The sequence below is a fragment of the Macaca mulatta genome, chromosome 17, assembly GCF_049350105.2.
Source record: "Macaca mulatta isolate MMU2019108-1 chromosome 17, T2T-MMU8v2.0, whole genome shotgun sequence".
Taxonomy (NCBI): domain Eukaryota; kingdom Metazoa; phylum Chordata; class Mammalia; order Primates; family Cercopithecidae; genus Macaca; species Macaca mulatta.
In genome coordinates this window covers 18,487,386-18,559,474 of record NC_133422.1, presented here as the reverse complement: position 1 = coordinate 18,559,474, position 72,089 = coordinate 18,487,386, and the positions used below count along the sequence as shown (strand labels likewise).

At 38.3% G+C, this 72,089-nt stretch overlaps 3 protein-coding genes across 10 annotated transcripts in view; 2 read left to right on the top strand and 1 right to left on the bottom strand.

Moving 5' to 3' along the window:
* Positions 1 to 14,247: 14,247 nt before the first annotated feature.
* NHLRC3 (NHL repeat containing 3) lies at positions 14,248 to 25,990 on the bottom strand. Its single transcript, XM_001087923.5, has 7 exons — positions 25,598 to 25,990; positions 25,025 to 25,177; positions 24,602 to 24,749; positions 21,681 to 21,881; positions 19,515 to 19,606; positions 16,846 to 16,958; positions 14,248 to 16,322 (listed from the first exon to the last, which is right to left on the bottom strand). The coding sequence occupies exons 1-7, from the start codon at positions 25,679 to 25,681 to the stop codon at positions 16,070 to 16,072; spliced, it is 1,044 nt and encodes a 347-aa protein (XP_001087923.2). The 5' UTR covers positions 25,682 to 25,990; the 3' UTR covers positions 14,248 to 16,069.
* A 442-nt stretch (positions 25,991 to 26,432) lies between these two features.
* On the top strand, positions 26,433 to 55,074 carry PROSER1 (proline and serine rich 1). Of its 8 annotated transcripts, none has more exons than XM_077974391.1 (15): positions 26,433 to 27,124; positions 30,114 to 30,179; positions 32,581 to 32,649; positions 33,716 to 33,785; positions 34,853 to 34,947; positions 35,934 to 36,027; positions 37,852 to 37,962; positions 39,684 to 39,767; positions 41,108 to 41,186; positions 41,817 to 41,867; positions 47,363 to 47,407; positions 48,444 to 48,500; positions 50,762 to 52,532; positions 52,989 to 53,139; positions 53,726 to 55,074. In XM_077974391.1, the coding sequence occupies exons 5-15, from the start codon at positions 34,856 to 34,858 to the stop codon at positions 53,846 to 53,848; spliced, it is 2,658 nt and encodes an 885-aa protein (XP_077830517.1). In that variant the 5' UTR covers positions 26,433 to 27,124; positions 30,114 to 30,179; positions 32,581 to 32,649; positions 33,716 to 33,785; positions 34,853 to 34,855; the 3' UTR covers positions 53,849 to 55,074. The 8 variants fall into 8 exon arrangements, with proteins under 8 accessions (XP_077830517.1, XP_077830516.1, XP_077830514.1 ...); XM_077974390.1 differs by having other exon boundaries at positions 41,817 to 41,912; XM_077974388.1 differs by lacking the exon at positions 33,716 to 33,785.
* A 12,904-nt stretch (positions 55,075 to 67,978) lies between these two features.
* Positions 67,979 to 72,089, top strand: part of STOML3 (stomatin like 3) — a 23,444-nt gene continuing 19,333 nt past the window's right edge. The window contains 1 exon segment of the mRNA NM_001193787.2: positions 67,979 to 68,377. Within this exon segment, the coding sequence (NP_001180716.2) occupies positions 68,326 to 68,377 (52 nt within the window). The 5' untranslated portion in view covers positions 67,979 to 68,325.

Genomic DNA, 72,089 nt, shown 5'->3' with positions numbered 1-72,089 from the left:
TTTGCACATGTTATGCTTGAAATAACCATTACATGTGCAAGTGGAAATGTCAAGGAGGTAATTGTCTATCCAAGTCCATAACCCTGAGGAGCACTTTGAACCACAAGTGTTAGTTTGGGAGTCATTTACATTTGGATGGTAATCTATTTCATCAGACTGATGTGGTGGGATGAGTACAGATAGAGGGCAGGAACAAGCACTGAGTCCTGAGGCACTCCACCATTTAAAAGTCAGGATGAAAGAAGCAACCAAAATGTAAATGACGAGTTGATGGGTGCTGAGGAGTTGATGGGTGCAGCACACCAACATGGCACAAGTATACATATGTAACAAACCTGCACGTTATGCACATGTACCCTAGAACTAAATAATAAAAAATAAATAAATTTAAAAAAAAAAAAAAAAAAAAAAACAAAGACACTAGGAAAGATTCTGTGAGGTAAGAAGTCCAAAGAATGTGAAACCCTGGAAGCCATGTGAAAAGTGTGTTTCAGGGACATGTAATTTGGAAAACCAGTGTCCTAACTTTATAGTCAATTTTGCAATTTTTACCAGTGAAACTCTCATATTCAAAATAATTCTATTCTGAATTATTATGGAGTGCTAAGATGTAGTGGCTTTCAGAGAGGCATGGGAAAGGAAAAAGGAGAAGTTGACGGAAGTAGCCAGTAATTGTCCATTCTTACACTGCTATAAAGACATACACAAGACTGGGCAATCTATAAAGGAAAGAGGTTTAATTGACTCACAGTTCCACACGGCTGGGAAGGCCTCAGGAACCTTAATATCATGGCATAAGGTGAAAGAGAAGCAAAGACACATCTTACATGGTGGCAGGTGACAGACAGCGAGCGAGTGAAGGGGGAAGAGCCCCTTATAAAACCATCAGGTCTCATGAGAACTCACTCACAATCACGAGAACAGCATGGGAAAAACCACCCCTAAGATCCGATCACCCCCACCATGTCTCTCTCTTGACACATGGGAATTACAATTCAAGATGAGATTTGGATGGGAACACACAGTCAAACCATATCATAACCCAAACAAATGTGCCTGGAAGGGTTCCATTCTAGAAGGGTAATTTCCCCCTTTTGCTTTATTGAGTGTGATTGCAAATGAGGTCAAAATCCTTTTGGGGTACATAGGATGATACCTCTCTCCTGTGATTCTGCCATACAAACAGTACCATTATTATCATTTTGATCTCTCCTGGAATTTGTTGGTGCAATGAATAGAACTTTAGTTCTACATGTACACTCTGAAACTAGATTGCCTGATTTCAAATCCTTGCTCTTCATTTACTGTTGTTAGACTTTGACCTTAGTCTATCTGTAGCCCAATTCCTTCAGATGTAAAATGAGAATAACGATGACAACTACTCACAGGATAATTTCTCTATGATAATTAAGTAATACACAATGCTTAGAACAGCACCTAGTTCAGAGGAAGTACTATGTACATTGTTATTTAGTTATAACCATATTAACATAATGGACATCTTATAGTCTTACATTGATTACTATAAGTCTTTCGCATTTCATGTTGTCATAATCATTTTCCGAGTGGTTTAAAACTCTTCATAATCATTTTTAAAGCCCACACACATAAGGGTCAATGTAGAATAAACAGACCATACATTATTCATTGCTGTCTTGTAACACCATGACTTCTAAATTTTTGCTACTTAATTAACAAATATCACAGTTTGAGATATTCCTTAATATAGTCACGTTTGTGCACATATCCCTCTGAGAGAAGCAGACTAGCATAATGGTTGAAGCACAGGCGTTACAAACAGACCACAGGTGGTATGACTCCCAACTCCCCTGTTTACCAGCTGGGGCAAGTTGTTTTCCTTGCTGTGATGCAGTTTTCTTGTCTAATAATGCTTACTTACCTCGAGGCCATGGTGAGGATTTAGCTAATACATGTTAAATGCTTACAGCAGTGCCTGCCAAGTAGAAAGTACCTATTCAATAAATGCCAACTATTATTTCACTTGAAATATTTCTCAAAGCAGATCACTTTGTTGAAGTACAATTATTAGCTCAGAAGTTATTAAATGTTTATAGCTTTTAATACATTACTAAACTAAATCATTAAAAGATTGTATTAATTTATACTAGCAATATTATATGCGTACCATTTCAACACATCTTAATCAGCATTCACCACCCAAATTACATTAAAAATAATAATTTAACAATAATTCCTTGTGGATTTTTTTGCATGCACTTTATTATGCAAAGAATTTAATTGCATTTAACTGCCAGTGCCTTATTTTTCTAATCCTTTTATTTGAATTTCCAAAATAGTTACTTGATGCTAGTATGTCATTTCATCCTTTGCTTGTCTTAATTCAAGACCCATTTTACTCAACTTTCATTTTTCTACATCTTGAGGTAGCCTTCTTTCATATACATATATGATCATTTTATTCAGATTTAGGTATGTTTCAAAATACACAAAGTGCTTGGGTACAGCGCAACTCTCTAAAAGATAATGAAAATCTACTTAAGTTCTACACCTACTCTGTGTAAAAAAGGATTGCCCAGAACAGGAAGAAATGTGATATATATGATTAATCATTCATGGATCGCAATCAGTACAATCTGGTTTTTTTTTTTGAGACAGAGTCTCACTCTATTGCCCAGGCTGGACTGCAGTGGTGTAATCTCAGCTCACTGTGACCTCCGGCTCCCAGATTCAAATGATTCTCCTACCTCAGCCTACCAAGTAGCTGGGATTATCGGCGTGCACCACCCACCTGGCTAATTTTTTGTATTTTTAGTAGAAAAGGGGTTTCAGCATGTTGACCAGGCTGACCTCAGGGGATCCGCCCGCCTTGGCCTCCCAAAGTGCTGAGACTATAGGTGTAAACCACTATGCCTGGCCTACATAATCTTTTAATCAGGAAAAGTATCACTGAACAAGGTAGTAGGGATGATAGACCACCTGAAGTGACAGAACACTGCTGAAGGGATAGATCTGGGATCCACCCTCAGCTTACTCACTAACTCCTGCCTCTCACATTGCTTGTCTGAAAAATAAAGGGGGTTGGACAAAATAAGAGGTATCTTAAAGACTTCTGCTTGGCTTCATGCTCTTCTTCAAAAGTCCAAATTCCACTTATCATTCCATATTGAACTCAGATGTCCCCTTATGCGTGAAGCCTTTCAATATTCTCCACATTCTCATATTTCCTTTTCTTTGTTCTAATATTCTCAGCCCATACCTCTACCTAAGCACTGCTCAACACTGAAACAGAATTTGTCCTCCCTTAAATCACCAAAGGTCCTGAGGGAAGGTACCATATCAGTGCCTGCTATTAAATATGGTACTGGAAGTCCTAGTCAGAGCAATTAGGCAAGAAAAAAATAATAAAAGGTATCCATATTAAAAGGAAGAACTAAAATTATCTCTGTTCACAGATGACATAATCTTACATGTAGAAAACCCTAAAGATTACACACACACACACACACACACACACACACACACACACAGAATAAACAAATTCAGCAAAGTTGCAGGATACAAAATCAACACAAAAAATTCAGTTGTGCTTCTGTATACTAACAACAAACAATCTGAGATGGAAACTAAGAAAACAATCTCATTCACAATAGCATCAAAAAGAATAAAATACTTCGGAATAAACTCAATAAAGAAGGCAAAAAACTTGCACAAACTATACAACATTGCTACATGGAAACACATTCCATGTTCATTGATTGGAAGACCTAATACTGTTAAAATGTGTGTACTACCCAAAGCAATCTACGGATTCAATGCAATTCCTATCAAAAGCCCAATGGCACTTTTTTTTTTTTTTTTTTTTTTTTTGCAGAAATAGAAACAAAATATTTTAACATTCTTATGGACTCTCAAAAAACCCTGTGTTGCCTATACAACCTTAAAAAAGGTTGAAGATTTTGTACTTCTTAATTTCAAAACATTACTAAGCTATAGTAATCAAAACAATGTGGTATGTCCAAGCACAGTGGCTCACAACTGTAATCCCAACACTTTGGGAGGCCAAGATGGGTGGATCACTTGAGGTCAGGAGTTTCAGACCAGCCTGGCCAACATGATGAAACTCCATTTCTACTAAAATACAAAAATTAGCCAGGTATGGTGGTGCTCACCGGTAGTCCCAGCTACTCAGGAGGCTAAGGCAGGAGAATTGCTTGCACCTGGGAGGCAGAGATTACAGTAAGCTGAGATCGCACCACTGCACTCCAGCCTGGGTGAGAGAGCTAGACTCCCATCTCAAAAAACATAAAAAACAAACAAACAAACAAAAAACAATGTGGTACTAGTATAAAGACAGACAAATAGACCAATGGAAAAGAACACTGAGTACAGAAATAAACTTTCACGTATACAGCCAAATAATCTTCAACAAGGGTGCCATGAATACACAGTGGGGAAAAGGACAGCTTCACTGACAAATGGTGCTGAGAAACTGTGTCTCCACATGCAAAAAAAAATAAAACTGGACCTTTACCTTACACCATATACAAAAATTAACTCAAAATGGATTAAAAATATAAACATGAAGACCTAAAACCAGGCCAGGCACAGTGGCTTACACCTGTAATCCCACCACTTTGGGAGCTAAGGCAGGCGGATCACTTGAGCTCACAAGTTTGAGACTAGCCTGGGCAACATGGCAAAACACGGTCTCTACAAAAAAATACAAAAGAAAAAAAAATTAGCAAGGCATAGTTGTATGTGCCTGTAGTCCCAGCTACTGGTAGGGGTGCTGAGGTGGGAGGATCACCTGTGTCTGGAAGGCAGAGGTTGTAGTGAACCTAGATCATATCACTACACTCCAGCCTGGGCAACAGAGCCAGACCCTGTCTCAAAACAAAACAAAAAACAAAAAAAGGCCTAAAACCATAAAACTCCAGAAGAAAACACAGGAGAAAAGCTTTATGACATTGGTTTCACAATGATTTTCTGGATATGACACCAAAAGCACAGGCAACGAAAGCAAAAGTAGACAGAAGGTATGGCATCAAATGTAAAAACTTCTGCACATCAAAGTCAACAATTAACAGAATAAAAATAGGCAACCTATGGAATTAGAGAAACTAATGGCAAATCATGTATCTGATGATAAGCAGTGAATATCCAGAATATACAAAGAACTTTCACAACTAACAAAAAAACAAGTAACCTGATTACAAAGTAGACAAAGGACCTTTATAGATATTTCTCCCAAGAAGACATACGAATGGCCAACAAGCACATGAAAAATACTCAACATTACAAATTATTAGAAAAATGTGAAGCAAAACCACAGTGAGATATCAGGTCATACCCATTAGGATGGCCAGTGTCAAAACCCAGAAAATAATAAATGTTGATGAGAAAGCAGAGAACCCTTGTGCACTACTGGTGAGATTTTAAATCAATGGAGCAGCTGCTGTGGAAAACAGGATGGTGGTTCTTCAGAAACTTAAACATAGAATCACCATGTGATCCAGCAATCCCGCTTCTGGGGTATAAATCCTAAAGAAGTGAAAGCAGAATCTTGAAGAAATATTTGCACACCCATGTTCACTGCAGCATTATTCACAATAGCCAAGAGGCAAAAGCAGCCCAAATGTCCGTCGACAGATGAATGGATAAAAAAAATTGGCATGCCTGTACAGTAGAATATTATTCATCCTTTTTAAAATAAGAAAATCCTGTTATATTCTACAACATGGATGAAACTTGTATGCTAAGTGAAATAAGCCAGTCACAAAAGGACAAATACTGTATGATTACACTTATATGTAATATCTAGAGTAGTCAAAATCATGGAAAGAGTAGAATTGTGGCTAACAGGGAATGCAGGGAGGGGGAATAGGGAGTTGTTCTACAAATATGGAGTTTCAGTTTTTAAAGATGAAAGAGTTCTAGCTATCTGCTATACAACAGTGTGAATACTGTTAACATTACTGACCTGTATATTTAAAAATGGTTAAGATGGTAAACTATATATTATTTGGTTTTTGCTAAAATTAAAAATGAAAAATAAAGCCAAAAAATCTCACTGCCTGGCATGGGGCACCTGTTAACAAAAAACATAAAAGGAATAAACTCTCTCCTCCTCAAGGCTGATAACATGGCTTTACAATCAGATATAAGAAGCGACTACAGAAACAAATAAATGTTTTGTAATTACTCAGGAATAAGGAGTCCAATACTAATCATGCCAAAACAAAAACTACCGAAAAAGAGGGAGGAGATTTTTTTCTAAAGTTCAAATTAAAAAAAAAAAAAACTGAATAACTCATTCATAGGCCGATTTGTTCAGTTACCTACATTTTTGTGGCTAACTTAGTCTGGGTGTTACTCAAAATTAGGTCACCTTGTAAAAGCAAAGTGTGTAGAAGACACCACCTTCTCCTAATTTTTTTCTTGGTTAAAATTACCTCCATAAGGACTGAGTAGGTAAAGATTTGTGCTGTTTATAGTCTGGCATGTTAGTTCAGAAACTCAGTTTGGTCTGGATCCAAAATGACTTTTTAGAAATTACTGATCTTCTCCATCTGCTGCCATCCCCTTGGGCTCATATCCACACACACACAAATGTAAAATCCAAACACCCCCCACAACTCCAAATTTCTAAGCATGAAGGTCACATTGGATAATACATTATATTAAGGGGTTGGCAGAAGGCAAATTACACAAATGAACAGGGGAATTCAGTGAAAACAAATGATTTATCATCATTACAAAAATCTAGTCACCTACTAAGCATCCAATATAGTAGCCAATAGCCACACGAGACAATTTAATTAGAAATATGGTAGAAAATTCAGTTCCTCAGACACACAGCTACATTTCAAGTGTCCAAAAACCACATGAGCTAGAGGCTACCCTATTGAACAGCAGAGATATAGCATATGACATATATGTATAAGATGAAATATATATTATCATCATCACTTCTATTGGATAGTGTTGAAAACTAGGCATCCAGTCCGTGGTGTGCATGCCAAATATGAATGCTTACTGAGTTACTGATTTAAAGACCTCGTCCCCTTTTCATGTCATTCTTGACTTTTCATCACATAAAAAAATGAACATTTCTTTCTATTATATTTTTGTTTAAGATGTGTTGTTTTGTTTCACTGACAAGGATCCATGCAATGAAAATAGAAAATATTTTGTGGAGGGAGGAGGACACGATGTCTGACTTGATGCAACTGGGAAGTGCCTCTCCCACCAAGAGAAACCAAAATATCAGGTAAACCATCACGATCTCTTGAGCGGAAAAACTGAGTGCTGATAGAAGGGTGATATAGACATTGAGGTGGAAGAGGAAGTTGGGAACCCTGCGTGGAGTTGCCAAGCACTGGGACCAGCTCCAGGCCTTAAATAGGTCGTGAGGAAGGGGTGAGCGAAGGAACTGCAAGGCAACACTCTCCTGCTGTGGACCTCCAAGATCCTAGCTACAAGAGCTCCCACCATCCTCACAGATATTCGGATTGGCAAGGGGAGCTGCCCAGAGAGTAGACAGAGGCAGAGTTTGAACCGGCATGGAGCCCAGAAGGTTTTGCATGGAGGCAGCTGCAGCAAAACACGACTATCAACAACCATTTCCCTGTGGCTCTAACCTCTGCTGACCCCCAAGGCCAGGAGAGAGCAGGGCTATCTTTCCCATGAGACCAGGGTGACTCTAATCTGCCACGCCTCTTTCTCTGCCAGTCCCTCCCAAGTCTTCTGGCTGGCTGCTCCCATAAAAGCATACACATAGCACAGCTTCCACTGCCCCTCCTGAGTGCTTTGCTGGTGGCCTAGGAGCACTTCAGCCCCCCTGCACAGCCTGTGCTCAACCCCAAGAGGTCAGAGGACAAAGCCATAGGTCTGGTCCGAATCCCCCAGAGTTCGGACACACAGCTGGGGAATATCCAACCGAGATCTGTGGCCAGAGCTAGATTGGGGTAAGAGCCCCTACTCTCCAAACACTGAGAAATATAAGGTGCGGGTTCGTAGGCCGGAGCAGGAGCAGAACATGCTTCCGTCTGCAAGACCAGCCAGGGAAAGGTGTAGCCTGTTGGTCGGCCATAGCCTCTGCCAGAAGGAGCCCCACAACCCAGAGGAACCAACAGCTCAGCAATCTGGGTGCAGATGGAATGGGACAAAACTAGCTGGTCAGGCCAGCTACTAGGATAGACACCGTAAGGAGATCCTATTGTGGAAGCACTAGTGGAATGGTCCCCACAGCCATCTGCTAGGGGAAAAAAACCCAGGCTGCAGTCACCACACCAGCGGCATACCCACAGCAACACTGCCCTGCCCAGGGATCCTCACCCTTGACCTACTGCATCAAGGGGCCACCTGTTGACATATTCCGCAACCTGCTCTGACTCTGCCAAGCACAGAGGACCAGTGGGTCCCCAGGGACCTGTGGGTCTCCTGGTAACCTAAACTTTGGCTTGGGTGACACTAAGGGAAGGGAGAACACAACCTACCAGCACCCCACTTTGGGACTAAGAAAACATGAGCATGGCACCAGTGATTGGAGGGGGCTCTCCAAGACCCAGGAATGGATTTGGTGAGGAGGTTATCTCTTGCCCACCCCGTCTAACTCACCCCAGAGTACTGCTGTGAATGCACCAAAATATAAGAGGCATGTGACTGAGAGCCTATCTACCAGCCCTTACTCTTTTTAAAAAATTATTTTTTTTATTTATCAGCCTACATCATGCTTTTTCTTTTTTAACGATTTTTTTAAATTAAAAATTCTTTCTCTTTGCCCTTACTCTTAAGAGCCACGTACTAGGGCTGGGCGCGGTGGCTCAAGCCTGTAATCCCAGCACTTTGGGAGATCGAGGCGGGTGGATCACGAGGTCAGGAGATCAAGACTATCCTGGCTAACATGGTGAAACCCCGTCTCTACTAAAAATACAAAAAAACTAGCCGGGCGTGGTGGCGGGCGCCTGTAGTCTCAGCTACTTGGGAGGCTGAGGCGGGAGAATGGCGTGAACCTGGGAGGCGGAGCTTGCAGTGAGCCGAGATCACGCCACTGCACTCCAGCCTGGGAGACACAGCGAGACTCCGTCTCAAAAAAAAAAAAGAGCCACGTACTAGATCACAGCCTTAATTAAACCACCAAACATAAATTCTTTCACCATACATCACCAGTGAAACCCAATGCAGGAATCTAACCACAAAGAAAGATCCCGCACAGAGCCTTGACCCTCTGAAAGCACTCAGGAATGAAGTCAATCGACTATAGGCAGCATACTCCAGTCAAACCCTCAAGGGAAATAAAGAATATAAAAACAAAAAGCCCCATCCAAACAACAGCCATTTCAAAATGATAAGGCAACACCAGCCCTCTCATATGAGAAAGCATCAGCACAAAAACTCCGATGATTAAAAAAGTCAGTGTCTCCTTACCTCTAAATAATTGCACTAGCTCCCCAGCAATGTCTGGTTCCTAACCAGATTGAAATGGCTAAGAGAGATGACAGACATAGAATTGAGAATCTGTATGGCAAAAAAGCTCAATGAGATACAGGAGAAAGTTTAAACTGAATCCAAGGAAGCCAGCAAAATGGTCCTGGAGAGATGACATAGTAATTTTTAAAGAAAGAAACAAACTGAACTTCTGGAATTTAAAAATTCACTACAAAATTTCATAGTACAGTTGGAAGCCTAAAGAACAGAATAGACCATGCTGAGAAAAGAATCTCTGAGCTCGAAGACCGGTCCTTCAAATCAACTCAGACAAAAATTTAAAAAAAAATTTTTTTTTTTAATGAACAAAACCTGAGAGAAACATGAGATTATGTATCAGGGGAACCACCCCCACAATATTTTAACATAAGTTCTTTTCTATTTCCCTAAGTGTCAGCCGGTCTAAGAAATAAAGGGAAAGAGTACAAAAGAGAGAAATTTTAAAGCTGGGTGTCTGGGGGAGACATCATATGTTGGCAGGTTCCGTGATGGCTCCTGAGCCGTAAAACCAGCAAGTTTTCAATAGCAATTTCCAAAGGGGAGGGAGTGTACGAATAGGGTGTGGGTCACAGAAATCACATGCTTCAAGGGCAACAAAAGATCACAAGGCAGAAGGTCAGGGTGAGATCACAAGGTCAGGGCAAAACTAGAATTGCTAAGGAAGGTCCATGTCCCACTGGGCACACATTGTCACTGACAAACATCTTAACAGGGTTCAAGAGCAGAGAACTGGTCTGACTACAATTTGCCAGGCTGGAATTTCCTAATCCTATCAAGCCTGGAGGTGCTGCAGGCCAGGGTGTGTTTCATCCCTTATCTGCAACTGCATAAGGCAGACACCCCAGAGCAGCCATTTCAGAGGACCCCCCGGGAATGCATTCTTTTCCCAGGGCTATTAATTATTAATACTCCTTACTGGGGAAAGAATTCAGTGATATTTCTCTTAGCTGCTTTTTGGTAATAAGAGAAATATGGCTCTGTCCTGTCCAGCCCACAGGCAGCCAGACTTTAAGGTTATCTCCCTTGTTTCCTGAAAATCGCTGTTATCCTATTCTTAAGGTGCCCAGATTTCATATTGTTCAAACACACATGCTTTACGAACAATTTGTGCAGTTAACGCAGTCATCACAGGGTCCTGAGGCGAGATACATCCTCAGCTTCTGAAGATGACGGGATTAAGAGATTAAAGACAAGCATAGGAAATTATAAGAGTATTGATTGGGGAAGTGATAAATGTCCATGAAATCTTCACAATTTATGTTCTTCTGTCACGGCTTCAGCAGGTCCCTCCGTTTGGGGTCCCTGACTTCCCGCAACATCTATATAAAGAGACCAAACCTACAACTCATTGGCATTCCTGAGAGAGGAAAAGAGAGAGTAAGCAACTTGGAAAACATATTTGAGGATATAGTCCACAGAAATTTCCCCAATCTCACTAGAGAGGTAGACATGCAAATTCCAGAAATCTAGAGAACATCTGCAAGATATTATACAAGACAACCATCCCAAAGACACATAGTCATCAGATTCTCCAAAGTCAACAGGAAAAAAAAAATCATAAAGGTGGTTAGGGAAAAAGGCCAAGTCACTTACAAAGGGAACCCCATTAGGCTAACAGCAGAGTTCTCAGCAGAAACTTTACAAGCCAGGAGAGACTGGGGATGTATATTCAGCATCCTTAAAGAAAAGAAATTACAACCAAGAATTTTATATCTTGCCAAATTATGCTTCACATGGAAAGGAAAATGAAATCCTTTCCAAACACGCAAACACTAACGGAATTCATTACCAGTAGACCTGCCTTACAAGAAGTACTTAAGGAGAGAGTTCTAAATGTGGAAAGGAAAGAACAATATCTGATACCACAAAAACACACTTAAGTACATAAGCTACAGATCCTACAAAGCAATTACATAATTGAGTCTACAAAACAACCAGTTAATAACAAAATGACAGGATCAAATCCTTACATATCAATATTAACCTTGAACATAAATAGTCTAAATGCCCCATTTAAATGGAACAGACTGGCAAGACCCAACCATCTATCCTCAAGAGACCCATCTCACATGTAACACCCATAGTCTCAAAATAAAGAAATGGAGAAAAATCTATCATGCAAACAGAAAGCAAAAGACAGCAAGGTAACTATTCTTACATAAGACAAAATAAGCTTTAAACAACACAGTCAAAAAGAATAAAGAAGGGCATTACATAATGATAAAAGGTTCAATTCAGTACTACTTAACTATCCTAAATAAATACGCACACAACACTGGAGAATTCAGATTGATAAAACAAGTACTTTTAGAAAGATATCAAATTAATAATCAAACATTGCCCCCAGAGGAACTAGAAAAACAAGAACCTCAATGCTAGCAGAAGAAAACTAAAATCAGAGCAGAACTGAATGAAGTTGAGATGCAAAAATACATACGAAAGATCAATGAAACCAAAAGTTGGTTTTTTGAAAGCATAAACAAGATACCCTGCTATCTAGATTAATAAAAAGAGTAACAATACAAATAAGTAGAATCAGAAAAGACAGACATTACAGCTGATCCCACAGAAATACAAAAGATCCTCAGAGACTAACTACTAAAACATTTCCATGCACTCAAACTAGAAAACCTAGAAGACAGCCTGTGCAACACAGTGAGAACCCATCTTGACAAAATATTAGAAAGTTAGCCTGGCATGGTGGCATGCACCTATAATCCCAGCTACTCAGGAGGCCGATGCAGGAGAATCACTTGAACCTAGGAGGCGGAGGTTGCAATGACCCAAGATTGTGCTACTGCACTCCAGTCTGAGTGACAGAGCGAGGTTCTGTTTCAAAATAAATAAATAAATAAATGAAAGAAAAGGAAGGAGGGTAGGGAGGAAGGGAGGGAAAGAAGGAGAGAGAAAGAAAGAGAGAAAGGGAGAGAGAAAGAAAGAGAGAAAGGAAAGGAAGAAAGGAAAAGAAAAAAATCTGGAAGCAATGGATAAATTTTTCATTGTTCAAGTTCTATTCAATTCTTATACACAAAAGGAGCATCTACATGTCATTTAGTGTTTAGAGGATTAATTTATAAACTCATGGATTCCACAGAGTAGTTGATAAAGAAATGACTTAAGAGCCTTTATAAAAAACTTATTTTTCTTATTTGTAAAATAGCAACCACAAGGTGAAATTGTTTTTTTAAACAATAACAATGACGACAACAAAAAACACCTACTAGGGAGAAAAAAGAATAATTCCCCACTCATACAAATTCATTCTCAATTGTACTAAACTTACACATTCAGATTATAGTTTCACCTTCATTTAAAATAAGTTAATTCACTTCTGGCTGTTAGTTTGAATTACTGAAAAGGTTTAAACTTTTCTTTTTAATTGTGGACAAGTCCAATTAACCAGTAAAAAATTTCCAACAATGCTTGGAAAATGTTTCACCCATAAACCAATTTCCTCAAGATGTAAGCAAGTTGTGGAAAAAAGAAAAACAATGAAAATATGGTGAACATGGTAGCTTCAAAAAAAAAAAAAAAAGCAAACTATGAAGCTTAGCCCATGTTTGAGTTCAAGAAATGCTTATAAGCAGAACACTACTGACCTCTTGTGTATCAAGAATGTAACATAACGCATAACGCAAGTGCCAAAAATGGTACCTCCTAAAACTACTGAAAGACAAGGTTTAAGTAGCTTGTTTTCCCATCCAGGTAGGGAACTATTAGAGCAGAGGATACCTGCCTGAGTGCCTTTATATGTTTGTTGTCTCAAAACTTTTTACTGAATCAATAAAGCTGATTAATTTGATTTTTTTATTGTTGCTGAAAATATATAGCAGATAATGCAACAAATTAAAGTAATACATTTAGGACTTTTAAAAACTCTCATTTATTTTGGTGAGCCTAAAAAGCAAAACTTGGAGAGTTTCCATTTTAGTGCTGACCATCCAATCTGTCCTGTCTTCAAATGCAGAAGTGCTTAAAACCAGCAAAGGCAAAACAAGTTAGGACTTGACTGCCTTAGCCTTACACTACATTGCTTGAAGCAGTCTTTTAATCTGTTAAGTGACCTAAGAACATAATCCCAGCAGTTTGGGAGGCCGAAGCAGACGGATCATGAGGTCAGGAGATCGAGACCATCCTGGCTAACACGGTGAAACACCGTCTCTACTAAAAACAAAAAATAAAAAAAATTAGGCGGGCGTGGTGGCGGGCACCTATAGTCCCAGCCACTCGGGAGGCTGAGGCAGGAGAATGGCGTGAACCCGGGAGGCGAAGCTTGCAGTGAGATCACGCCACTGCACTCCAGCCTGGGCGACAGAGCGAGACTCTGTCTCAAAATAATAATAACAGTTTATGGTAAATCTTTGTTCGCCATCAGATTTCATCCAAGTTTTCTCTGCTTGATAAATATTCCACTTGTAAGACCGAATCTGATGGTACAGGTAAGGAAAGACATAGCTAAGTCTACAGTCTTTGGTTTTCTGGTTTAGAACACTTTCTCCCCTCCCCTACTCCAAGAATAGACCTAAAAAGTAGAAGTATAAAGATGTTCCACTTTTAATGCAGAAATGTAGACAATTAGCTAGTTAGTACTGTCAGTTGCACCCGCCCACCACCTCAAAACAAGCTACATTCTTTAAATGTTGTAAGCAACTTCTAGTCATATTTATGCACATCAGCTTACACCCTAATGTGTGAAAAGCAGGATATTCTTTCAGCATCAACTTGTGATTTCATAATTGTTGAAATTCTTTAAATGAATAAAGAGTTATAGACTGCTTTTGTGAAAATAAAATCAAACTTTAATTGTGGAGCCAGATAATATTGCCTTTTCTTGCCAAAATTTTAATTTATACTTTTTAGTAGAAAACATAACACATTTCTCATTCATTTAACTAATTCATTCATTTAACTAATTAATCCAAATGAAAAAAGTGAAGTACTATAATCACAGGTATACTAATAAACACTTTTACAAAGATATTCAGAAACATTTGCAGCAGGTTTTATAAGACTCTGATATAAAACAAAGTAAAATAAAACATTTTGAATTGGCAAAATCAGTTTACCTAGCCTAAACTGCTTCAAAGAGGCATTTGCACTTCTTGTCCTGGCTTCATAAAACAAAGTAAAATAAAACATTTCGAAATTTCAAAATCAGTTTACCTAGCCTAAATTACTTCAAAGAGGCACTTGCACTTCTTGTCCTGGCTTAAAAACAAACCCTGAAATTACTTTCTTTTATCCAAATCAATTGACCATATTAGCTAATCTGCATAAAGTCTATGAGGATATGTTTTGATAAATGCTATAAACACAAAATTATGTCATATGCTACACAATTTACAGTAAAACACTGGGAAAAGAGGAAGCTGATGCGAGGAAGAGGGAAGAATGATTTGAAAGATTATAAAATGGCAAAGTTCCTCCAAAACCTATAATAAGCTAAAACAAACTGAAAAAAAAAAGGTCTTAGTTGGGAAGCCAATATTCAGACCAAAGGAGGGGGTGGGAGGAGAAGATGTAGAAGGAGGAAAGCAGGAAATTATCCATCTTAACAGCTCAAAGGATTTGGCACATATCTATGTTATCTGAATAATCTTGAAATTTCTTTGAGGTAGACAAATGTTAGGAATAAGTTGAGTTCATGTAAAACAAAAAAAGAAAGAAAGAAAAAGAAAAAAAAAAAAGAGAAGGAAGCTCTACAATCCTTGGTTATTTGTAAAAACCTCTTTTAGTAAAGTGCTTAGATGCCAGCCATTTTATTCCAACATTTAAAGGCTGATTGACGTTAAGTATCTTATAGGTAATGGACAAAAGCCAAGTTGGGCTTTAAAACAAGCTTAAAGCCTACCAAACTTTACAGTACGTTTCTAACTTTTTATACCTTCTTTACATGGAAATTATTGTTTTCTCCTCCTTGTCCCTTGGTAAGCTCTTCCTGTTTTCAAGTCTGAGCTCAAATTCACTTCTCCTGCGAAGTATCCACGATTCCCTCAGTCAAATGCAGCGCTCCTACTCCAAAAGTCCCACTGCGCTCCAAGGTCGCTTTTGCTGTGTTGTGACTGTTGGCCCACTTGTCTCCCCACTGGACTGGAAGCTACTCAAAAGGCAACCCTGCTTCTTCATTTTTACGTGGTCAAGACACAGCACTCTGTGGGTACTCAAATTAATCAATAGTTCATCCTATTTACAATCTTTCAAGCAACTCATTTTATGTTAGTTGCACGATCTGGAGGTCTGGAGTTCTTCATATGAAATTTAATAAATTATCCTGCAAACTCATTTTTATTCCCATTTTTTTTACCCAGGGACAATCAGTCTACCCGGGCAAATAATGAGGTTGCGACCTTAGTCCCTCTTCCCAACCTCATTTTTTAGTTACATTCCTTTCATTAACATGTCCTTATACACTTACAAATAAAACTAAGTCCCAAGAGGGCAACAAAATATATGATTCTTAATGATATAAAAACAAATCTTTCTGATACTAGATCTTTTATACTAGAAAAGTAAATTCTTGTGCTTGAACATCATTTTTAAGCACTTAGTGAATTTGAGAATCTTAACTGCCACTTGAAATATTTGCAGGAAAGAAACATTATGAACCAAATGCAGGAACATAGCTATTCAAAGGGACATATTTTTGTACTTGTTTTGCTCCAATTTCTGCTACATAGACCGCTCCAGTCTTTCTGTCGACTTCCAGGAGATGTGGCAAAACTTGATCTGCTAGTTGGATTGTGCTGATCACAGAACACTCCCCAATGCTGCCCACCGGGGGTGCCACTACAACTGAGAGCCTGCTAAGATTCAGCTGGGCCACAATCAAGTACTTCCCATCAGGAGTAAATCTAAGGAGAAAGACATTTAACATAATAAATGTCTGTGAAATAAACATAAGGGGTTATTTTTTTTCAACATTTTAATCCCCTACTGTGCCAAACAACAGTAGGCATCTACTTGCTGAATGAATCTTTTAAGGAGAATTTTAATTTAATCTAATTCTGTTTATGAGGGAATAAGATGTCCATGATGGTAAGCAAAGCCAAAGATTAGCTTAAAGTTTTCAAAAGTATCAATATCATAGTCCACAAAATGAAACTAATGAAGAACTGACGTTAGGCTGGTTTTGATTTTTGTCCTGTGTTTAAAAATTTACCAAGTAAAGGCTAGAGGAGAGGTCTAGCATGTTATTTCTTGTGTTCACTTTATCTGGGATCTGAAAATCTCGGATATCAACTTTCTCTGTATATTTCTATTTTCCCCTGATTCAAAATTAACAATAAACATTTTAAACTTTCAGCTAGCTATTCAGAGAAGTGAGATATGTACACTAACTAAAACAAGCATTTGGCAATAAAATGAAACAATTACCTGACTGAAGAAGGTCCCTCTTCTGTGAAACAATTATTCCATGCTCCTAACCACTCCCCAGTGTCTTTATCAAATACTTGGATTCTTTTATTTCCTCGGTCAGCAACCCACACCTGAGAAACACACAAAAAAAGTCAATTGAAAAATATCCATAATATGAGAAAAAGAAAGGGAAAAGAACATTTATTTTCATTAGTTTCACATACAATATCTCACTTAAGAGGATTCCAAAGAAGGTAGTATAAGTCCCATTTTCAGATGAGGAAAAACTAAAGTTCAGAAAGGTTACCTTCTCTGAAGTGAGCTTACAAGTGGGAGAGGCACAACTCAAAGCTGTCTTAACCCAAAGCTTATAATACTCTGTCTACTGTTCTAAATGTGTGAATAACTAAAAAGCTGGAGTACTCTACCATAATGCAGGGGATCAGTAGATAATGAAAAGTGACAACATTCATTCATTCCTTTAACAAGCATTCATTTTTCAATGAGTGCTACTGGCTTGTCAGCTCCTGGGCCAGGCAATGTGACAAAGAAAAGCAGCCTTACTTCTCGAGAGCTCAAGATAGCAGGATGTGAGGTATTCATTCATATTGCAGTATCATTAAACCCATATCTGCTATTACCAAGGTATGTACAGAGTGCTGAACCAACTAAAGAAGCTTGAGATATTTTAGCAACACATAAAGAACAGTAATAGGTTTAATTTAGGTTTGTTATACACTGTAATGGGTTATTAAGGAACTTGTTATAAGACAAGAAGTGAGACGCATTCTAAATGATATTTCATGGCTACAGGCACGCAACTTAAAGCATAAAGGGAAATGGTTTTTGATGACTTATGGCCAGGGTTGTAGAGAGGTATGAAATAATGCACTGGGAGTGGGTCAGTCCCATTTACTTCTACCTCCCTGCTTTTGGTCCTTTGGATTTCTTGGGTTTGTGAATTGAGAGATTATTTCTTCACCAGTAACCCTGACTACAACTTCATCAGTGTGTGCGAATTTTGGTAGCCATTGAATTCATCTCCAATCAGAAACAAATCAAAACTCACTACACCATTTAAGAAACTTTATTAATGCCAAAATAAAGCAATTTCTCAAGGTCTTTTCCTGATCTATGATCCTTTACTAAGGATGGGTTTTCTTAAAAGATTTTGAGATTAGTATCCCAGACAAATGACCAAGGAAGAAGTACAGTTTACACCCTAGGATGGAATGATACTTTAGATTGTAGTATTATCTTTCCTGCTCAACATTCAGTGAATTTTGATTATGGGAACTCCTGTTTAACACATAACAAGAAGTCTGGAACTGACTAACCTTTCATATACGGTCGTGGTGATGATTAAATGAGTTAATTATGTAAAATATTCAGAACAGAATTGCTATTGTTATAAAACAATTGTGTATAATTGACACTCTTTATCATTCAGGAATGCCAGAGTACCCCCATCAGATGATTTCCAAGGCCTTTTAGAAGGGTGTTCCTCACCATGATGAATTTACCTGGGTCAAGGTTTCCCAGGCTCTGAAATTTGATTTTTTTTTTTCTTAGCACACAATGAGTCACCCAAGCTCAGAAGGATAATGTGCAAAAGTTTAATTTAAACTTTCCAGTTCCCAATTTACATACAAAGTTCACATGGTTGATTAACGTCTTATGGCAGATCAGAAGATTTAATGATCAAAACATTCTCATTTTTGTCAATCAATTATGATTAGGAAGCCAAGTCATAATTAGAAGTTTGTTTGCTGATCACTGAATCTGCTAATCCAGTAGAAATGGATTAAATGCCTAATGGTATGAAGGCAAGCAGCCTAATGTATCCATTGTGTGTCAAGACATTTAGTCATTTAATAAATAAATAGGACTACGATATACTAGGCACTAAGAAATAAAGCAAAAGAGATTCAGTAAGCACTCTCAACAGCCTAACATCTATTAGGGGAGACAGACAAATGATTATAATATAGCATGGTAGTTACTATGATAGGAAGTACAGGCTGCTATGGGAAAAGGAGGAGAAACTAATATACAAATTTTTTGGTGGGGGTTTTGTTGTGAAAAGGTAACCTCAAAGAAGTCAGATCTATGCTTAGAAGTTGAGTCAAGGCAAAAGAGATAGTAGCGAGTAGGGCAGAAAAGAGAGAAATTGATTGAAATTTGTTGGCTAAAGCTTTCTGTTCCCTAAACAAAGTGGAGCTAGTGAGAACAAGAGTTTGCCTAGGTGACTCTTTTTCAAACTTCCAAGATTAACCTCTCCCACTCCACTTTAGATCAGCACTTTTTTTCTTGAGAAGTGAAAAGATATGCAAACACTTTTAGCGGAGTTTTCCCAGTAAGCAGGCAACTTTTTCTTTCAGGCAACTTTATGTTCAGATCCATTATTTGTTCCTTCTATCCTTTTAAATGGTACAGGAAATCCATTGTGCTCATTTCTAAATATTTGGGGAACCCCCTCACTATACGACTCAGACATTTGTAAGGAAGTATGTGTGCACACCCAGCCCCAGAGTAATTACCCAGACATACCCACTAACACACGTCTCCACATGCCCAGACACACATGTATACCACAATCTATATATACATGCCCAGACACAGACACAGACACATGCACAAACATATTCAGATGCATAGTCCCAGATACAATGACACTGTATTTTTACCCGACCAGCTGAATCAAGTGTAACACTGTGAGGTATGTTGAACTTAGCAGGCCCTGTCCCATTTTCTCCATGCAGCCAAAGGATCATGAAATCTATAAATGATAAAAATATATAGTCAGAACAACATATAGAATGTCTCATGCATTTGCATATTTTATGAAACAGGTTACAAAGAACTATTTAATTACACCGCTGGTTCACTTGACTATGCTTTCTCAGCTTTCCTGTCTATACGCCCACTTGCCCATCTCTTACAATTAATTTTTTTAAAGTTCCTTCTCTGCTTTAGGCAATTAATCTACTTCTTTAATTATTATCTCCACTTGAATTTTTCATGACTGCTTCAAAATCAGTTTAGGGTTTATGCCATCCTCTCCCTAAAACTGGTTCCCCTTCCCAACTTATCTGTTACTTGATATTAGTATTCCACAGACCTTAGAAATTCACATTATGGGCCGGGCGTGGTGGCTCACGCCTGTAATCCCAGCACTTTGGGAGGCCGAAGTGGGTGGATCACGAGGTCAGGAGATCGAGACCATCCTGGCTAACATGGTGAAAACCCAACTCTACTAAAAAACTTCAAAAAATTAGCTGGGCGTGGTGGGGTCGCCTGTAGTCCCAGCTACTCGAGAGGCTGAAGCAGGAGAATGGCCTGAACCCGGGAGGCGGAGCTTGCAGTTAGCCGAGATCACGCCACTGCACCCCAGCCTGGGCAGCAGAGAGAGACTCCGTCTCAAAAAAAAAAAAAAAAAAAATTCACATTATGATTTTACCATCTATCTCCTTTATTATCCACTATGGTGGGTTCAACTGTAGTCCTTTAAAAACATGTCCAAGTCCTAACTCCTGATACCTGGGAATGTGATGCTATTTGGAAATAGTTTTTGCAGATAAAATTAAATTAGGGATCTCACGAGATTACCCTAGATTTAGGGTGGTCCCTAAATCCTTATTCAGAGAAAGAAGGGAAAGACTGGAGGCACAAAACCACACAGAGAAGAAGGGGCTGCCATGTGAATATGGAGACAGACATCAGAGTTATGCTGCCACAAGCCAAGGAATGCTTGGGCCACCAGAAACTAGAAGCGGCAAGGCAGGGCCTTTAGAATGAGCACGGCCTACCAGATTTCTGACTTCTGGATTCCAAAACTGTGAGAATAAATTTATGTTGTTTAAAGCCATGCAGTTTGTGGCAATTTGCTATGGCAACCACAGGAAACTAATATACCCATATTCAATCTGTCTCCTAGATTTTGTTGTTTCTTTCATTGAAATTTTTGGATTCTTGCTTTATCCTTACCCTATACGTCCCTTTTAACTGTTATCAACCAAATTCAGGTACTAAATGATAAATTGACTACACAGCCTCCAAATGACAGAGCTCACTTGAAATAGATCCTAAAAGAATGTCTTATAAAACCTGCTGCTGTAACATCACTTTCCTACTAAGAAAACCTCAAAAACTTTACAGGCAAAAACATGGCTTTAATAATCCTCAAATAAGACTTCAAAAACATCCCAAATTGTATTTTATGCTGCTGAAAAAGTGCATCTTCACCTTCTTTCCTGCTAATAACGGCCTGTAGACCATGCATGATAAACCCTCCATGAATGTTCCATCCATCCTCCCTTCTCCTCCCACCAAAACCAGTTTAGTTCAATAACTACTTCCTTCATGACATCTGGTTCTATTTCTCCAGGCAATTTAGTTTCTCCTCCTAAGTCGATTTTGCTTTAAGAATCAATACCATAAACCACATTGCATTGTTTCATACATAACAGATCTGCACCTCCTTATACTAGAGAGGACAGAGAAAGGGCACTCAATAAAATGCTTGCAGATTAATCAGCCTGTAGGATATCTGACTCTGGACTTCTAGGTTTCTAATTTCTACACACTTATCTCCTGAGCCCACTAGAAATTCTCATACTGTTGCCAGGTACTTTTGGAGGAATCTCCTGGCCTTTGGTGAAGAAAGTCGGCCTGTTATCAGGATCATTTATTGTGGGCAATCATACATCTGTTTTTCAGTTTTCTGGCAGTAATACACTTAGCTCTTTACACACTGCTTCATACACAACACTTAAAACATTATACCAAGTATCAAACAAATTCAATCCAATTTATAATATTTTTATAATACCATAAACAATTAAGTCATGTACCTTGGGACAGTTTGATCAATCTGTTATTCAATCCTCCATCTCCATCCACAATGTAAATATCTCCTGTGTCCTCTACATATAATTCTGCTGGGTTATCAAACTGCAAAGGATTCAAACCAGTGCCTTTTTTGCCTGGAGTACCCAAGACTTGAACAAGATCACCAAAAGAACTGTATTTTTTAACAGTATGACCAAAGAATCCTATAAAGATAGATATGTACATCTCACAAATAAAACCACTATACAAACATTCAGATTTTTCAAGTAAGCTAAGAGCAAAAATTTGATAGAATTAAACAGTAATAAATGGTTGATAGACTTAGGAAATTACATATAACTAATAAGCACTATAGCTTCTTTGTAAATTATAGCCACATTTGATCACGAATTAAAATCTCCATTAGTACAAAATAAGCGGATTCTAAACTCAAATAAATAACATCCCCATAATTGACTCATTATACAGGAAACTCAGAATGTTAACAAAGTATTGGGGCAGCATTTTCTTTTTTAATCTTTTGACCTTGAATAAGCATTGCTTATGAAAGGAAATCAAGAAGAAAATGTAAAGGGAACAACTTATATTTGAAACTGTTACTTCAATCATTCACATACAGATCTTAAATTTCAGTCAACAAAAACATTCTCTATGGTACAGAATTTTTTTTTTTTAACTGCATTTTCACCTTGTGGAGACATTCAAAATGCAACCCCTCAACTTTTCTTTGCTAAGAAGAAAATAATCTTTGTAAATCATGAGTATCTTATTTTCTCACGTTAAAATTTCTTTAAGTTAAAATTAACAAGCAAGAGCATAAAGCAGACTATCAATAAGGGAATATCATAAAGCAGTTAACAGAAATCAATTTGAAGGTACATATACCCAATTAATTGATAGGTATTCAAAAGACAAACCGGATACATTGAGCTTACCAGAAAGAAAGTGAATCAGCTTACATTACAATTCTATGTTAAATTATTTATTTATTATTATACTTTTGGACAGTTGAGCTCAAGTTTATAGCAATAAAAAACACATAAGCCTCCAAGTTTCTAAAAACTAGCAAAAAAGACTACCAATAAAAATTTTTTTTTAAAAAAAGGCTAATTTGTAGCCATATTTTTCATTAGAGGAAATTTATTCCTTTGGGAAGTAGGAACATAAAACCGTCTTCAGATCTCTGGGTAGAAAATTAGCTGTAATGGAAAAAATGAAGAGATCATCTGTGCTCTTTTTATTTCTGGGAATCAATGAAGTCTTATTTTTAAAAATCACATGAATAAAATGAACTAAAAGTAATGGTCTTTAACAGTGGATCTTCAGGAAAAAAGTGAAAATAGACCCTCATTACAGTATTACAATTCACTCAGTGATAATCTATAGATTTTTTTTGGTTGAACCAGAATCTTACTATGTAAAACACAGCATGAAATAAACAGGCCATCAGCTGAGGCCCAGAAATCTTATGGGTTCTGAAAACAGCTGCGATAATGGCACTACTTACAGAAACTGAGAACTCATTATCTCTAAAAAATGGTATCTGAATCAGCCAGGACTGTAGCACCAGGATGTCCCTGAATTCAAGAACACAACTGAGCCAAGGAATGCCAGAAATAATGTCTTTATAATCTCATTTCTTCCTGAATTCCTAGGGTAATGCCAGGACATCTCAGGTATTGCTTTAAGCTACAGCCACAGGTGAATTGTTTCTCTGAAAACTTTCTCCATAGCTGCCATTCAGCTGTGCTCACTTTATTTTTCAGTTTTTTTGTACTAAAAATATTTGATAGCCGGGCGCGGTGGCTCAAGCCTGTAATCCCAGCACTTTGGGAGGCCGAGACGGGCGGATCACAAGGTCAGGAGATCGAGACCATCCTGGCTAACCCGGTGAAACCCCATCTCTACTAAAAAATACAAAAAACTAGCCGGGCGAGGTGGCGGGCGCCTGTAGTCCCAGCTACTCGGGAGGCTGAGGCAGGAGAATGGCGTGAACCCGGGAGGCGGAGCTTGCAGTGAGCTGAGATCCGGCCACTGCACTCCAGCCTGGGTGACAGAGCAAGACCCCGTCTCAAAAAAAAAAAATAATAAAAATAAAAAAAAAAAAATAAAATAAATAAAATATTTGATGGCCGGAAGATTTCAGACATACTTCAGTCAGTAGAATTTCAAAAACATTAACACCAATTTCTGCAATCTTTGCACTTTGAGCAACCAAACAGTTACGATTTCACAATCTTTTATGAAAGAGAACTGGAAAAGGAAAATAAGAGTCAAGGATTCCAGTCATTGCTTTTAGAGACTGCCACTTTATTTGGCTTCAGTTTAGTTATTTAATCTGAGAAGAGCAACTGATGCTTTAAAGAGGAAAAGTCCCTAGACAAGTTCAAGGAAAGATTATATTAACAGGCTCCTTGTCAAATTTCTTAATTCCACAGAAGCATAATATAAAGTTTGTTAAAAACATGTGATTTCGGCCGGGCGCGGTGGCTCAAGCCTGTAATCCCAGCACTTTGGGAGGCCGAGACGGGCGAATCACGAGGTCAGGAGATCGAGACCATCCTGGCTAACACGGTGAAACCCCGTCTCTACTAAAAAATACAAAAACTAGCCAGGCGAGGTGGCGGGCGCCTGTAGTCTCAGCTACTCGGGAGGCTGAGGCAGGAGAATGGCGTAAACCCGGGAGGCGGAGCTTGCAGTGAGCTGAGATCCGGCCACTGCACTCCAGCCTGGACGACAGAGCCAGACTCCGTCTCAAAAAAAACAAAAAACAAAAAACAAAACAAAAAAAAAATGTGATTTCATGAATCGTTAAAGAAATTACAATTAGATTCAGCAACTCTGATTTTAAACAACACAAACAAGGACATGTGCAAAGATGCGATTTCCAGTAAGATAATTTAATAGATATTAGTATACATACCACTTCCTACATCCGTGATCCAGATGGATTGTTCATATAGAGTACTGGCTGCAAAAATACCATGAGGTGTGTCAACTGTATAATTCCAGGCTCGTAGAAAATATCCATCCTCTGTGAACACTAATATCTTTGGGATGTTATCCCCTCTCTGAAGGTATACAAAAAATAACTAGGATCAGTTTTAAGGAAAGGTAATCTGTATCTTGGCGAAGAAAAAAAAATAACTGAGAATTTTACTAATATTTCAAAAACCACTTTCAAAATCTAACATATCTTTCACATTCGAAACCAAAATACTTGAAACCAACTCAAAAATAAATTGCACAATTAGCATGATATAAACGCATATGGTCAGTTACTACAGCAAGAGAGGAAGGTTGTTGTTTCGTGTTCCTAATTTTTTTAACTCTCTATTTTACTTACTTGACCTATGTAAACCAATCCGTTGAGGGAGTCAACTGCAACACAAAATGTTGTTCCGGTAAAATATTCTGGGTGCTTAGGCCAATCCACATCCAGCCGGTAAAGACTTTTCTCAGTTCTCCAGGAAACTGCAAAAGTAAAGTTCCTCAAAACCTTAAATAAAATCAGACAATTCAGATTTAGTTTACCCTCTAGGGAAGAAAAAAGGGTGGGGGGGGGCGGATGGTAACAGGGCTTATTGTTAAGCATGCCTTGACAACTAGAAGTTTGCTGGACTGAAATAATTCCAAAGAAATGGGCTTATGTGCCTGAAGACCAACACGACCACAATAGAAGTCTGCAAATTATTTGAGGGTGTAGTAGGAGTTGGGAAAGAGGAAAATGGCGATGTAAGATACACAGATTTTTAAACTCAAATTTTATAACAGTCAAGGCAGTTCGGACCCAGGTGCAAGCTTTGAGACAAGCTACTGAGGGAACCAGGGCCTGCCACCTCCATCCCACGACCGTGGCGACGCCTCCCAACAGGGCTATCCGCACACCCGACAGTCATTTCCTCACTACCCAACTCACTGGAGAGCCACAAAAACGCGAATGCAAAACCAGAAATGCAAGAAAGACGCCAGCACCGGCTACGCAGACCCAGAATCTCGCCATGACCAGACGGGAAGCCAGGCGGGGGAGGGTCCGCAGGTGTCTGGGGGAGGACCTGACAGCCTCAGGCCCGAACGGTGTGTAGCGGCACAGAGGGTCTGCCCGGGGCCCGAAGACCCTATCTCCGGTTTCCCCTCCCTGGAGGCACGAGCTTTGAGTACGAAAGGGAACAGAGACTAGGGCGAATGAAAATCAAAGACGACCAGTTCCGGACTTCGTGTGCATTTCGGGGTCCCCGCCCTTATGTCAGGTGCTTCGGGCTCACCCAGTGACCACCCTTTCCCGCCCTCAGGGCAGTCCTCGCCGGTGACTTCCCGTGGCCACCAAAGTATGGGCGCCCGTAGATATGCCTTAATCGCTCGCCTTTTATTCTTTTTAATTCAGACGGCAAAATCAAAAGGTCGCACACTCAAACACGAGGTATGGTGGGGATAACATTCAAAATAATGACAGCTAGGCTTCGGGAAGGATTTTTGCCACATCCTATTCCTACCATCCAGGCATCCGCTATGGATGCCTATGTTCCCACACCAGGACCCCACCTCTGGCTTTCAGGAAAGAGGGGCCCAAGCTGGCGGCGCAGTGTTGAGTTTACTTGGGCGCGACTGGCTTTATAGTAGGTCCCCATGAGCTGGTGGGGGCTGTAGGGGTAACCAGGCAGGGCGCCTGGCGCTGCTGGGGCTGCGTTTTTCCGGAGTCCCCCTATGCGAGGCCGTGCCCCTCTTCGCCCGGCTCCCGGTGCTCTCCAGCCGCCGGCCCGCTCCCGGAAGCCGCAGGAGCTGGTAACAAAGAGCCTGCCGGCCCGCCTGCTGCCAGGGCCGAGGTACCCAGGAGTCGAGCGCAGCGGCTGGGGATGAGCGCGAGCCGGACCATGCGTCCGGGTTCGCGGCGGTGAGGGTCGCGGCCGGCGGCCGAGGCGCAGGTGCGGGTCGAGAGACCGGCGCCTCCCTCCCCGCCGCCCGTGGACTCCGAGTGCAGGTGTTTCTGCTCTGCCGGCCGCTCCACCTGGGCAAGCGGCTTCAAGAGCTACCTGTGGCTGCACCTGGCCCTCAGCTGCAGGGAAACGGCACTCAGCCCCGCCGCGGAGCCCGGGTTTTTCTGCAGAACTCAGGGGACCTGGCTCTTGCCCGAGGTGCCCTGAAGCATTGTGTGAATAAGCTGGGGAAGCCTGACTGGAGTGTTTTTTCTTTTTAATAAAAAAAGTTTTTCTGAATCTCAGTTTTTAGAATTTTTTTTTTTGCGAAGTTTGCAATACTCTCTACCTCTTCGCATCCTCTCTTGCTCGTGGAGTCTTTTTCCTCCTCAGCTATAAATATTTTTACTATCGGCGGAGCTGACCAGGGATGAACGTCTTGTAATTGCAAGTATAACTGTTAAAACCACGTCGGGGTAGTAGTCAAGATGGATAAAAAGTCCTTTGAAATGGTGCTGGATGAAATTAGAAAGGTAATTACACTCGATTCCAGGAATTATTTTATGAGATGAATTCTCGTGGTTTAGACTCTCTTTGAGGTACTGTGTGCAGATTGTGCAGCATGAGGATCCTAGGATTGCCAAATTGGTTTGAATTCTCACGTGTAATGGAGGAGTTTGTATCTTGATACGTTTCCAATACAGATAGAAATTAAGTTACGTTAACGCCGAATTTTAGACTCAGCGCAGTGTCGTGGGAATGATACTCAGACGGCCCTCCGTTCCAAAGCCTGCTTTACAAATCCTTAATAGCTCTGTACTTTGGGGCAAGTGGCTTAGTATTTTTGAGTTTATTGCCTCATCTTTCAGTAACACACGAGTGACTGAAAACTAGAGGTAATACGCAGAAAGTTTCTTTTATGGTAGTTATTATGATGGGGTTTTCAAATCTAAGCATAAGGTAGAGTGTATTTGTTGCGTTGGCCATGCAAAATTCGTGTCCTCATGTTAAGTGTGGCATTAAGTTTAGAGTCACGTTCTTAGGAACTGGCCGTCAATAACTTGAGGTTCAAATTTTTTTCTCCCGCTTTCCAATTTTTTGCTGCTTTTTGAGGCTGTTGTGTGGATCCCATCTCCCAGAGTGAACCAGACAGCAATAATTCTGGAAGGTAGTCTTGAGCCTAACAATATCTCAAGCACAAAAATACCGAAAAGTTACTTATTTTAAAATGTAAGGACTTGGTGCACCATTGTTACATCAACACACGGTGCTTTCCTTCGGCCTTCCGGGCAATTATTCTTCCTCACCTGCATACCTTTACGACCCTTGACTGAAACGGAAGAAATTGTTCCCAGGTGGTCTGGGGCTTATTTCAGTTTACAAAGGTGTTATTAAAATTGTCTCTGGTCTTGCACTTTTACTTTGGTTTTATACAGCTTTTTTCTTTTTTCAAACTGACGTGTTTGAGTTTTCATATTTGATAATACTGAACGTTCTTTTTTGAACAAATTCTGCTTTTGCAAATCCAATGTGTCCAATTAATTTTTGAAACAAAATGTTGGTTTGCTAACTATATGCCTAGGAATTTGTCGGAATTTGTTCGTGAGCTGATTTTTAATTACTTTTCATGAGAAAATAATTGGTGAGTCCAAGTAGACCGGCAGATTTTTACTTTTGGAAGATACAGGGTCTCAGTGTGCATATTCTCTTCCTAGTGTCATTAAAATGTCACAGTAAATTCTAAAGAGGGGAATGGGGAAATTTTCCAGATATGAAAGTCCTGTTCACATGAGATGGCAGCTTAAGTCTATATTTCTGGTCAGCAGTTAAAACATGTCTTCTGCTGGCTTTGCGGAATGATTAGATACATCAGCGTTGTCATGGTCTATTAAAATGGAATAAACTATTGGCGTATCTAAATATGAGCATTACTATTGATTTTTTTAAAAATTGCTCTTTGTAAATGTAAGTCAGTTTAAACCAGGTCATCCCTTGAGTATCACAGTGAGTTTATATAATAGATAATACTGGTTGTCATTACTGTCATTTGAAACTAGTGGCATTTAAGAAGCCACTAGCTAGAAGAACTGGGAAAGGGAGTAGAAAGGGGGAAAAAGCAATGCTTAATTGATTACTCAAAAAGGAGGGAGTAATGCTATTACTTAGTGAGCACTTACTTTGTGAGCCTGTTTTTAAGCACTTCTCCAGTCATGATTTATTTTGATTCTCTTTACAATCCACGAGGTGTAGGCACTGTACTTCTTACTTAAAGCTGGCGGCCTACTCTCTGTGAGGTTAACTAGTCAGCTCAAGACTCCCCAGGTGGGAAGTTGGGGGCAGTGGCCGTATTCAAACTATGCTTGCAGAGCACCATGCTGCCCTGCCTGGGTTTACAGCTGGGTCTCTCAGGCATTGATGGAAGAATTGAGATATGACTTGGCATCAGTACAATCCAAGACCTTGTTCAGAAACTTGTATTTGACTGTGTCCGATTATTATATTGATAGTAAAACTCCTAGGAGTACATTATTTAGAATGCCTTTTTCTCCCTTTTCAGTGAATATTGAACTACTGAGCACCCAGGATACTTCAGCTGACTGGTCATAATACTTTTTCCTAGCAGAATGATATATGTGAAAAATATGATTATAATTATTTTGTAGTACAAGCAAAGGGATTCGTTCATTTTTAATGATTAGTGGCTACCGACTTAAGACAGCTGTTTCCATCGCTAAGATGAGCAGATAGCTGCAAGGGGAGCCTATGTGATTTAGTGGGCTCTAGATAGTGCTGCATCAAAGCCACCAACTTCTCCCTCACCCACTGACAGATTCCATAAAGGAAAGGAACCATCACTTATTGATTACCTATTACGTGTCACATCTAATGTCTGCTATTATAGTTTTCATGGTAACTCTTTGGGGTTAGTGAATGGTGTTCCCTGTATGAGTGAGGAAACTCAAAGGGAATTCAAATACCTCTCAAAGTCTACACTGCCAGTTTAGTGGCAGGCACAGACTTAGAATTCAGGGCTTCTTGCATTCTTATATCCCTGTAGAAATACTGAGAGCCTCAACTAGACCTTGTCTTATTCTTCCTGTCACTTAGCACATAGATATTCAATAATTGATGAATAACAACATCTGATATGTTTAATCTTAAAAATGACAATGTGATTGGATTTGGAGTGTTTTGAAACTCTTTAATTACGTATTTAGGAATTCTAAATGTAACGCGTACTAATGTTGAATCATGTCTATTAGAATTGTATTCCCTTTCCTTGTAGAAGCGGGTAGGGAAGCCCAGCAGATCTTCCTGCTTGCTCAGTGTGTCCCTCACAGTAGGGAACCTGGAAAGGTGGAAGGAAGGGCCTCTCACCACAGTGACCTTAGTTCCTCTGCATGACAGGGCTGAAGTAGACCTGCCCCTGTTGAGTTGCTTAGGCAGTTTTGATAGATACTTATTACCGTGCTGTTTACGTATATTAATGCTGTTTTACTGTGTGTGTGTGTTTTTTTTTAGGCTGTTTTGACAGAATACAAATTAAAAGCAATTGAATATGTGCATGGATACTTTTCTAGTGAACAGGTATTCCTCATTATTTGTTTAAACAAAGCCTTCTTTTTATACCAATGTTCTGGTTAATGTCTGTCTGCTGGCCGAATTCAGAATTGCTTTTACCTTTTTGCTGTATTTATTCAGGAACTCGAGAAGCTCCCAGTTTTGGCAGAAAACTTCACAGAATTTATAATTCAGGGACTAAGCACCTCTCCACTTTCACCCCAATTCCTATTTTAAAATGATTTTAAATATAGGGTCTTAAAGCAATTCAAAGCGTTTATGGTTCTGGGCACAATATCAAAGATTTAGAAAGTTGTAATGGTAAATTTACCCAAATTTTTATAGTTATATGTAAGACAATTACAAAATTCATCATGTAATATAAAAGAAAATGTGAACAAATAATGAAATGTTTTTATATGAAGCCACTAGATAAAAATTTCAACAGTAAGAAAAATACACAGTGTTATTAATAAATAGTTGCTGTAACTGCCGGAATATTAACATTTTAAGCATGATGGTTTAGTGAAAACTTCATTCCACCTTAGGGGCAGTTTGCTAATTAAAATAAATGTGTGTCACACACACAAGGGGGCATGTTTCTGAGGGATAGTTAGAAAATTCTTGATAGGGAAATCAGGTATAAATATTAATAAGAATGTCTGGAGAACAGCTCGGGGAAAGGATGGACAATAAATTACATATTGAGTTAATAAATGCTCCAATTGAGTTAGTAAATGGTCCAACTTTTCATTGGTTTCTCAAGAACTTCAAAACTTGAAAGCATGAATGACCTTAAGCCTGTAGAAGTTCTGCCCACTAAATTCTCAAAAGCTACTTTATGATTTGCATTTATGGTCTTTATGTCAGTTTTTCAGCTTTCCCATTGCTTTACAAAGTTACTTTATGATCTTAAAAATTTAAATGTTTTGGCCAGGCACGGTGGCTCACACCTGTAGTCCCAGCACTTTGGGAGGCCGAGGCAGGCGGATCTCTTGAAGTCAGGAGTTCAAGACCAGACTGGTCAACATGGTGAAACCCCATCTCTACAAAAATACCAAAATGAGCCGGGCATGATGACTGGTGCCTATAATCGAGAATCACTTGAACCCGGGAGGCAGAGCTTGCAGTGTGCCAAAACCGCACCCTTGCGTTCCAGCCTGGGTGACAGAGCAAAACTCTGTCTCAAAAAAAAAAAAATTTAAATGTTTTAAAAAGATTTATAATTTCTTACAGCTAATAGCATTTTTTTCTTGTGTGTATGTGATGTACCACCCCGAGTGATGTTTCCACTTTGCTAAAGTCATTGCAAAGTTTATTAAGCCTACTTTCTAAATGAGCTTATTGTATTAAAGATTTTTCTTTGTATCTTAGATGTGGTGGCTTGTAAAATTTTATGGTTGGTAAAATACAGCATTTATTAGATATTAAGAACATTATTCCCATCAAAGTTTGAAGGACTTATACTTTTATCAAATTAACTGGAAAGTATACATAATACTTACTTGCTATATATGTCTCTCTTTATAAGGAGTAAAAAAAAAATTTTTTTTTAAGCATATTTTCAGGAACTGTCTTCTTGTATCACTTTTTTCCCCCTTTGGAATGTCTTTGGAGGCAGTGAAACAGGGTGGTGGTGATCATGCTGAGACCTCAGTGTCCTGATCTTTATGCCCTGTGCTCACCTCTTATTGGCTATCTCATAATGCTTCCCTCATTTGTTTGAAATTCTTAGGTGGTAGTGGGAGCTGGTCTGAGCTGCACAGTCTGAGCTCTCAAATGATGTATCATTTAGGGGCTGCTGGAGTAATTCATGTTGATTCTTGACATTTTTAAGGGACTAGATTTATGATTTGAGTTTATGCCCTCCAGATTCAAGTTAAAAGACCTAGGACTAAAGTTAGTGGACCTACACTAAAACATACCACTGTGCCCTTGTGAATGCTCTTCTCCCCTCACATTGAAAAGTTTTCCATTCACAGTCCATCTTTATATTCCTAAGCCGACATTTGATCTCTGTCTAGTACTTTGAACCATCCTTTTCTTATTAGGATACTTTGTTTTTTCTGTATTGTATATTTTTCTTTCTTTCTAGACCAGTGCTGTCTAGTAGAACTTTTTGTGATGGTAGAAATGTTCTCTCCTGCAGTGTGCATTATTGTAATTATCAGCCTCACGTAGCTCTTGAGCACTTGAAATGTGGCTTGTGTCACTAAGGAACTGAATTTTTAAATTTTATTTGATTGTAAGTGATTTAAGGTTATGTAACCGCATGTCGCTATTCTATTAGCACAGTTTTCAGACTTTAATGCCACCTGTATCACCTGGGCCTGGGCTGCACACGTTGAATTATAATGTCAAGTACTGAAATAAATCTTATAGAAATGTTTGCAAACATGCTGTCATTAGAGCTGTTCTTTGTTTTCAGGTGGTTGATTTGCTGAGATATTTTTCCTGGGCCGAGCCCCAGTTGAAGGCAATGAAAGCATTACAGCATGTAAGTAACTTATTTTTTCCTTTAGAACGTAGAATTTAAGTATTTTTAATTCTCCCAGTTGTCTATAGTTGATTTCAGTTGTAATTTATTTGCATTAGAAAAGCAAACTCTAAGCGTTATTGTACTTTGATTGAAAATAGCTATGTTAAAAAATTAACATTTTCCAAACTGTACATTTGGATTGTATGCCACAGTGTCCTGATTGGCAAGTTAGAGGAAAACTTCACCGGCAAGCAAAATATGGGATTTGAATTCTTAATGGTTTTTTGCACTTCTGTTTTTTTAATATCTATCTTCACCATCTTTCTGTTTAGTCTTAGAAAAGTTAGTACTGTCCAAATAAATTTTCAGTGATGATGGAAATTTTTATATCAGCACTGTCCATTATGGTAGCCACTTGAATGTGCCTCATCTGAGGAACTATATTTAATTTTATTTCATTGTAATTAGTTCAAATAGGTACATGTGCTTAGTGGCTACTATATTGGATAGCACAGCTCTAGAACCTAGGTCAGCAGGAGCATCTAGATCACACAGGAGTATCTGCCTGTGTAGGAAGATTTTTGAAGCAATATCAGGCCTGGGTATCTTCAGTGAAATCGATTTACAGATCCTTGACTTTCTAAACTGATGAGCCTAGGAAAGTATCTGGGTCTGTTAGTGCTACTTTGTGACCTCCTCTTTAATATTTGCTTTTTTACTGCTTTACTAAAGAAAGAGTTTCCGCTCCTGTTCTCTGGGGGTGAAGATGTTTCTCCAGGTTCCAAAAGGACAGTGCTTTGCTCTTGAGAGGGAGAGCAAATCAAAGAGGCTCTATAAGAAATACTGATAAGGGGCTCAGGGTGGTGGCCAAGCCTGTAATCCCAGCACTTTGGGAGGCTGAAGGAGGAGGATCGCTTGAGGCCAGGAGTTCTAGACCAGCCTGGGCAACATAGCGAGACCCTGTCTCTACAAAAATATAAAAACTTTAAATTAGCTGGGTGTGGTGGTATGCTCCTGTAGTCCTAATTACCCAGGAGGCTGAGGGAGGGGGAATATTGATGAGGGCTTTGCTTTATTTTATCAGGACAACAAACTCATGACAAAACTCTGAGGCCTGCTTGCCTGTCTCCCTGCCTTAGACTTAAAATTCAGAGGTGAGAAGGGTATCACAGGGACAACTCAATACACTTACTTGAATTAAATTAAGTCTGACCTTTTCTAACAAAGTCAGTCTGATTTGATTGTTTTCTCACTGAAGACTGATTTCACCAATTAGTTTACATGGTAAATATTTCCATAAATTAAATGAGCTAAATTAGTAGTTTCAAAGTTCTTACAGATATATAAATGTATTTAAGAAAATCGACCTTTTATGAGTATTTAAACTTCTGATAAAATTGTTAGGTATCAATTTAAAAATATGCAAAGGGGCATATAGTTTTATCAATTCTTCTGGTAGTGCATAAATAATAGTATGTGAAAACCACTGTTCCAAATTTAAGGAACTCTTGGATATTGATTCTAGCCAGTCTTACTTCTTATGTTGATGTTGCTTTTAATTTTCCTTCACTGTTAACATAAATCTCCAAATTGGCCACATCTTCTGGATGTTCTTCAAAAATAAAGGTACCCTAGTCAAATAATCATGTAACTTTCCACACAATCTTTTTGCATCACAATGCACATTATATTAAAATAAGACTTAAAGTTCTGCAGTAGAGAAACCTGTTTAACCCAGCTTTTCCCCTACCTTATGTGGCTAGTGTAACCTTTTTTTGAAATACGTTTAACACCATGGAATCACTGATCTGTGGCATACTTAGCCCCCTGAGGAGCATAATAATGTTTTTCTAACCTTTGAAAAATTTAATCTCTCATATGTATGAGTATAACCTTTTTATATAACCTTTCTGAGGAAAGTAATACTTCTAATTTTTTTAATTATGTAAGTGAACACATCGAGAAATGTGGATTAAAAAGAGCTTGTAGGAGAACTTAGATCTTCATTAGATATTTAGCTGAAATGGTTACATTGATAGAATATGAGTATAATTCATTTATTTTTAGAACTTTCTTTTGAGTAAGTGGTTTTCACCTAAAATGTGATATATTTTATCTAAAATGTTTATATTAAGAGCATTTAACTATACTTCCAGAAAAAGGTAATTTCTGGCATGAAAATTTCACGTGTTAAAAATAAAATTATTTTTTATATTAACAGAAAATGGTGGCTGTCCAGCCGACAGAAGTGGTCAATATACTCAACTGTTTCACTTTCAGTAAAGACAAACTAGTTGCTCTTGAACTGTTAGCCTCGTAAGTATTTCTTTTTCTTTTTACTTCATTGGGAAAAAATGTGGAAGCCTTTTAAGTGTCTAAGTAGTGTGTGTTAATGTGTCAAAATTCTGGTGGTAAAAGGAACTCTAACAAAATACAGTCAGAAGCATAGGGATACATTCTGATTTCCTCATGAGAAAAAGTATCTAGTGTACTTATTACACACATGGTTATAACTTATAAAACGAAGGGGCTTAACAAGATTGTTTGATTTGATTTTTTGTATTTCAGTTATTTGCTTTGCCTTCCTACTCTGAAAAGACAGGAATTTAAGAATTAGAGATTCTTTCACTTACTGACACAATAATTTTTTTTTTTTTTTTTTTGGCAAAGTGCTTATTTTTTCTGAGCCTTATTTGCCTCACTTGTAAAAATAAGACTCTTACCCACTTAATAGGGTAATGAACTCTAAATATCAGAAAGTCTGTGAAAGCACCTACCACAGCATTTGACAGATGACCGTAATGAATGTAAGCTCAAAAAGACAAGGAAAGAACCTACTCCTTTGCGTAACTGAAGAGTGGATAAGTTATTTATTTGTAACACATACATTTTTAAGTCCTTTTTATATTCATAGGTGTCCATGAAAGCACAAAATTAAAATAAAGCACAAGATAAAACTTTATACATTTAGCATAAAATGACTCTTATGCATTTTGCACGTGGGTGGTTTCTCTTGCCATAGCTCTCCTATCACTGAAGAGAGTATATTTTGAAAAAACTCAAAATAGTGATTTTTATTTACAGTATTACTGTTTTACTTTTCAGTAATCAGATAAACCTGTTATTATATTTATATGTAAACATATTATTTAAATTGAGCTATTAAAAGTAAATAGTCACACTTTTCTGCCTATGTCACGGGGAAAGCTTACTCAGATATGTTTGTGCAGTAAACAAAGATTGCTTACCTCTATGTATGGTCAGGTTTTTAAACAAAAAGCTAAATTGTGTTTTCTTGGTAGGAACATTATTGATGCACAGAATTCTCGTCCTATTGAAGATTTATTCAGGATAAATATGTCTGAGAAGAAACGATGCAAGAGAATACTTGAACAGGTAGTTTTCTGAAGATTGCCATGTACTTGGTATGCTGGTTTTTCTGAACGTTGAAGGCGAAAAAGCACCTTTCTTCTTACTAACTTTGGTGAATAACTTGAATGCTGTTGTACAATGGGTTAAAAATGAACATCCCTGTGGTCTATGGAGTGGAAATAGAGCTGGTTGACAGGGACAGTCAAGGGGGAAGAGATGGCTTGAGAGTGAGAAGTTGGTTGGCCACTCAGCTTGAACCTCATGGAAATGTTTATGTCTTGGTCCCTTGGTACCTTTGTCATGGCTTCAAGTTTTTGCTTTAAACTTTATTTAGGAACTTAACTTTTCAAAGTTGCTTTGTTATCCAGTTTATTTTAAATCAGATTCATAAGAGATGAATATTAAAGCAAGTTTATTAGTTAAAACTACAGTTTATTAGTTAAAAATCTATAAGAATTGGAGCACAATAGTACTTGTCCAACCTTGGAAAACTTGATTTGTCATCTAAGATAGTTACTTCTAAGGTAGGATTTTGATGGCTGGAAGCTGAATTAATTAATTATTATGAGCCTGGCAGTTCGGTTGTATTTAATACTCACAGACTCCTTTAAGCCCAGGGATGGTTTGTGAGCAAATTTGCCTTAGTCATACATTGTTGTAGAAGTGTTAAGATCTGAGCCATGTTTCTTTACTTTAGTAACTTCCTTATCAGTTTTCTTGACTAAAACCTTTAAGGCAACATGGGTATTACTGCTGTAGTTTTCTTTCTTATGAAGTGTTCCGAGCATGTCACTTTCCTTCTCAGAAATTTTCTGGGCCTGAGTGTTATGTGGAATAGGCCCTCTGGTCAATGTAAGTTAGTACAGCTTTTCTACAAGGTAAACTTGAAGAGCCTTTAAAATACTTATACTTTTTGGCCCCAAATTTCTACTTCTAGGAATTTATCTGAAGGAAATGTTGAAATATACAAATTTATATATAAGGGCATTCACCCCGGTATTCTTTATTATAGCCAAAAATTCAGATGATTTCAGGATTGGGGTATTCAGTAGAGGGGCTGAGTTATATAGCTAATTTACATATATGTATTGTGAATGGATTTATACAGCCAATATGTAATACATATAACATTGTACATACTTGGGAATATATATATACACACACACATATAGCTGGATATTTCTATAACATAATTGGAATATGTGTTGCCTAATACAGTGTTTTTTCATTTATTAGTATGTATTGAGCACCAACTCAGTATGTGTTTGGTATCATTTAGAAGCTGAGGATGCAGTAATAAAGACCTAAATCCCTTCCCTTACTATTTCTCATAAATACGTAACAGTATGTTGAACATTATTACTTGGTTTTTGAACGGTGTTTAGCTCTTTGGACCACCCAATGTCATGTTATTTGTTTATGTTGTCCTCCACTGGGTTGTAAAGAGCAGGGACCATGTTTCTTTCATCTGTGTCCTCCTTTCCTCAAATGTAACATGACCTTGGCGTTTGTAGATTTGAACTGTTATTTCTTGATAGTTGAAGAAATGGGACATATTAGATAATAAAGACTTTTTTACACCATTTACAAAATCTGTTGTGAAGACATTCTTTGAGTCTGTTAGTTGCAACATTATTATGTTACCATTTTAATTGTTCCATTTAAATAAAGTGATTTTACTTATTACTTTTGGTCATATTCACCACTGTAAGTGCTGAATGATGTATGAGCAGATTGCATGTAGTGCTGTTCCTTAACTCATTTTTTTTTTTAGCTGAGCTTCCCAATGTTCAGAATACTTGACTTTAAGAATTTTTTTTTCTACCCCTCTTCTTTGTTATATTACAGGCTTTTAAGGGGGGCTGCAAAGCTCCTCATGCTATGATATCTTCTTGTGGAACGATCCCAGGAAATCCATATCCCAAAGGAAGACCTAGCCGCATAAATGGCATTTTCCCAGTAAGCATACTTCTATAGCTATATATGAAACTTCCCATGGTTAAGTATGAAGTGTAGAATAAGTTAATGGTATTTAAAGGAAAGGAATTTTATGTCAGTAACTTAATTCCTAGGCCCACCACTGATCGAAAGTTCATGTCTAAACTTCATTAAAGCATTAAAGATATTTATATAAAATCTATAGAACAAGACAAATAGAAGAGAGGATGATTTTGTTTTATTTTTCAAAGTACTTTAGAAGCACTGATTTACATTTAGTAAAGGAACAGTTCTCAAATTCTCAGTATTGTTACAATCTCAGTTTCATTCAGTGAATTGTGTTTGGGAAACTTTGCATGCAGCGTTTCCTTCCTGGAGAATCACACTGCATATAAAGGCTCTGAGAAGTATATAAAAAAGAAACTTGTTTTTATATCATCTAATGTTCCTCGAACCTCTTTGTAAAACAACTTTCTCAAAGAATGTTATATTTCTGTTGCTGCATAACAACCCCACAGCTTAGTGAATTGAAGTAATAAACGTTTATCACCTCCCATGGTTTTTGTGGGTCAGGAATACTGGAGCGCTTAGCTGGGTAGTTCTGGTTCAGGTCTTTTCATGAGGTTACATTCATCTGAAAGTTCGATTGGAGCCCAAGAATAGCGCCTCAAGGTGACTCGTTTACATGCTTGGCAAGGTAGTGTTGGTGGTTGGCAGGAGTCCTTTGTTGTCCACCACAAGGACTTTTTTGTAATGCTGCTTGGGTGTCCTCATGACATGGCAGCTGGCTTCTACCAGAGCAAGTAATCCAAGCAAGAGAGGACGAATGGAAGCTGCCTGGAAGTCAGATGCCATCCTTTCTGCAATATCCCGTGCGTTACACAGGTCAGCCCCATTCACTCTGGGAGGGAATCTGCAAGGGCAGGTAGGAGATGAGGATCGGTCAGGGACATCTTGGGAGGTGGCTCCCACGCTAGTATATACCATTTAGCCACACACACTGTTAGGGTGATGGCACACTGCAATAATCTATCAACTTATTCCGATCTGTAAATTTTAGCAGTCTTAAATAAGGTCTCATTTACCCTTGACAATATAAATAATCACACTTAATCTTTATAGAGAACACCATTTTTTCTTATCCACTTTCAACTGTAACATAGGTACTCTTATTCTTTGAGGATTATGCATACTGTGGCATTGGAAGTTAATTTCTGATTGCTCCTTTTTGTGAAGGAAAAAAATTAGAACATACTGTATTCCAAAAAAAAGCAGTAATATAGTAAAACAATGCAGCATAACAACTATTTACATAGCATCCACATTGTGTTCAGTATTGTAAGTAATCTAGAGATTATTTAAAGTAGATGGGTGGATATGTTTAGGTTATATGCAAATACTGTGCTGTTTTATATAAGAGACTTGAGCATCATGTATTTTGGTATCTACGGGGGAGGCCCTAGAACCAGTCCCTCTGGATACTTGATCTTTTCCTGTCATTCTGTGTTTTTCATGTTCACTTCTGAGTACCTTTGCATGTGATACGAGAGTTCCATAGCATAGGAGGACTGAGGACCTTATCAGGGTCATGCCGCCAGGCGGTGCAGAATTGAAATGGGAATGCAAGTCTTTACCCTCTTACCAAGTCCTTTTCTTCAGTGTAATCCAGTGAGGTTGGTTATTGTTATTGGTTTGAGGGGGTTTGTTCTTAATTTTGAATTATCTTTTTTTTTTTTAAATAGGGAACTCCTTTGAAAAAAGATGGTGAAGAATGTACTAATGAAGGCAAAGGAATAGCTGCACGAATTCTTGGACCATCCAAACCAGTATGTTTAGAAAAGGATGAAACAAGCCCCAACTCCTTCCTACTTAGTTTTCTTTTTACTCAAAGCATAAGTTTTATTTTTGTGTTGCAAAGTTTGAAGTATTCTAGAAATTGTAGGAGAGTGAGAGAGTGAATGGTTGAGGGAAATATAAATATTTAACAGTATTAAGAGCCCCTTTGAGGTTAAGCTTTTTATTTTAAAGTAAAATCAGTCAAATTGCTTTCAGTTTTTTCTCAAGAAGCGTTCAACTGTTCAGTTGCAGATATGGAGTGTGAAGAGTTTGTTTTAACTCAATTTGTAGTTTAGCTGAATCAGTGTTAGTGAAACCACAGTGAAGCCAGGAGGTTGAAAGTATTTGCAAGATGGTGATTATAATGATTGCACTGTAAACAGGACAGGAGAAGACAACCCCATGGGTTGAAGGATCTTTGGAGTTGAAGTACTAGAGGCCTGCATACAACCACCTTGCAAAACCTGCCCGTCCACATGACAAGAACTCCAGTGGAGTAGTTTATGGCAGAATAGTCACACATCGTGGTTCTTGCACAAGACTTCAGATAGGGCCACAATTATGGGAGCTGAAAATAATCTGGCTACCTTACCACCAGGAGACCCTTTCCCCTGCCTCGCAGGCATGCACAGGCTCTCTCTGTAGGTAAAAAGTAGAGCATTTATTTAGCTTAGCTTCAGGTACTTCCAGTTTTCTAAAGACCAGTTCTTTGAATGCTTTTTGTTACTTAGATAAGCTCCATCAACTGTAAAATAAGTACTGGTGGATTTATGGATTTCAAAGGGCGGAACAACTAACATCCTGAATTCCTGATTCCAGTCTACATTCTACTAGAGGTGTCAGAATGCCAAATGCTAAAGCAAACAGTGCTTTTTGTCTTCCAAAAGGAGAAAAGAGGGTGGGAATGAGGATGAATTCCTCTCACCGTAGGAGGATGTTGCCACTGGGAGTTCTTGCGTCATTTGAGATTGTAAAACCTAGAAGACTTCTTGTCTTTGTTATGGAGGAGGAAACAGGAATTCTTGGTGTAACTTAGTCTGGGCCTGGGAGGAGTTTGCTGTTTACGATGAGGTCTAACCCCTTATTGGAGATGATTTTTAAAAATAAACACCTTTGTGACCATCTTTGGCAAGATCTACGTTTGGAATTTAATAGCAACCACATTGATTAAAGCAAAGAAATTTCCGTCATTTGTCATCGCATGTAGTCCAGTAGTTGGTATGCTGGGACATTTTTAGCGTATTGGGACTAAATATTTTGAAAGACAAGTTGCCAAGGAGACGGCTTACTTGGTTTTCTTCTAACTGCTGTGTTTTCCCCCATCTTTTAGCCTCCTTCAACATATAATCCACATAAACCTGTTCCTTACCCAATACCTCCATGCCGACCACATGCAACTATTGCACCAAGTAAGGAGTTCCCTTATTTTTTACTTGTTTTTCTTTTTTGCTGTTTATTTATTAAATTGAAAGTAAGTGCTGGTCTATGTGCTTGGGAAATCTGTAGCACCTCTGATATGCTACTGTGAGCTTAATTATGCCCATAGTTAGCTAGTAGTGTCCTGGCCTCCAACACTGTAGCAGACAGTTTATTTAGGATATTTTCTTTATGATAAATTACAGATTATTTTTAGTCATTCATTATTTATGGGTTTTCACTTTGGTAAATCATCTTGAATTCCTTTTTTGGTAGTTGGTGTTCGGAGGAGTCATTAATGCATTTAACTTAAAAAAGTCAAGTATATGTGTTTGGCAGGAAAGACAAATAATTTAAGTATAGCAGGTTCTGCCTGCCATGCCATTCACTGAGCTTATCCCTGCAATGAGGATGCAGTGGGAAATAGGAATCTCTGGTTGTTTCATTTGGTGTCAGTTTTCACGTAACTCTAGACCTAGACCTCTATCTAAAATCAACTCTATTAAATAGGAGTTTTTATAATGCATAGCTGCATTAATATAGTTTGAACTCCTAGTCGCAGAACAATATTAGTCACAGAACAGTGCTAACTTATATTTATTTCTGTTTTGTTTTTATTTTAGGTGCTTATAACCATGCAGGTCTGGTACCATTAGCCAGTGTCATAGCTCCAGGTACGCCCCCTCCACCTCCATATACTCCTAATCCTGTAGGAACAGGTAAAGTCATGTTATTTGGGAGTGTTTAAGTAACTTATTCGTACACAAATGTATACTTGGAAGGGACAGTTGTTTGGCATGACGTAATATTCTGACAGAGGGAACATAAGCTCAGGAGTCTGAAGGATCTGGAAGTGAATCCTTGGTAATATTGGATAGTTTTCATAGTCTTGATGGACTTCACTTTCTCTATTTGTAGTATAGGATAACATTTTAATAGCATTTGTTCAGTAACATATTTAATGAATATTAGATGATCCTATCATGTGCTGTGTGCTGTGGATACAGAGGTGCACAAAGAGTCATGTTTGCAAAGAGTCTAGTGAAAAAATACAGATGCGGAAAGAGAAGGCCATTTCAATATATTCCACATTATTGGTTCTGAATTGCACATTTTTTATAGTTTAATTTCTCTGAAATTAGAATGTGATTTATAGCAAGTGGCATCTTAGATTCAAAGAGAGAAGTTGGCATGATCAGTGCTGTGATAGGGTTAGAATGCTATAGAAGCTCATAGGAGAGGCATCCAAACCAGCCCTACTAAGGTAAATGTGAGCTGCTTGCTTAATATACTGCTAAAGGTTGTTGACCCAATAATGAAGCTGCCATTTAATTGAATTAAGTTGAGGAGGAAACGGGTAAAAACAGACTGATAATCAAATATGAGGAATGACAAAGCAACAATGAGGTGGTTTCTCTGTAGTCAGGAACTACCTGGGGCACTTTAAAAATATATCCTTAGTTCCCCACTTGTAGAGATTCTATTCAGTGTATTGTGGTGGGGTTGCCTGGTATTTTTATTTTTTATTTTTAATGATCTGGTGCTTCTTTAAGCAAGTTTGGGAAATGCTAGAATTTGTGCACAGAGAACCCAGAAGAGATCAAAGTATCAACTTTTTTTTAAGGATCTTTATTAAGTGCTAGATTGAAGAGAGCTGGAGGACTTTCTGCCTCCAAACTTTTATTAAGAATCTTTGGACACTAGGGTAGGCACCTTTCTGACTCCGCAAAGGAATTGTCAGAAACTGAAATTGATGGATGAATATGTATGGAGTTGACAGCGAGGTAGCAAAGAGTACTCTGCGCAAAGGCAGTGTGTCACATGCAGATTAGAAGGGTAATTACTTGGGGAGGGGGTGAATTGGGCACCCCGTGCCTGGCAGAGATAGGGCAGGAGCTGGAATTCAGCCCGCTGTAGCCTAAGTTCCACTGCCAGTTGGCATGATTGTCTCCCCATTCACTTTGCTAATGACATAAAGACTCCATTTGAGTGGCCTTGGGCCACCTATGTAAACACCAGCTAGTTATGGGAAAAAGAACTGTTTCTCATGAGTGGTAAAACTTTGACATGCTATGGAGAAGTATCATTGACTTAATGAATGCCACCATTTGGGTAAATTACTCCTACCATGGAGAGGAAGGGGTCATAAAAAACCAGTGAGAAAGGACTGAGAAAGGACTAAAACACTCCAACACTTGCCAGGCCAACCTTTTTCTTTGGGTGTTTTGGTGGTATGGGATATGAAGAATAAATGGTTTCCCATATGTTGTCAAACTATTCTCCAAAAACCCTATACCAGTTTATACCTGTCCATAAGAGTATGTGAGAATACAGTTTCTTCACACCCTTTCAACATGGAAGATTTTCAGTTTTTTAACTTTGCCAATCTGGTAGACTAATTTAGCTTACATTTTTGTTTGTGTTTTTTAACAAAAAGTTAATTTTTATTTATATCAGTTGTTGTTTTACTCATGAGTTTGTATCTTGCTTAGGAAATTCTTCCTTACCCCAACAATATGAAAATATGTATATTCTCTAATTAGTTTTATAGTGATCCTTTTAAATGTATAGCTTTTAGTTCGACCACCCTTCATATTTTTATATGTGTGTGGGGTAGGAATAGAGCTTAATTATCTTCTTGTCCTTCCTAGAGACTTTTATAGTCGCTCGATAGTATATAATTATTTTTTTCTTTACTAGCCAGGAGTGCATTCTGTTGAGTACACTGATGAAAGTTGCAAAACATTTTTTCCAAAATTTATCATTTTAGTTCTTGCCCTTTCTTGTGGTGGTACCTTTTGCCCTTAGAGTTTTGAGTTTTACACTTTTGCCTAGACAAAAACAGGCTGTGAAAGCAAAGCTCCAACCAAGTTGCGTTGGTTAAGATCTTCTTATCCCAAGTAGTTCAGATATTCTAGCTCCTAGAAGATACCTACTCCATCTGGAACTTCATTTCATATAGAGGATGAAATAGAAGTTCATCTTAATTTTCCCCAAATGGTGGCCAGTTGTGCCAGCACCATTGATTAATCTGTCTTCCCCACTAATTTGAAATACCACATTTATCTTAAGTTTCATACACACATAGATATGAGTTCTTTATTAAAATTCCACTGTAGTTTATTTTATGATTATATCATACTAATTTTACTAGCAGATCTGTAGTGTGTTCTAATGTTTCATAAGGCAGGCTCCCCCTTCTTTTTGTATTTTTCTTATCATTAGAAATCTTGCATGTTAACCTTAAAGATCATTTTCTGCAACTTAAAACAACTCTGTGTGTGTGTGTGTGTGTGTGTGTGTGTGTGTGTGTGTGTGTGTGTGTGTACAGAGAAAGAGAGAGATACAGTGATTTCAGAAGAACTGGCATTTTTATGATAGTAAGTCTTACCTTTCAGTTATGTGTGTATATCTTTATATCATGTCAAGCTGGTAGTGTTTTCTTCCCCAGGGTTTATTTTATTCCTTTCAAGAGGATATTGTAGTTTCCTACATGCAGGTTCTATGCCTTAAATTTGTCTATAGAATTTAGAGATATTTTTGGTTACAATTATAAATAGAATGTTTAATTTCTAGGTGCTTATTACTAATTACCCTCTCTAGTTTTTTTTTCTTTTGTCTCTTGAGTTTATAAAATAAATATATAAAATAAACTTGTTTATAAAATAAATTATAAAATAATATCAGCTGAGTTATAGTCTTACTATAAAATATTTCTTTGTTTCCTAGGCCTTATTGAGTGATAATATTGTCCTTATTTTTATTTTTACTTCATAAAAAATATTTTGCCTGTACCTTTATTTTAAACTTTTTTCCCCTATGATTTTATTTGGTAGATTGGCTTGGTTTGTAAATTATATATAGCTGAATTTTTATTTTTAAGCCTGTTAGACTTTTAATAGGAATTTGTAATGATAATAAATATTACACGTTTGTTCTTATTTCTTCTATTTTTATTTTCATTATTCTTTTATTCCAGTTTTGTTTTTCTTACCTTTGCTAAATTGTATTCGTCAAATTGCCATTTTTTTTTTAACAAGTGTTTTCTCCTTGACCCCACCTAAACTTAGAAATTTTCTTTAATATTGCCAGCTATTACCTTCTTATTCTTAATGGTTGTCAGTATACACAAACTTAAAACTGTTCTGTATATCATTTTACTTCCATATTCTTTTTGTTTTTGTTTTGTTTTGTTTTTTTGAGATGGAGTTTCGCTCTTGTTGCCCAGGCTGGAGTGCAGTGGCACAATCTTGGCTCACCACAATCTCCGCCTCCCAGGTTCAAGCAATTCTCCTGCCTCAGCCTCCTGAGTAGCTGGGATTACAGGCATGTGCCACCATGCCTGGCTAATTTTGTGTGTGTGTGTGTTTGTGTGTGTGTGTGTAGAGACGGGGTTTCTCCACGTTGGTCAGGCTGGTCTTGAACTCCTGACCTCAGGTGATCTGCCCACCTTAGCCTCCCAAAGTTCTGGGATTACAGGCATGAGCCACCACGCCCAGCCTCTCCTTTCTAAAATCAATTTGTGTGTTTTGTTGGGATACTAGACATTTTTGCTTCTGATACCTAATTTCTTTAAAATTGCTTTTGACCATGACTTGTTACTGTTTCTTCTGTTTGTTTTATTCCTTGTCTTGATATGCCTGTTCTAATTTTCTTTTGGTAGAAAATGACGTTAAGAAATTTTTTCAGAAAGGACACATGTATAGAGTTGGGGATGGAAAATTCAATTCCAGATAATTTTCTTTATTGGGAACTTGGTCTCTTTCTGTAAGCTTACAAAGAATTTTTTTAATCTTTGGATTTCAGAAATTTTACCAGTATGTTTAGGTGTGTATCTTGTCATTAATCTTTTCTGGCACTCTGTAAGTTCTTTTGATGTGAAAACTCAAGTCTTTAAAGCTTAGGAAAATTTTGTTTTTATTCCTTTAATTGTTGCATTTGCCTTGCTCTTTTCCCCCTCCTCCTGCTACTCTTATTTTACATTTTCTGTATTTGCCTTCTAAGCCTATTACCTATTCATTTATGACATCTTTTCCATTAAAATTTTTTTTTGGCATTCTAAGTGATAATTTGTTTCTTATTTCCAACCATTATTTAACTTTTAGTCATTTTATTTCTAATCTTTATTATTCTTTCCATTTATTAATTTGGAATCAGATTTTTATATGTAAAAGGCTTCTCTGCTAATTTCCCAGTAGTTGTGTGTGTGTGTGTGTGTGTGTGTGTGTGTGTGTCAGGTTTTAAAGTCCTTTTTCTTTCATTAAATCTCCATTGTTCTGGTGGTTATTTGTTGTCAGCTCAGTCAAGCTCATGAATTCCTTAAACAAGCTGTGGTTTTACTTTGCTCATTATACCAGGACATGGAGGTTTCCTATACACTGTATGCCTGTCACAATATTCGTTTCTTGGGCAGTTTTTGTCAAGCCAGAAGATGGTACATTTTTCTCCCTTTGTATCCTTGGCTAATGGGCTGTTTGGATAGATCCTTTCCCTTGAGGGGTGTGCTTTAGGTTGTCAGTCTCACAGGCTTCAAGTCAGCCTCAACTAGGCTAGTTCCCCATGGCAGTTCCTAATATAGGGCCTTTCCCAGAGCTGAGTACAGCAAATGGGCAGGACAGTTTCTTTCTGTTGGCTTGGGCAATCCACAGTGAATGGCAGTGAATTCTACACTCATTCATCCAGCTGCCACCTTTCCCTTCTCAGCCTTCCCACTCCTGTAGGCACTGGTACTCAGAGGATCTGTCTGTCAGCTCAGCCAATGATAGTGGTCCTCGCTGCACTACAGCTGCAGGGTACACTTTCTCCTGGGTGGCACCCTTAGGCCAGCGTCTTTCCAGAAAGTGTTCTTGAACACTGAGTGTATATGTAAAATTAACAGTGTGTATTTAAAACCTGACAAGCTCAGGTGGAGGTGCTAGGGGAGAAAAGAGCAGTTGCTCAGCTGGTAATCCTCTTACTCTTCAGATAGAGTAGTAAAGTATTAGTAGTAATAATAGTAGAGTTACCACTATTTTTATTTCCTTTCTTTTTCCATATGTATACATTTTTTTCCTAACACGGTATACATATATTTATATCCTGTGTTTTTCTTTGTATCCAAATATCTGTTTATTATGGTGGCAACTATTTGATTAAAGTTTAAAATGAACTTTTATTTATTTTTATATAGAGAATGAAGACCTTTCCAATCAGTCAAAACCTATACAGAATCAAAGTAAGTACCAAATTTGATCCAGAGATAACAGATATCTGTCATGATTTGCTCTGTTATTCACTGAGAATAATTTGAGTATATTTGGAATTGTTACGTTTTAGGGAAAGTTTCTGGTTAAAGAATATAATTCATACTTGTTAAAAGTGGTTTACTAGTGTTACATATTATATATATAACATGAAATGCATGTATTAACTGGACTTAAAATTAATCTTAGGACTTTTATACAATTTGCAAAACTTGCAGTGTAATGTAAGTACTACGTAGCATTGCATTCACATTCACTTTACATTCTGTGATACTGGAAACCTCATTTGTTTTTTGATATAAACACATGGGATGATAAAAATCCTTTTTGACAAATGCTAGTTGGATGCTACTTTTAGAGTTCATTATTTCAATAAGTATTATTAAGCATATCTTAATGTAGAAAAGAACAAGGGGCACCAAAGCAGAAAATGGAATTGAAAAGTGAAAATGAAGGGTGTCCTACCTAGTGCCTCCAGATGGCAGCGATGCTGCCGTGTATTTTTCCCCCAGGTTAGGATCCGTGTGGTCAGGCAGGAGAGACTTTCTTGTATGAGACAAAAACTGACATCAGTTCTTGTGCAGCAAAGGATCACAATAGCCTGACCGTTGTAGTACATAGTTAGGAGTCTCAGTGGGAGAATTCCATTCCCTGAGAACAGTGCCTAGCAGGTGCTTCTCAGCTGGTGGTTTCTAAAGGAGGTCGCAGAGTGGGGTGTAAAGAACACTTAAGTGAAACGTCAGGACATCCAGTTTCTTATCCTGCCTCTGCCACCACCTAGTTTTGGTGGTGGCCTTGAACAGGAAATTTAACTCCTGTGAAAAGGAGATTGAGGAAACTTCAGCTGTTATGTTCAACTTTATTATTTTATGTTCAATTGTTTTTGAAGGGAGTAATCAGGTTAGTTGTTGTAAGTACCATTGGCAGGAATAGCATATTTTGTTTTCCTATGTTGTATGATGTTAGCATGATTAAGATTTTATTTTTTCCTTTTGGAACTGTATTCAGAAACAGAAATTGGCGCTGTGGCTCATGCCTGTAATCCCAGCACTTTGGGAGGCCGAGGTGGGTGGATCACAAGGTCAGGAGATCGAGACGATGCTGGCTAACACGGTGAAACCCCGTCTCTACTAAAAATACAAAAAATTAGCCAGGTGTGGTGGCGGGCTCCCATAGTCCCAGCTACTTGGGAGGCTGAGGCAGGAGAATGGCGTGAACCTGGGAGGCGGAGCTTGCAGTAAGCCGAGATCGCGCCACTGCTCTCCGGCCTGGGTGAACAGAGCGAGACGCTGTCTCAAAAAAAAAAAAAAAAAAAGAAAGAAACTAAGACAAACTAGTATAGCAGGTAAAGATGTGGGTCTGAAAGACCCAGGCTCAAGTCTTGTCAAGTCTTGGCTCCACCATGTAGTATCTGCATGATCTTTTATCCGGTTGCTTAGTCATAGCAAGCCTCAGATTGCCCATCTATAAAATGAGGGTGTTAGTTTCTATCTCAGAGAGTTATTGTGAGGACAAGTGAAATGATGGGCCTAACTTAGCACAGGGCTTGACAGATCGTGTTTTATGGTTAATAACCAAATTAGATGATTGGAAAGTGCTGTTTATTATGGTATGTGGTTGGGATTTTTAAAATTTTTGTTCGTTACATTTTTACCTGCAAGTGCTATGATTAATAATGCATAGCTTTTGCTTTATTAAATAAAAAGATATCCAACAGAGGCTGCTATAAAGAATACTCTAGGATAGCTTGGTTTTACCTTCAGATTTGTCATTAGCTACATGGTCTTCAGCATATAGTTTAATAAGATAGTGAATTCTCAAATGGTACCCAACACCTACAGACTTAAATACCTTTTTGGTACATTTTTTACAAACATTAAGATTAGGATTATTTTCCTTATGCTTCTAGTTCTTAGAAATTAAGTACAAAAAAGGTACAAATCCATTTTTATAGGTACTGTAAGTTTAAAATGATAGCTAGTCTTATTTTATTGCAACCAAATCACTGCTTACAACCATTAATATGGTGAAGACTTAAGAACTTTGGAGTTTCAGTTTATATACTTAAATATGACTGTCAATTTTCCAATCATATTTTTTTTCTAAGACAACTACAAAATTTGTTCAGCCCAATGTGACGCCCCTTGGCCTTCACGTAGTGCAAATGAATTATGTGTGTGTCGTTTACTTCCATTTTCTTCCTAATGTCCCTTCCCATCTATGAGTAGCATAGTGTACTCGTTGACCATGTCAGCTTGCTTATGTCAAAAGAATCTTAATTATACATAAATTTTAAAATGTGTTAATCCGTGAAAATATTTCTCAGTTGGTTATCACTGCAACAGGAACATTCTCTGTTTACAACTGAAACAGAATTTGATGTGGGTACAGTATCAGATGATGGTTGTCTTCAGGACATTAGCTACCTAAGTCATGGTTTCCTTTGACACCAAGATTATCACAGGTGGGGATAGCCATTGAATACATTCAGAGGGGAGCCCACATCATCCCCCAAAATGCTTATTATTTTAGAGTTTATCAGAATAAAAATACTAGAGCAAACTAGAAATAGTGTTGGGAATAGTCCTTGAGTGGGTTTGGGAACTGTAGTTTGGGGGAATTGTGATATATCCAGCTCAGCAGATACTCATTAAGTATGCAGGTGCTGTATTCTGTGCTAGGTAATAGGACTATAAAGATGAATTAGACATAGCTTTTGCCCCTAAAGGAGTTGCCAGGTAAAGGTTGGGGTTTAATGTAGTGCAGAGTGGTCAGTATGAGCAACTGTTTGGGGGTTGGGCGGGACAACTGTACAGATTAACAATCTGGAATATTAAATTCAACTCACAGAATGGCAACAGACAGCACTGGAGAGATGGGCATGAATCCTGGAAAGCCTTGTATGGCCCTGCAAGGGAAGCCATGTTCTGAAAGCTCCTATGAGGGGGACTGACTTGTGGTTATTACTCTAGATAAGTAGATTGAATTAGAGGTAAAGTCAGTGCAGCAGCACTAATCACAATGAAAAGAAATGCTTTAATTTTTAAAAAGTGGAAAAATATGAAAGGACACTTTGTAAGCTTCTCAAAACTTCCTGTCATTTGGAGAGCTATTTTGAGCAGAGTCTAGACAACAACTGAATCTGGTTCCAGAGTAAAGATCTGAGAAATGGAACCCAGCAATTTAGACATTACAAGAGCCTATTATACCTGTCATTTTTTATTTGGTATTTGTTAAATATTACAAAGATGGTTATGCTTTTTAATTTAAAATTTGATGTTTCAGCATGATGATACATTCTTGCCTTTTTTCCCCTTTCCATATAGCATTTTCCACCCCAGCAAGTCAACTCTTTTCTCCTCATGGTTCTAATCCTTCAACACCTGCTGCAACTCCTGTTCCTACTGCATCCCCAGTCAAGGCAATCAATCATCCATCAGCATCAGCAGCTGCCACCGTTTCTGGAATGAACCTGCCGAATACTGTCCTTCCTGTGTTCCCAGGGCAGGTCTCCTCAGCCGTTCACACACCTCAGCCATCAACGCCAAACCCAACAGTTATCAGAACCCCTTCATTGCCTACTGCACCTGTTACATCCATCCACAGTACAACCACCACTCCTGTTCCTTCCATTTTTTCTGGCCTAGTGTCACTGCCAGGTCCTTCTGCCACTCCTACCCCAGGACCTACACCACGGTCCACTCTTGGTTCCAGTGAAACATTTGCTTCTACTTCTGCCCCTTTCACTAGCCTCCCCTTTTCCATCAGCTCTACTGCTGCTTCTACCAGCAACCCAAATTCTGCTTCATTGTCATCCGTTTTTGCAGGGCTCCCTTTGCCCTTACCACCAACATCCCAAGGCCTATCCAACCCAACTCCTGTCATTGCTGGTGGCTCTACTCCCAGCGTTGCCGGTCCACTTGGTGTGAACAGTCCTCTTCTGTCTGCGTTAAAAGGCTTTCTGACATCCAGTGACACCAGTTTAATCAGCTCCTCTGCTTTATCCTCTGCTGTCACAAGTGGGCTGGCTTCACTGTCTTCTCTTACTCTTCAGAACTCTGACTCTTCTGCTTCAGCCCCTAGTAAGTGCTATGCCCCATCGGCCATCCCTCCCCCACAGAGGACTTCCACTCCAGGGTTGGCGCTGTTCCCAGGCCTGCCGTCTCCTGTGGCTGACTCTACTTCCACTCCCCTGACTTTGCCTGTACAGTCTCCTTTAGCCACTGTTGCATCAGCTTCCACATCAGCGCCAGTTAGCTGTGGCTCCTCAGCCCCCCTTTTGCATGGCCCCCACCCAGGTACCTCAGATCTGCATATTTCATCTACCCCTGCTGTAACAACTCTTCCTGTTATGATCAAAACTGAGCCCACGAGTCCTACTCCCTCGGCCTTCAAAGGCCCATCTCATTCTGGGAATCCCTCTCATGGCACTTTAGGTTTGTCAGGGACATTGGGCCGTGCATATACTTCAACATCCGTGCCCATCAGTTTATCTACTTGCCTTAATCCTGCATTGTCAGGTCTCTCCAGCTTGAGTACTCATTTAAATGGTTCAAATACCCTTTCCTCTATTTCCCTTCCACCACATGGTTCCTCCACTCCCATCGCACCAGTATTCACTGCTCTTCCTCCTTTTACTTCTTTGACCAACAATTTTCCTTTAACTGGCAACCCATCTCTTAATCCATCAGTATCTCTCCCAGGGTCATTAATAGCCACCTCATCTACTGCTGCCACCTCCACATCTCTCCCTCATCCCAGCTCAACGGCAGCTGTTCTCTCAGGGCTTTCTGCTTCCGCACCAGTCTCAGCAGCGCCTTTCCCCCTCAACCTGTCTACTGCTGTTCCCTCACTTTTCTCAGTTACTCAAGGACCTCTGTCATCTTCAAATCCCTCCTACCCAGGCTTTTCTGTCTCTAATACCCCAAGCGTTACCCCTGCTCTTCCCTCATTCCCGGGGCTGCAGGCACCATCTACGGTCGCAGCTGTCACACCACTACCTGTGGCTGCCACAGTCCCATCCCCGGCTCCAGTCCTCCCAGGATTCGCCTCAGCATTCAGTTCCAATTTCAACTCCGCTCTTGTTGCACAAGCCGGGTATGTGGATAGTTTGGAAATAGGATAAAATTATTCTTCACCTAACTTGTAGTTCACATTTCATTTCAAGTCATCCAAATGAATGTCAAAATCTAAACGACGTTTTCCTGGGCAGAAACTTTAGCACTCAAAAAAATGTTTTATGAGCCACGTTAAGATAAATATATAAAATATTAATGCCTGTTGACATAGTTTTGGGATTTGTATTTGGTAGTTTTATTAGACAGCAGAAAGGATTATATGCAAAACAGACTTACTGAATTTTGAATAATATACTTCACAGAAAGTAAGTTTCATATCGGTGAATGGCTGATTTTTATGGTCCTTCCAACAGAGGAATAAATTATAATGTTTTTGTTTTGTTTTTAACATTTTAAGATTGTATTTGACAAATATGGAAGCAGTAGCTTTTATGTCTTGTCTGCAGTTAACTTGTTTTTCTGTCAATTGTTTTAGTTTATCATCTGGACTTCAAGCTGCAGGCAGTTCTGTTTTTCCAGGCCTTTTGTCCCTCCCGGGTATCCCTGGGTTTTCTCAGAATCCTTCACAATCATCCTTGCAAGAATTACAGCATAATGCGGCCGCACAGTCAGCATTGTTACAGCAGGTAAGCAGCAATGGCTGGCGTAAATAAAATGGTAACATGTATAACTAACTTCTGTAGTGAGAATGTTGCAGTATCATTTGCGATATCCCAACATCGGCCAAAAAATGGCTCTTAGGGGAATGCATGGAGATTTGATAATTAGTTCTCCCCAAATTTGCAAATTATGCTTGTCTTCTTTCAGGAGAGTTACAAAGGTGGTAGGATATAGACATCTGTATGAATTGTTTTTCCTTTCTGCTTATAGATTTTACTTGATAAAATTTAAGAATCTATTCATGACAGTTAAATGTTAACTTGTCTTCTATAATTTAAGCTAAATAATTGACCATTAAGCACATTATCTGTAGAAAACCTATTGACTTTTGAGAGAATATTAAATATTTTAATGGTGATTCTATGCATCTCCTTCACCTGAAGAAATTTGAACATTTTCTTAAAAATTTTAGGTGACTGAGCAGACTTCATTGTGCCTCAGAGTTTTGTCTGTCTTTCCTATTCTGAATATCTCTGTGTGGCATGGGTAGAAGCAAGCGTAGGCTTGAGTGAACTTGGCACTCTGCTAAATCACATGCTCTTCTTCCATCAGGTCCATTCAGCTTCGGCTCTGGAAAGCTATCCAGCTCAGCCTGATGGGTTTCCTAGTTATCCTTCGGCGCCAGGAACACCATTTTCTTTGCAACCAAGCCTGTCCCAAAGTGGGTGGCAGTGAATACTTTTAACTTTTATTCTCCTTCAGAGAAACATCAGAATTGCCTAAGAACTGCAGTGAACAATCTGACAAATGTGAAGCTGGCCAAAAGTCAGAAAATGAGAATGAGGATAATCCTGGAGAAATTATGACAACAATTTGAAAATTGTGGTTGCATTTTAAAAAATGGTTTTAAGTATGAACACTCCCCTATGTAAATATGCTGACAATAAATTGTATGGAGAATGGTATTTAAAAAGTGTTTGGAGACTTTTCACCTGTCCTATAAAATTTTGGATTGTGTATGTGATCTACATAGAAAAAGTATTAAAGAGTAGATTGAACTCTTTATAGCCGAATACAGCCTTAAATATGCTTGTATAGCATCCACTGGCAGAAGTAATAGTTGTGCCTCAGACTTAGGGGTTGCATGTGGCCCTGGGGGAGTTACTACCCTTGGTATGCATGAGCGGTTCCTATTAGCATCAGTGGGAACTCAGTACTCTATCTGTATCCACAAAAGGGAACTTGAGACCCACAGTTATTCTTAATTTCTGATATTAACAACCATACATACTGCTGAATTTAACTCAATATATTCAGGTAAGTGGAAGTGGTGCTTAATGTAGTCTTCAGAATGACTTTCAGGTGTTTTCAACTAAAAGTATATATCCAGAACTACATCCTTATCAGAAATACAAGTAAGACTTAGGATAATTTGCCTTCAAAACAGTTCTCCTAATCTCAGCAGTATCCAATGAGTGAAGAACACTTGACTGACTCTTGGGCCACCTCTATTACTTACTGCACTATGGAAGCTCCTGGTGAATGTTTACAATTATGGGATGTAGTATTTCTACTTGTACTTTAAGTCAAATGCTTATATGAAATATGTGACAACAAATAGAGAAGACTGGCTCTGTTAGTAATTATGCAGCAGTATGTACTCTAAGGATTGTGGTAGTATAACGAGCGAATGTCATTAATTTTGGAGTAATAACTGCCACATGTGGGGAGTAGGGGAGTAAGGAGAGTGAATTCCAAACCTGTGATTAAAAGTGTAAACTATAGACTCTACTGTAGTACATTTCAGGATCTAGAAGTTTTACTTTTATAAAGATGGTGTCTGGAAGATGTTGCTAATGTATTTTACTTCAACATAGGGAACAAACTTTTTAAGTATATTAATAAACCTGTATGGTTAGTTTTTAACAATTTTTTAAAATAAACTTTATGGATATGACAAATATTCTGTGTTTTGCTAAGTGCTTGGATAGGCTTTCTAATTTTGTATACGTGCTAGAATTAATATATTGAACATTTTTATCCAAATTTAGTTTAACTCAGTTTATACTACTGATTGCTCATTCGTTTAAATGATATCCTAATGTAAACGTCATAACCAACACATGAACAGACTGATTTATGTCTTTAAACACACAATGTAAGCTATAGTTTAATCTGATAACGGTTGCTAGAAGTTGCCATTTGTTTTTCTTAAATCTCTACCCATAAAACTTTTTTAAAGATTATATTGTGTTTTTTTATGTGTTGACCATTCATTCAGAAAATATTGAATGAGTAGTCTTGATACAATATGATGCCACTACAAGGTGTATTTCTGCTATCCTATGAGTCCCTTGAGAAGAGGAGCTATATCCTGTTCATCTTATAGATCCCTGGCCTCACACATAATTGGTCATTCAAAGGTGTATTTAAAGTGAATGTTTTTAGAATCCTCGCACTATTTCCTGGAGGCTAGTTTTATGTGTATGTTTCCCAACTATATGGGATAAGTAACCTAATTCACTTACATCCAAGATGTAAGTCATAATAAGTGGTAAATCTGAATCAAGCATCTACTAGGAATGCTTCTACTACCAAGTGCTAAGAAAACACGAGACATGAGGGGAGTATCTTACTACCTGAGGGAGTCTAGAAAGATTTATCAGTGGCATTAAAGTCTTAAAGAGTAAGAACGTGATTTATAAAGGCACAAAGTATGACAATAGCATAGCAATATAATATATTTGGATGGAGCATAGTAGTTTAAGGATGAAAAGCAAGAGAGGTACCTGATTATGAAAGACCTTTAAACCATGCCAAAACCTGGGGATTTGTTCTGTGGATAGTTTGGAAATGTATTGGAGTGCTTTAGAAAAATCACTTAGGCTGCAGCATGGAGGTTGGATTAGAGGTTATCAGAGAAACCCAAAAATGAAGACTCTGAAGACTGTTCCTCTCCTTTATGTGAAGGCCAGTAGTGTGTTTAAGATTTGCAAAAGCTGTTAGTTAACTCATAAAATTGGTGAACTTTAAGCCTCACCATTTGATTTGCCAGATTAGTTGTATATTTACAAAATATAGTTGGTGTCAGAATTGTAGAAAAGACTTAACTCCAAATTTAATGAGGACTCCAAATTTCTATTGTTTTTAGAGGTGACACAACATATTGGCAAACTGGTCAGTTACAAGGCTAAATATTGAACATTAGCAAGTAATTTGGGAAGGGTCATCTAAATTGTCCCTGATAAAAACTCCAGCCAAATTAAATTTAAAGGCGTTTAATTGAGCAATGAATGATTTGCAAATTGGGCAGCCCCCAGAATCACAGAACATTCACAGAAACTCAAGTGCAGCCACGTGGTGGAAGAAGATTTATAGACCAAAAAAGGAAACGATGTACAGAAATCGGCAGTGAGATACAGAAACAGCTGGATTGCTTACAGGTTGGTGCCATATTTGAACACAATTCGAACACTCAGCAGTGGTTGAAGTATGGCCGCTGAGGTTGGCCAAGATTCAGTTCCTGTTACAGGCACATACATCTAAATTAGGTTTCCAATTTTGTCTGACTGTTAAGCTAGATTACAGTTCATTCAGAAGGACTCAAAAGAAGTACGGAGTCCTTCTCAGGCCATATTTAGTTTGCGCTAACATCCCCAAGGTCTTTTCAGTCAGATAAGGCATGATAGTAAGTTTTTAAGTATCTCTGACAAAATTTTATGGTAAGAGCTAGAAGTCAGTGGTGTTTATCACTCCTAATTTGTAGAGAGGGTAATTGGAATAAAACATCCAAAAGACATGAAGAAAGGCACAGACACGTGTAAGAAATAAGTACACGGTAAGACTTTGGTTAGGCTTTCCTGTACAGTAAGTCTTCATTTGGGTCATCAATTGGTTTTTGGAAACCGACTTTAAGAGAAACAGTGTAACGCAACCAATTTTACCAGAGGCTAATCGATGTAAGCAAAATTAAGTTCCTATGGAATGTTTCTGGTCACAAAAACTGCACCAAATGTCTAAAGACTCACAACAATTCTAATTAGACGTTGAAATAAATATGAGCTAAACATACATTTAAGAAAGAGTAATAAAAACTAGATACCCAATTTTTCGTCAGTGACTGGTGGTGGTCAAGGTGGTGGACTAAGTCAAGGTATAGGCACACCTATCCTTTACAAAGCAAAAATTGTCAGGAACACCTCCTACCACTGCGGAGTTCAAAAACAATCAGAAACACGGCAGGCTCGCTGAGCCCGCTTAGGCACTGCATCATTTATTGTCATGCACTTGCATGATTATCGTGGACTTTACAAACCTTTATTTCACAATTTGTATTCATTGATTTTCCTACGTACTTATTCCAGTTCAGGGTCACTGGTGGCTGGAGCAGATCCCTGCAGCTCAGGATGCAAGGCAGGGACCCATCCTGCACAGGACACCATCCCATCCCAGGGCACACACGCACCCATGCTCACTCAAACTGGGGCAATCTAGACACACGAGTAAACCTAACAGGCACTTTGGGATGTGAAAGAAACCGGAGTATGTGGAGACAGAGATATGTGGAGAATGCAAAACATGCAGACAGAGGCCTCAGCCACTCATAATGAAACAATGTCTAACAAAAGGATGTTATCTGGGGACCTCCTATATTAGTAATCTCAACACTTGTAAATGGAAAGGAAGCTTCCATTTGAATGAATGTTTACAATTATGGGATGTAGTATTTCTATTTGTATTTCACGTCAAATGCTTATATGAAATATGTGACAACAAAGAGAGAAGACTGGCTCTGTTAGTAATTATGCAGTATGTACTCTATTTAAGGATCTGTGGTAGTATAACGAGCGAATGTCATTAACTTTGGAGTAATAACTGCCACATGTGGGGAGTAGGGGAGTAAGGAGAATGAATTCCAAACATGTGATTAAAAGTGTAAACTATAGACTCTACTGTAGTACATTTCAGTAGAAAGTACTGAAGACTTTTCTGAGTCCGGAACTTTCAGGGATGAGTCATTTTAAGGACACACAAACTCTTCCAATAGAAAGAGAGAGCACTCCTCACGTCTTTCTTAAAGACCAGCTTAACCATGATACCAAAACTCAGATGAAGATAGTAGGAAAAACAGAAAATACATGTCAAATTTACTCAAGAGGATAGTACAAAATCACAAATTATTAGCAATACAAGTAGAGCATTTTTTTTTAAAAAGATGACACACTGTGATCAAGTCATGTTTATTTCAGGAGTGCAAGGGTAAAACAACATTAGGAAATCTAAAAGTGCAATTTGCCACATAGAGAAAAAACATTCTCGGTCTATGCATCAAAAACATTAAACATTTGATAAAATTCAACCACCATGATGGCTAAAAACTAAATTAAAAAAAAAAAAAACCCTTAGCAAACTAGGCTAAAAATAACTACCAAGTGAAATAAATCTATAAAAGTATTGATGGCATACTTTATTTTTAATTATGAAGTGCTAGAAATACCCCCTTTAAAATCAGATATCAAGGAAAATAATTGAGCATTGTATTAGACATCCTAGCTAGTAGTAAGGTACAAAAAAAATTAATAAAAAGTACAAGGATTGGAAAGGAAGACATAAAGCAGACAATATTCAGAGGCGACAAATTATTTGAATTCATAAAACTTAGTGAGATTCAGATACACTATATTCAAAGGTCAGTTGCATTTTCAAACATGAGCAACAGCATCAATAGCATGTTCTTTTGTTTTTGTTTTCTGAGGCAGAGTCTCACTCTGTCACCTAGGCTGGAGTGTAGTGAAGTGATCAACAGCTCACTGTAGCCTGGACCTCCCTGGGTCAGGTAATCTTCCCACCTCCGCCTCCTGAGCAGCTGGCACTACAGATGCACACCACCATGGCTGGCAAAATTTTTTTTTTTTTTTTTTGTAGAGAAGGGGTTTTACCATGTTGCCCAGGCTGGTCTCGAACTCCTGGGCTCAGGCAATCCACTCGCCTTGTCCTTCCAAACTGCTGAGATTACAGGCATGAGCCACCATGCCTGGCCAGTATGTTCTGTTCAAAAAAAGAAAACAGTGACATGTCATTAGTAATAGATCCGACAAAAGATGAGTAACAGCTTTATGGTGAATTTGTTTTTAAACTTTATAAGCATCATTAAAGAAAACCTACTTAAATGGAGAATACACAATGATCATGTTTATGAATCATAACCTTAGAACATAAAATCTCTCAGTCTCCAAATTCCACACAATTCCAATAAAAATCCCAACAATGTTTTAAGAAAGTTTTACAAATTTATCCTAAAATGTATGGGTGACCAAAGGATGAAAAATAGCCAAAATTCTTCTGAAGAGAATGAATGAAGCAGAAGGACTTTCTCTACTAATTATCAAGGCTTGATATTTCAGTCTTTAAGACCTTAGGAAGGGAAGAATTTTTAAACAAGGCACACCAAGCATTAAATATATTGAAATTGTATATATTTGATATCAAGCGCATCATTAAAAAGGTGAAAAAATAAGTGACAACTGGAAAAATATATGTGCCACTTATGTGCTGTCAAGTATCAAGTATTCATAAGTACATACAATGTATAAAGTGTATATATACACCCACACATTGTATAGGTGTGCATATATTTATATACAGGTTGAATATCCCTAATCCAAAAATCAGAAAATCTGAAATCTGAGACATTCCAAAATCCAAAACTTTGAGCACCAACATGACACCACAAGTGCAATGTTTCACACCTGATCTCATGGACAGGTCACAGTCAAAATCCAGGCACACAATGCAGTTTATTCAGCATTGGCAAGGGGAAAAAGACCTTCCCAGCTTTTTTTCAGCTACGATGTATCTCTTCCATGCATCCTGAGTCCACACTCAAACAAACCCACAAAGGGTAACAAAAATAGCACACGTGCAGGCCAGACACACTGAAGGCAGGCTCTCCATGATGCCAAAGTCCTATAGACGAAACCAAGTCCTATAGACATGGCTCACTTATTCTCTGCTCTGTGGTGTAAAGGTATCGTTGAAAAGGTCAAAAAGCCCCGTAGACACCCGTATAAGTAATAAGAAAATAAGGAAGCACTTATGTTTATGTATAGTTTGATAGAAAGCCAAGCTGTTGGAGGAACTGGACAGTTGCGGTAAGTGTGGGACATCTTTCAGAAGAGTATGTCATTGGAATGACCACCATATATGACTTGAAGAAACAAAAGGATAAACTGTTGAAGTTCTACGCTAAAGGTGATGAACAGAAGTTAATGAAAAATAGAAAAACACTACATACAGCTAAAAATGAAGATCTCAGTTGTGTATTGGAAGAGTTGATTCATCAGTGTTACAGTGAACATATGCTGCTTAATGGTATGCTGATCATGAAATAAGCCAAGATTGATCACGATAAACTGAAAATTGACAGGAACCACGAATACGCAACAGGCTGGTTGCAGAAATTTAACAGAAGACGCGGCATTCCATTTTTAAACCTTTGTGGTGATAAGGCATCTGCTGGTCACAGGTCAGTAAAGAAATTCATTAATGAGTTTGTCAGGGTCATCACTGATGAAAATCTGATGCCAAAACAAGCCTATACTGTTGACGAACATCACTGTTTTGTCCTTACTGCCCTGGAAAGACACTGACTACAGCTGATGAGGCAGCCCCTACAGGCATTAAGGATGCCAAGGACAGAATAGCTGTGCTGGGGTGTGCTAATGCAGCAGACACACATAAGGGTACACATGCTGTGATAGGCAAAAGCCTGCATCCCTGGCTGTTTCCAAGAAATGAATTTCTTACCAGTCCATTATTCTGACAAAAAAAAAAAAAAGGCATGGACAATCAGGGACTGCTTTTCTGACTGGCTTCACAGACATTTCATATCAGCAGCTCTTGTTCACTGCATCCCGCTCATTCTCCAAATGAAATTCTCATCAACAACGTTTATGCCATGTACTTCCCCCCAAATGTGACTTCATTAACTCATTAGCCATGTGACCAGAGCATCCTTAGATAAACGAAGAGTGAAAATGGAAACGCTTTCTTGACCAATATGCTAGCAGTAGTGAATGGAGGCATGCGTGTGGAAGGTTTCCAACATGGTTTTGTCATGACAGATATCATATATGCTGTTGCGTTCTCTTGAAACACAGAACTAAGGCCACAGTGGTGCATGCCTGGCACAGCCTCTGGCCTGTGACTCTGTTCAGTGAAGGTGACGAACAAGATGGAGACTTTGAAGGATTCCATATGTCAAATGAGAAAAAAAGTCTGATCTCCTTATATATGCAAAAGAAAAATTCTTTCAGAGTCTATCAACAAACTGGAAGAAATTGATATTAAAGAAGTTTGTACCTTCAATAACGAGGCTCCCGTTTTTTATTCATTGATAGATTGTGAAATAGCCAAAATGGTTTTGAATCAAGGTGATCGTGATATTAGTGATGATGAAGATGATGTTGTTAACACTGCAAAAAAGTGCCTCTAGACAACATGATGAAAATGTGTGATGGGCTTATTGAAGGAGTAGAGCAGCATGCATTCATAACAGCAGGAAATAATGTAAGCTTATAAAATCCAAGAGAGACGTCTAAGACAAAAACCATTGTTTAATGAGGCAGATGACTCTGGAGGAAACAGTTTAAAAGACCTTCCAGCAGGACGCCTCTTCATCCCTAGAGGACCCACTTCCTTGTCCTTCAACTGCTTCTGATGTTTCTTCCCACCAAAAAAAAAAAAAAAAAAATACAGTGTATTGTAACCTTTTAATCAAAACACAGAACACAGCATCACAGCTAGAGGCCGAAAGCCTGCCGTTGTTTGTTGTTGCTGCCGTTTAACAGCTGACCCAGGTATTCTGGTGATGCTACTGTGCTGCTGAACACATTATGTTTTCACCGTGTTAATGGGTATCATAGTTTTTATTGTTAAGTACTTATGTGTGAATAAGCATAAGAAAATGATCACTTATTGGTAGCAAAGAAATTCAGTTGGGAATGATGATGATGCCAAATAACCACAGTACTGTCCACATGGGTTCAATGTACACTAACTTTGTTCCATATAAAATTATTAAGTCTTGTATCGTTGCCTTCAGGCTATGTGTATAAGGCATATATGAAACATAAATGAATTTAATGCTTAGATTTGGGTGGTGCCAACCCCAAGATATCTCATGTATAAGCAAATATTCTAAAATCCAAAATCTGAAACACTTCTAAGTCCCAAGCATTTTGGATAAGAAGTACTCGACGTGTATATAACAAGCATATATAAGTATATATAAAGGCTACCTATTAAATTAGCAAGAAGAAGTCCAAAATAAGAGCAAAGGACATGTATGTGCAACTCACAAAGGAGAAAACACAAATTGTAAATAACCATGTGAAACTTGTTCTGCCTTATTAAAACTCAGGGAAATCTAAAGTCAGATTATAATGAAATACTATTTTACACTGACCAGATAGTCAAGTATTAACAAGTGCAATCAACGATTTGGAACAAAGGGAATCCTTGTACACTACTGGTAAGATTAAATTGACATAAACCAGTTTGGAAAACAATTTTACAAAGTCATTTACAATAATCTTGTAAAGTCGAATATAAAGTATAACAGTTTCATTTCTGGATGTATATATCTGGATTTCAGGGCCTTAGAGAAACTCTTGCATGTATACGCAACCAGAAGGTATGTACAAAACATTCATGATATTATCATTTCTAATAACGAAAACCTAAAAGTATCCTAATAAGTAAGTGAACTGTGGCCCATTTACACTTTGATGTATTAAATTGCACTAAAAATTAAAGAGCAACAGCTTCCTGGAACATAATATGGAATGTCAAAAGAAATTGCACAGCACTCATTTTTTTTTTTTTTTTTTTTGAAATGAAGTCTCGCTCTGTTGCCAGGCTGGAGTGCTGAGGCATGATCTCAGCTCACTGCAACCTCCGCTTCCTGGATTCAGGTGATTCTCCTGCCTTAGACTCCTGAGTAGCTGGGATTACAGGCACACGCCAGCATGCCCAGCTAATTTTTGGATTTTTAGTAGAGACAGGGTGTCACCTTGTTGGCCAGGATGGTCTCGATCTCCTGACCTCGTGATCTGCCCACCTCGGCCTCCCAAAGTGCTGGGATTACAGGCGTGAGCCACCGCACCCGGCCTACATGGGTATTTTTAAACAAGGCAAAAGCAAAACTAAATCATATGTGTTTTAGAAATGTATATATAAAATTTTAAAAGTTCTATTTTAAAAACAAGTGAATAAACAACAAAATTATAAATTGTAGTTTTAGAGAGGTGAGGATGAGACCTAGGAGGAATACGCAAGTAGCTTCAATGGTATTGGTAATATTCTAGTGGTGCTGTTGTGTGGCAAATTGATGCTTGTTTACTTTATTCAATAAATACATACCTTTTAAATGTATCAACAGCATTCCATAATACAAATGACTTAATTCAACAGATTTCATTTTAATATATAGAATATTTAATTGGGGGGCGTCCAGGTAGAGATGTTTCATCAGCTGATAGTTAAAAATATTTATTATTCTGAAGCGAGGTCTAAGCCAGAGTTGCAGCTTGGGGAGTTATCACTATAAATAGCTTTACAGATTTAGAGACCGAATTTCTCACTTAAAAATGTGAGAATTCGGCAGGGGGTGGTGGCTCACGCCTGTAATCCCAGCACTTTGGGAGGCTGAGGTGGGTGGATGGCCTGAGGTCAGGAGTTCGAGACCAGTCTGGCCAACATGATGAAACCCCATCTCTACTAAAAATACATAAAAATTAGCCGGGCGTGGTGGCGTGTGCCTGTAATCCCAGCTACTTGGGAAGCTGAGGCAGGGGAATTGCTTGAACCAGGAAGGCAGAGGTTTCAGTGAGCCGAGATTGAGCCACTGCACTCCAGTCTGGGGAACGAGACTCCATCTCAAAAAAAAAACAAAAAAAACTGGGAATTCAAGAATTGAATAAATGAGAATAGGTAAGTTAGAATGTATGATGTATATTAGTAAAAAAAAAAAAGTTAATGAGATCAGAGAACTTCAATTTAAAGAAAAGGGCATGTTTTCTTAGGAGATCAGCCACTGTCTTGGAACACCTGGATACATCTTAGCAAGAAAGGATGGTGGGTGATGACTGAAACAAGAAGTTAGGAAAGGAAACAGGTGGAAGTTTAGAAAAGATTGTCTCAAGAGAGGGTTTGTGCTATAAGATGAACAATCGGGGAAAAGCAAATATGCATACTCAAGGACGGATGTCCTGTATGTCAAGAGTGGGAATAGAATTAGGACTTTTAAAAACATAGCTGTCTTCAGCCAGGGTCATTGGCTCATGCCTGTAATCCCAGCACTTTCGATGGCTGAGTTGGGCGGATCGTTTGAGGCCTGGAGTTCAAGACGAGACTGGGCAACATGGCAAAACCCCGTCTCTACTAAAAACACAAAACTTAGCTGGGGGTGGTGGCGCATGCCTGTAATCCCAGCTACTTGGGAGGCTGAGGCATCAGAGAATCGCTTGACCCCCGGACTGGGGGAGTGGAGGTTGCAGTGAGCCGAGACTGAACCACTGCACTCCAGCCTGGAAGACAGAGTGAGACTCCATCGGAAAAAAAAAAAAAAAAAAAAAAAAAAAGGCCGTCCTCGTCTCAGTACTTTCACTAGTGCAGAAATTGATAGAATGAAAGTGTACAAACACTAAAAAGTCTTCATCCGGAGCATCTTCCAGAAATTCTCGTATCCTCCTTTCCCATGATAAGTGAAAGAACATCCACAGATGATAAGAATTCATCCACTGTGCTTACTAATTTATATTTTACAGTCAAAGAGGGAGGAAACTTGAAAATGAGCTCATGTTTCATTTCCTGAGGCCCTGCTATGAGGATTCAGTTTGTCCGAGGTGCTCCTTGCTTGCTGAAACACTTCTTGCTTTCTAGGCTGAGACCTTTGAAACTTTCTTTAGGAAAAAGAAAAACAGTTGCTTAGTCATCTTCCAAAGGGATGGGCCGTAGTAAGCACTCTTGAGGCTCTTTGTAGCAGCTCCCAGGGAATAATTACTGTTTCTATTGTTTTGAACCTTGCATCTCAGTGACTGGCAGTGCTAGCATAAGTGGGTATTTGGCTAATATGAAGAGAAAATGTATTTAGAAATAAGCTAAACTAGCACCTCCAGAACTCTTTGCAGCAGACTATGGAGAAGCCTCTGATTCAAAGGGAAAGGGGCGTTTAGTTCCAGGCAAAGACTGTCTTTGGCTTAAGTCAGGAGAAATGATGGAGACAGGAAGTTTTTCTGTTGCTCTTTCCATGAGAGGTTAGTTACAAAGTGATGATGTCGTGGTGATAAAGTAGAGGCCAGGAAGAAACAGGATGGAAATTGACTAGAGACCAGGAATGGGCCTTGAGTTTTCAAGTTTGTGGAAAATTATGGTAGCATTAGATCAGAGAGAGAAGAGAGTTGATAAATGTATTGACATACCAAATCAATCTCTCTCAGTCTTCTTTTCACTTGAAATGAGGGGAAAAGGGAGACATTGTGAAAATTAACCCAATATTGCCATTGTAGAGAGAAGTTAACTCAGTCCTTAGAAGTACAGCCCAGCTTCCATTCATGGTAATAATAGTTACCATTTATTCACGTTAGTCATTATTCTGACTATTTTACATGTAATTTTCATAGGATTATCATACAGGCAACTCTGCTTGGTAAATATTATATTACCATCCGCATTTTACAGATGAGAAAAATAAAACACAGAGGTTAAATAGGTTACCCAGCATCACACACTGGTTCATGACAGAGCAAGGTTTTCTTTATATCTAGGCAGTATGAACCCAGAGCCTCTCTCCTGCCCGCTGTGCCTCCGGCAACATTTCTACTTGGAGTTGTAAGCGAGGATATTTAAGGGAGATGCAGAGGAAACTATCCTAGAGCAGACAGTTGCTGACTCTGTGCACACATTACGCGTGTCTGTTTTAATCTGTGTTCTGGTCTCCTTCCCTAAATTTCTAATACTCTGTATTAATTATTGTAATTACAAACTGTGGATGACAGCCATAGTAGTTATTCCAGCAATTTGAGTTTGTGGAGAAGGCAATTAAGATTATCAAGTAGTTGGTATAAATAACCCATAATCTGGAAATTTTTTTACTTTTGTTTTTTTCTTTTTTGAGTTAGAGTCTCGCTGCGCCACCCAGGCTGGAGTGCAGTGGCGCCGTCTTGACTCACCGCAACCTCTGCCTCCCAAGCTCAATCTTCCCACTTCAACCTCCAGTGTAGCTAGGACTATAGGTGCACACCACCATGCCTGGTTAATTTTTGTATTTTTAGTAGAGACGGGGTTTTACCATGTTGCCCAGGCTGGAAACTGAGACAACTTTTAAGATGAAGTTGCTAAGAAGGAAATAACTAGGTGGTTGGCAAAAGAAAAACTAGAAAAGACAAGATTTGGCCAGGGAGAGATTAGAGTTTTTTACTATTGTTTTGTTTTCACAAAATAATACAATGTAATATAATAAATGCTGTACAATAAATATAATGGTATACAAAAGAAAAACAAGATATATTTGGGATATTGATATGAGAGAAATGAACATCAGAAAATTAGAAAATTGATGTTCTTAGTATTGGAATAACCACAAAATGTTCTGTGGTTCTATGTGGTCTGATGAAAGAAGGAATCCTACTACAGGATCCTGAGGATCTGGATTTGAGAAAGAGCTTTGCCATTTGAGAGCTGTTTTCATTTGTGATTTATATATTCATTCATTCAACAAGTATTGTTGAATATCAGCCATATGCCCACATTGTTCTAATTGTTGCAGGTGCAATGGGAAAGGTTAGACCATGTCACTCTCCTCATGGAAATATATAGTGTAAGGCAGGGGTCAGCAAACTTTTTTTTGTGAAGGAACAAATGTAAATATTTTAGGCCTTACAGCTTTTATGGTCTGTGTCACAACTACTCAAATCCACAGGTGCAATGCAAAAGTGACCACAGACAATACAAAAACGAAAGAGCCGGGCATGGTGGCTCATAGCTACAATCCCGGCAGTTTGGGAGGCCAAGGGTGAAGGATCACTTGAGCCCAGAGTTTGAGGCCAACCTCGGCAACATAGTGAGACCCCATCTCTACAAAAATAAAAAATAAAAATTTGCCAGGTGTGGTGGTGTGCACCTGGAGTCCCACCTATCGAAGAGGCTGAGGTAGGAAGACTGCTTGAGCTCTGCAGGTCGAGGTTGCAGTGAGCTGGGATTATGCCACTACACTCCAGCCTGGGCAACAGAGTGAAACCCTATCTCAAAAAAAAAAAAAAAAAAAAAAAGCAACAAAAGGACATGCTGTGTTCCAATAACACTTTATTTATTTATTTTTTTATTATTGTACTTTAAGTTCACACTTTATGTTTTAAAAACAAGTGGTAGATCAAATTTAGCCAGTAAGCTACAGTTTGTCAATTCTTGGTCTAGAAGAAGAAACAGACACAAGCCAAATAATTAAGCATATGATAACACGTGCAAAGATCCGGTGGCAAGAAGACACATCAAGCTTTGGAGGGACTGATAGGAGACCAATGGAGCTGCTTCAGGGAGAGGCACGTGAGTGAGGCTGGAAAGGGAGGAAGGGGCAGACCAGCAGGGTCTTGTAGGACACTTAGGAGTTTGGTCTTTACAATATTGACAGCTGGCAATCTTGGATTATTTTAAGCAGGATGATGACATGATCAGATTTGAGTTTCAAAAGATCATTCACTGCAGTGTGAGAATGAGTTGTGTTAAATTTTCTCATCTGAAACATAAAGATGGATATACTTGCCGTGTGTATTGAACAGGTCATTGTGTAATCAGGGATCACACAAGATTATACAAGGTGCACAGAAGTGTTTTATGAAATATAAATGCTATAGAAAATTACACAGTCATATTTTACCGGAAGCAATACCACCAGATGGTCATATTCTTTCAAGTTTTCTCTATGAACAAAGGCAATCTGAACTCATAAAAGAAATCTTTTTGTTTATGTTATCAGGCTTCCCTCACCAGGGAAACTACTCCTTAGGGAGTTCACTAAAGAGAAGGAATGTCTTTCACTCTCTCATATTTTCTCCTCTCCCCTCTCCCAAGCACATCTGAGTTGCTGCCTGGACTTCACACTTAGCTCCAAACCCATGAAAACTTGCCAAGTATAAAAGCTCCTCAAGAATCAGATGGATTCTAGGGTGTCTTCACCCGAGAAGCAGGATAAAGAGAACTTCGTGGGTAAGTTCCTTTTTCCTGTCTTAGGCTTGTTTTTCACATATATGGCAAAGCAGGAGTTGTAGCATTATGGAGAGGTGTAGAGTATGAGACATATTTGCAGAAATTGACTTCAATTTCATCTATAGCCCAGGATTTTGAATTCATTGCTTGTGCTGATTCATTTGCTTCTGGAACAGCAGCCTATAACTTGCTTTATTTTTCATTCAATTTTTGATAAAATTGTTGTTTATGTTTGCATTTCTTCTTCTTGTATTAAATAGCAAAGATATGTTGAAGAGGCTGACTTTTCTCCAACTTCAAATATTTTCTGATGATGCTGAGATTAAAAAGAAAAGTTGGTTTGAGCTGCATCATGTTTGATAAATAGAGAGAAGTTGAGAAAAATAAAACTTAACTTATAAGTACCAACTACTATCCTTAATACTAATGACTATTATGTGTTACAAAGCATTTTGCTTGCATTATCTCTTTAAATTTTACAATAATCCTGAGGTAGATCCTCTTAGAATCTCATTTTACAAATGAGAAAACTGAGCCTTGGAAAGTTTAAAAAGTTGCCCAGAAAGTGGTTATGATGATGGTGTGTGTGTGTGATGATGGTGTGCGTGTGCATGTGTGTGTGTATGACCTAACCTGTGCTCTATACCTTAAGTTGCCAAAAAGCCATAGTACATGTTAGAAATAGAGAACACATTTGGCATTATTAAAACATAAAAGAAAAAACTAGGCTGCGTGCCCTGGTGCATGCCTGTAACACCAGCACGTTAGGAGGCCAAGGCAGGCAGCTCACTTGAGCTCAGGAGTTCGAGACCAGCCTGGGCAACATGGCAAAACTCCATCTCTACAAAAAATACAAAATTTAGTCAGGTGTGGTGGCACATGTCTGTGGCTAAGTGGGAGACTGAGATGGGAGGATTACTTGAGCCCAGGAGGTTTTGGCTTCAGTGAGCTGAGATTGCACCACTGCATTCCAGCCTGAGTGACAGAGCGAGACCCTGCCTTAAAAAGAAGAAAAATAAAAAGGAATAAAGAAAGAAAGAAAAAGGAAAAAGGATACATTTAGAGACATTTACGTGAATTGGAAACGAAAGTTTTCTTTTGAAGTAGGCATGGAAACCTTGATAAGCTTGAAGGCAGTAAATAACATCTGGAAATGCAAGCGGGAGGTCTCAAGAGTCCCCTTATTCATCTTTCATGAGACATTTAGTTTCCATTTTAACAGGTCAAGACATCAACTCGGTGGATGGCGTGACTGAAGCTGTATCATCAGTGAGATACTTGAAAGTACTCATGAGTTTTCTTGGTTTCGATTTTTCAATATGAAAAACTGGCACTATCACAGAATGAACAGAATGGGGCTTATATTTTGCAATGTCTGATTTCCTGTGCTTTTGTAGTTTCTTAGGAGAGATGCAGTGTGGACCATTCTCCAAGATTTGTGGACTAAGTTTGGCCTTGCAACTCAGATATATATAAAATATATATATTATACAATATAACATATATTATATAAGATGTATCTTATATAATATATAATATATAATACACATGTAATATAGTATATATAATTGTATAATATATACTATTTTATATATAATATAAATATAATATATAATATAATTATATATGCTATAATATATAATTATATAATATAATTATATATTAAATAAAATATAATACATAATTATATTATATATTATATATTAAATAAAATATAATACATAATTATATTATATATTAAATAAAATATAATATATAATATAATTATATATATTATATATTATATAAATAATTTATATTATATTATATATAATATAATTTATAATATGTACTTATGAATACTTGATACTTGACAGCACATAATGACAAATATATTTTTCCAGTTGTCACTTATTTTTTACCTTTTTAATGATACGTTTGATACTAAATATATAAAATTTCAATATATAATATATAAAATATACGCTATATAATATAGTATATGTAATATATATATTTAAAATCTTTATATATATATTGAGCCAGTGTTATTCAGTCCTGTAAGCATTATAGACATTTCCCTTCACAAATGGTGAGGAAATTATTTAATATGTAAATAACTGAGCCCTTGTTGTCCTTTCCAGCAGGAGCGTTATGTGAGAGTGTGCTGCTGGCACACTTTCTTTCTTTTATGTTTAGAGATGGAGTCTTTCTCTGTCTCTCAGGCTAGAGTGGAGTGGTGCAATCTCAACTCACTGCAACCTCAGCCTCCTGAGTAGCTGGGACTACAGGTACGCACCACCATGCCTGGCTAATTTTTGTATTTTTTTTATAGAAATCTGGTTTCGTCATATTGCCCAGGCTGGTCTCGAACTTTTGGGCTTAAGCGACCCTCCAGCCTCAGCCTCTCAAAGTGCTAGGATTACAGGCATGAGCCACTGGGCCAGGCCTGGACCAGCTTTTGAAAACCACTTGTGTGCCTCTGTTTCTAACTCCAAGCTCATGACGCCACAAGGGTAGATTAGAATCACCTGAAGGGGTAGGTGATATTTACACTGTGGAAATGCTATAAGTTAAGACTTTCTTCCTTTCTCAAGGGCCCAAATTTTTAGACATTTATTATCACATCACTACTTAATAGTTTCTGACATTCTCTTCTGCCTCCCCTTTATTCTTTTTTGATTTGTTTTGTTTTCTAAGAGTTAAAGTGAATTGGAATTTAAATCACAGAAATCTTAGAAGTTCTTCTCAAAATTAACATGCAAAAGAATCTTCCTGGGGAGCTCCTTAAAATACAGATTCCTAGTCTCTATCCCCAGAAGTTCTAGTACTTAGTCTATGTCTGTGCTGGGTTTAAGATTTGCACCCACACCAGCTCCTGTGAGCTGGCTTGGCTGCCAGGCTAAGAGAGCATTTTGAGTAGGACTATATTCCTTCTCAGCAATTCTGCACTTTCCTTAAAAGTGTTCCTTAATGCCAGCTGTGTGCATAGAGAAAAAGGAAGGAGGGAAGATGAATTACAGGGGATGAAAAGATAATGTTTACCCCTCGTGTTTTACTTTAGATTTCATCTTTGATAATCAAAGTCCTTCATTCTCTAGAGAGAGAACCAGAAAGCTGCTGAAGTTCTATTTTGCTGACTGTGTCTTCACAGGATTGGAAATGAACACCGAAAGGGAGATAGAATGGTTAACATTCATCCCCAAGCTCAGGAAAGGTGATTGTTCTCATTCCACATACTTTTAATTTTTCCTCTGGGAAGCATTTGGTCTTCCCTGCTCTGATAATGCAAAGCACTTCCTTTTTGTAAAATTTGACATGATTATTTATTTTAAATTTTACTTTTAAAAATGGTAAATATAGGCTGGGTACAGTGGCTTATGCCTGCAATCTCAGTACTTTGGGAGGCCAAGGCAAATGGATCACCTGAAGTCAGGAGTTCGAGACCAGCCTGGCCAATACGGTGAAACCTTGTTTCTACCAAAAGTAAAAAAATTAGGCGGGTGTGGTGGTGCCCGTCTGTTATCCCTGCTAATGGGAGGGAGGAGAATCATTTGAACCCGGGAGGCAGAGATGGCAGTGAGTCAAGATCATGTCCAGGGGCAACAGAGTGAGACTCCATTTCAAAAAAACAAACAAACCAAAGAACAAACAAACAAAAAAACAGGTAAATATATCAAAAACAAAGAAAACTCAGAACAATGAAAAGCACTTATATTTCCATTATTTAGAA

Bases quoted from the DNA above. Each gene is read 5' to 3' on its own strand.
- NHLRC3 (XM_001087923.5), bottom strand. From the start codon at position 25,681: ATGGCGAGATTCTGGGTCTGCGTAGCCGGTGCTGGCGTCTTTCTTGCA. The intron at 25,178-25,597 runs GTGAGTTGGGTA...ATTTTATTTAAG, and splicing joins CGCGTTTTTGTGGCTCTCCA to GTTTTGAGGAACTTTACTTT. The intron at 21,882-24,601 runs GTATGTATACTA...CTATCTTTATAG, and splicing joins GATCACGGATGTAGGAAGTG to GATTCTTTGGTCATACTGTT.
- PROSER1 (XM_077974387.1), top strand. From the start codon at position 27,080: ATGGATAAAAAGTCCTTTGAAATGGTGCTGGATGAAATTAGAAAG. The intron at 30,180-32,580 runs GTATTCCTCATT...CTTTGTTTTCAG, and splicing joins GATACTTTTCTAGTGAACAG to GTGGTTGATTTGCTGAGATA. The intron at 39,768-41,107 runs GTATGTTTAGAA...CCCATCTTTTAG, and splicing joins TTCTTGGACCATCCAAACCA to CCTCCTTCAACATATAATCC.